Source organism: Cupressus sempervirens, chromosome 2, assembly GCF_028749045.1.
Source record: "Cupressus sempervirens isolate cs-2001-9-10 chromosome 2, ASM2874904v1, whole genome shotgun sequence".
NCBI lineage: Eukaryota > Viridiplantae > Streptophyta > Pinopsida > Cupressales > Cupressaceae > Cupressus > Cupressus sempervirens.
The window spans coordinates 632,583,560-632,655,648 of NC_143119.1; the positions used below are offsets into that span (position 1 = coordinate 632,583,560).

At 35.5% G+C, this 72,089-nt stretch overlaps 1 protein-coding gene, 1 long non-coding RNA gene and 1 pseudogene across 7 annotated transcripts; 2 read left to right on the forward strand and 1 right to left on the reverse strand.

Moving 5' to 3' along the window:
- Positions 1–12,840: 12,840 nt before the first annotated feature.
- On the forward strand, positions 12,841–42,404 carry LOC149574955 (uncharacterized). 6 transcript variants are annotated; one of them, XM_089814804.1, is made up of 4 exons: positions 12,841–13,091; positions 13,182–13,301; positions 41,581–41,676; positions 41,759–42,404. In XM_089814804.1, exons 2-4 carry the CDS (start codon positions 13,210–13,212, stop codon positions 42,273–42,275), a joined length of 705 nt encoding a protein of 234 aa, XP_089670930.1. In that variant the 5' UTR covers positions 12,841–13,091; positions 13,182–13,209; the 3' UTR covers positions 42,276–42,404. The 6 variants fall into 6 exon arrangements, with proteins under 6 accessions (XP_089670930.1, XP_089670929.1, XP_089670925.1 ...); XM_089814803.1 differs by having other exon boundaries at positions 12,842–13,020; XM_089814799.1 differs by lacking the exons at positions 12,841–13,091; positions 13,182–13,301 and adding exons at positions 16,349–16,784; positions 16,875–16,994.
- LOC149574956 (uncharacterized) lies at positions 13,334–14,032 on the reverse strand (annotated as a pseudogene).
- On the forward strand, positions 35,019–37,399 carry LOC149574957 (uncharacterized). The gene is made up of 2 exons (XR_016360112.1): positions 35,019–36,120; positions 36,357–37,399. It is a non-coding gene; the product is annotated as an uncharacterized LOC149574957 (long non-coding RNA).
- Positions 42,405–72,089: the final 29,685 nt, after the last annotated feature.

Sequence of the window (72,089 nt, forward strand, 5' to 3'; positions counted from 1 at the left end):
TTTCTACTAGAGTTTGGGGATGATGTTCCAAACTCCCTTATATGAACTTTGGCTCTAACAAAGAAGTGGCGGTGCTTCCCAAATAGCTTGGTGGTGCTACTAGTGAGAAATAATTCCTCTCTCATTCTACCAATTTCACAATTTTCTCCACTTCCGGTGAAACATCTCACGACCTCACTTTAAATATGGTGCTCATTTAAATTTAAATGATTGTCACAACAGTCCTTTCGAGAAGTAGGCATATATCATGCTCATTCTTACGTATCACACATGCACACATTGAATGCTTATCTTTTTGTGTTGATCATGCAAACTAGCATGGTGATCTAGATTGTTGGGTTTCTTGTACTGACAATGTGTGATTAGAATTTTAGTGATAGAAATTGGTTTCATAAGGTAGGCATTCACCCTCTAATGATTGGTTATCATGTTACAAGTCTGCGGATTTGTGCTTGCTACTTTATTTTCCCATTCATTAGAGGTAACCCTCCTACAAGGTATGATCTTTTCAAATCCCATGTTTGATGAAGTGATTGTAAGTTTTTAGTTTTAAGGTTTTCATCACTATCATCAGCAAAGACACAAAAAAGGCGGAAGATGATCTTGAAACCCAAAAAGGATAATCTGTTCTTAATTTAGTTTAAGTGTATGAGTTACTGACATTGTTCAATGTTTACAAGAAAACAATAGATCCATCTATCAATGAGTTCGTAGGTATTTGGGATGAAAGATCTTCCTTATCCAGAAAGACCAAGGCAGATAAATAATTTGAGAAATAGTTGTTGGTTCTTAAATATCAAGATGATGTGGAGTTATACCCCTCCAAGGTGGACACCTCTTTGAAGTATATAACTAACATAGATGTCAGGGAATGGAGCCATTTCCACACACTCTATGATGACCTACTAGTCAAGGAGGGGAGTGGGGAGACAATAGCCAAAATGATCATTGCTAATGGAATTATGTAGGCTAGATTCTTTCCCTACGTGATCCAACACCCTGAAATAACAATGATATATGCCCAACAATTTAATAAAGAGAAGCATATGATTACTAGAGTCTCTGGTGATCCATTCATGGCCATAGATAGGGTGACAATAACTCAATGCTTTCAATGTGTGGGATTTTCCAATGCCTAGGTCTTAACTCTTGATGAACCAGTGAAGCAATTCAATGCCATCAAGAGTAAGGTTAGGGCTCTCATCAATGCAAATTGGATGAAGAAGAAGAGGAAGGAGAGTAAGAAGATGACCCTCTTTATTCTCCAAGTAGATTCTTTTGAACCAATATTGTTTTGCATCTTCTATTTATGTAGGATTCTTGAGAAGCCCCATGCTCAAGAGTTCACCCCCTAGATGTACTATTTCATAGTCGGCATTACTACACATACCATCTAGTTTGATTGGGCCACCATTATGTCACAATCAATCAGAGTTTAGCTCAGGGTATTTTAGGCTTATTTTACTTAGCTGGAACACTAAAGGAAGTGGGATAAAGTTTTCATGATGACTTCCTACCTAGTGTAGCTAACTGCTCAATGAATACCAAAGCTTTCTTTCTTCATTAAGAGTACAGTGATGACAATGAGACCAAGTGTCGATAGTCAATCCCCATGGGGGTATTATTCAAAGAATGCTTTAAGCATTATGTAAGGGTAACAACTACTTCATCATCAACATATCCCTTCTATTGTCGAAGGACATCAAGTGTCACATCTTGAATGTTGCCAAAGTATTAGTGGAGGAGTGGTGCACTTATTTTACTTAGTATCATAAGTTCACATATATCTAGGTGGCTCTTGTTAGTGAACAACCCTTCATTCTTCCTCTGTTCTATACAAATTGAGTGATTTTTTTAGAATTTTGTAGACAAGCACTGGAGTTTCATAGTCTTTGTGCATTAAAGAAGGCAACAGGTATCTCTTTTCCCATTTGGTGTGACAAATATTCATGCACCTTGGTCCAAGATAGGGAGACCAAGAGGGACTTCGTGGCCTATGGGTTTAGGATTTTTTACCTGTGAAGAAAGGATTTTGATTATTCAGGTCGAGTAGGTCACTCAAAATTTGGAATTAAGTTTCACATAAAACATCTCAAGGACTACTAGGCCAACTTTCCAATAGATTTTGATGTGCAAGAATGGAAATATAGTTAGATGACTACCAAGCAGATGGATGATTTCAAGCTCTATACATTTCCAAGAAGTTCAAAGACCACGATGATCTGTTAGAGGCATACAAAGAGTTAAGGGAAGGCCCGAGTTCTCTCCCTCCCATAGACTAGGATACAGAGGAGCTTATGTCATTAGAGGAGATAACAATAGAACTAATCGACCAGCACCACAAACATTTTAAAGTGGCATGTTCTAAAATTGCACCTCTTGTTGAGGAGTGTGAAGAATTTATGATTTCAAGATCTTGCTTGTCGTAGGGTCGGGGTAGGGGAAAGAAAAAGGTCAATGAATTGTGGGTTCAACCAAAGGAATATAATGTACTAGTCACCTAACACACCACTCAGTTGAAGCATAGACTCAAGGAATCTCAAATATTGGGAGAAGTTGTGCAGGCCGAGGTAGTAAAGATTCATGTCCCTCTCAATAGCGCACTTGCACCCACCCATGAAACCTCAAGAATCAAGCCCATTCATGTGAACAAGGAGGAGGTGGAAGATGAGGGACCTCAATTGGTTAAAAGGGGAATGAAACATAAAAGTAGGGCTCTAAGTGGTAACCCTATTATTAATTCGATGGAGGATAATTCTAAGTAACCAATGGAATTTGAGAAGGTCTCTCATGTGATAGAACCCCATGATGTTATAGACCTTGAAGATCCATCAGAAATAGACATCTAAGAAGTACTAGTGGAGTAGGTGTCTAGTCCATCGAGGGAGCCCAATCCTACTTAGAGGATTGAGGAAATAGATGAAGAGGAGGTAGTATTGGAGGCCATCTAAGAAGATAAAAGACAAGGGTAGGTTGAATTATGCCTCTAGGAAGAAGAAAGAAGTTGAGCTACACTTCCAAAAGAAAAAGCAAAAAGAAAAGGAAGACCTCCAACAACACGTGGAAAAGGAACACAACTACATAGAAGAACAAGTGAGACAAACAAAGGAAGAGGTTCATAAGGCTCGGTTAGAAGTTGTTATGGAGGGGACTAGCATGCCCATGGTAGATGAAAATGAAGCACAAGATGAAAGGGTGCCTAAAGTCTTGGGGCACCCAAAAAATAAAAATGATACTTCCTAGGAAGTGGTCACAGTGGGAAGTGACCAACTTAAGGAGATGAGGGAAACTATTGTAAAAACTACCCCAAAAGTGGTAGTAAGTGCAAGGGAAACTTTGCAAGGGGCACCCTTGGCCTCGAGAACATCAAGTGATGAGAAACTAGTGGTCGTTGATCTAAGGATTACTAGACTAGAGCCCCTAGAATGGCTGGTAAATGAACAAAGCAAGAAGCAGGCACACCCATCATCCACTATTTCATTAAAAGGAATGGTGGATGTAATGACTGATGCCCAAACTAGTGGTCATCACTCTAAGGATTACTAGATTAGAGCCCCCAGAATGGCTGGTAAATGAACAAAGTAAGAAGTAGGCATGCCCATCATCCACTATTTCATTAAAAGGAATGGTGGATGTAATGACCAATGCCCAAACTAACAAGCCAAAGAAGAAGCTCAAACTATGTTTAGAGTAAAGGGTGAGCCTAAGGAGGAAGTGGTCACTATGTTGGTTGTCTTACCAGTGAGACACAATGAAGGAGAGGTCTGACCCAAAGAATATGTAATTATGGAAGTACCACTGGGACACCAGACCCCAGCCACCGAACTAGCAAATATTGGCCATATCAAGGAGAATGTACATGATAGATATAATAAGCTTGTTTGGAGGATAGTCCAGTTATAAATGTATATCGAAGGTTATAAAGCCTTGCTGGGTGAATTGGCCTTGCCAATTGTGGTCATGCCTCTGATGTTACAAACTAGAGTTGTCGTTGTACTAAAAAAATGACTTGTTAATGCTTGATACAACCACTAGACTTATAGAACATAGGAGGTGGTTAAGCCATGTCACAAATCCTCAAGGGGAAGACTAGTGATTAGTCCAACAATTCCCCCCTCAATGTCACTCGAGGAAAATTGAACTCGTGACCAAGCTTTGATACCAATTGTTCCTATCACATTCTTGTCTACTAGTCTAGGAACCAATTCCCATGTCTCATTCTTCACTATCTGGTCCAATTCTTCTTTCATAGCTTACTTCTACTAGTCATCTTTACATGCTTCATCTACATTCTTTGGTTCAACTTGAGATATCTGACATAATTCTTCATTTAATTTACTTCTTTTCATCACACCTTTATCTCTACTTCTGATGATCTACTCTAGTGGATGATTCTTTGTCATATTCTTACCAAAAGTAGGAGTTATTATCTCAACTCTTAGCTCTCTTGAAGGTTTTGAGCTTTGTTCATGTCTTTTCTCTCCTTCATTCTACAAATCATTGCTAGTCTCAAAGAATACTTCAACATTATTTGATTTAGTAACAACATTCTCATCATTAGAATTGTAATCAACTACTCTTTCTTGTATCCTGAATTTCTCATTAACTCTTACATTTGTACTTTCCACAATAGTCTTAGTTCTCAGATTATAACATCTATAGGCTCTGTTTTTCAATGGATCGCCAAGAAACATACCTTCATCACTTCTAGCATCAAACTTACCAATATCATCATCTCTTTTGATGTAACGTTTACTACCAAAAATTATGAAATACTTAATTTTAGGTGAGTGACCAAACCATAGTTCATAAGGGGTCTTGTTTGTGCCTTTCTTGACTTGTAATCTGTTCATAGCGTAGATTGTTGTATTCATAGCTTCTCTCCAAAACATCTTGGATACATCATTCTCAGTTAACATAACTCTTGCTACTTTTGTTACTGACATATTTCTTCTTTCTATAATGCCATTTTGTTCAGGGGTTCTCAGAGTTGATAACTATCTTTTGATTGCATTAGCTTCACAAAATATGTTAAAATCATTTAAAGTAAACTCCCCTCTATCTAATCTTCATACCTAATTCATTCTCAACTCTATTCTTGAATATCTTGAACTTATCAAATGCCTCATATTTTTCTTTAAGAAATGCAACCCACATCATTCTAGAAAAGTCATCAACTAAAATCATGAAATACTTTTCACCATAGAATCCTTTAGTCTTCATAGGACCACTAAGATCTGTATGTAAAATGCCCAACTTTGCTATAGTAGTAAATTTCTTGCTAGGAAAAGAAGTTCTAGTATGCTTTGCCAATACACACTCCTTGCAAATTATGTTAGTAGGCTTAACAATCTTAGGCAAATCTCTAACTACAACCATACTACTAGTTTTCATAATGTTGTCAAAGTTTATATGACAAAATCTCTTATGCCATAACCAACTATCATCTACCTTAGCAACCAAACATGTCATTTCAGTTGGATTTAGCTAAAATACATTACCTCTAGATCTAGTTCCTATTCCAATTACCTTTCCATCTTTGTCTCTAATCATGCATGTCTTCTCTATGAATTGTAACTAATAACCTTTATCCACTAGTTGTCCAATACTCAGAAGATTGTATTTCAAACCATCAACAAAATATACATACTCAGTATTAGTCATACTGGATCAAGAGTTATAGATCCAATACCTTTAATATGGCACGTTGCATTGTTTCCAACTCTAATAATGCCTCAATAATGACTTTTGAAGTCAACAAACTTGTTCATATCACTAATAATATGATGTGAACAAACACTATCAGTTATCCAAATAGATTTCTTTTCAACCTATGATACCAAAGCCATTTTCTCTGGACTTTCTTCTTTAATAGCTACAAATCCTATTTCATCATCACTATAACTTATTGCTTATTTATCAAAATCATCTTCTTTATTTGCATACAAACACTCTCTATCTATTTTAGGTTTGAACTTTTCTTTATACTTTTTCTCTCTTTTAGGACACTTAGATGCATAATGACCAAAATCATTACAAGTCCAACATTTAAAATAATTTTGACCATCCTTTTATCTTCTTACTAGAAGGGCTACTCCTCGATAAACTAGGTTGAATATTTAGGGCATTGAAAGTTGTTTCTATTCTGGTTAGTTCTTTGGACTATCTAAGCTCATTCTCAACTCCTTCAAGTATCCCTAGTAATGTTTCCTTTGTGAAATCTTTGGTACAAGAGATCAACAACTGTATCATTTGAACTGCGTGCTTAAATGATGGTGTTAAGCTCTTCAATATCTTCCAAATCACCTCATCGTCTTGCTTGGTTCCTCCTTGAGATTTGATACCTACAATGATTTTTGATAACCTGCCTACATATGTTCTTATAGATTCATCTTCCATCATTTTAGCATCTTGAAATGCGCAAATCCAGCTTTGTAGCCTTAATTTCTTAGAATGCTCATCACCTTCAAAACTATTTTCCAAAGCTTTCCAAATCTCATGAGAAGTATTAAGTGATTTTACCTGGTTGTACTCAATTTTAGGAAGTGCAGACAATCTTCTCTAGCTCTCATGTCGCACATGGAAAGTTCTCTCTCTTCCTTGATACAAGTTTCCAAAGCACTTTCAACAATAATTTTCTTTTCTAATTTTGTCAAGATTCAATATCCTAGACCTATGCATAGTAGATGTGTCTTCATGTTTTCCTTCCAACTATCATAATCTGTTTCATCAAACTTTGAACTATCCTTTCTGAATATGTTTTCCATGGATCTCCCAAAGTTGTTAAACTTTATCTTCAAGAACTTGATGCTCTAATACTACTTGTTACAAACTAGAGTTGTTGTTGCACTAAAAGATCGACTTGTTAATGCTCAATATAACCACTAGACTTATAGAACATAGGATGCAGTTAAGCCATGTCACAAATCCTGAAGGGGAAGGATGGTGGTTAGTCCATCATATGACCCCTCCTTCTTCACATTCAGATGCTCCTATACCACCAAAGGAGCTTGCAAAACTAAGAGCAATGAAGGAGAAGGCTATGTTGGTAGATGATTAGATCTTTGGGCATGCAAAGGAAATAAGGGAGGCTTTGGTTTCTTCCTTGGCCACGTTTTTCAAAGAGGCTAGTCTAGGTTCAAAAGTGGGTGATGTCCTAGTTGAGTGGGGCAAAGAAAAGAAGGAATTGGTTTGGCTTAATAATGTATTGAAGGAATCATATGAAGTCATATAGGACTTGGAATTATTGTGTAGGAAAGATCCTTCCTTTTTCCCATTTCAGTTATCAGTTCATTATGTACCATATTAAAACAATAAAGCCTTTACTAGCTATGATGAGACCCAAGAATGTAGAGCTTCAAAACTGACTTAAGAATTTTTCAAAATTATTAAAGGCAATAAATGGATTTGATCCATGGGAAGAAAGAGGGTGTTCCCCTATAGACTCCATTGTCACCATATTTGATGAGCATGTAGAAGAGATAGTATCAGGGTCTAAGAGTTTCAGTACCAAGTCCATGAAATTCTTAACTAGGATGGTGCTAAACTCTCATGAATCTTGAGAAGAATTTAAACATTTGGAGACAACCACCAAGGATGCAAGGTTCCATCTAGAGTAGTTCAAAATCTGGCTCCATTGTGTTAAAAACCTCGATCGAGCTTTGGTCTTCAAGTTCATTGAGGAATTCTATAGGGATTAAGAAAGGGTTGAATGGTGGGAACCTTTATTTCATCATCCCCAAAGATGGAAAAAGAGGGAGCCTTGGGTAATCGATATATCAATAACTTCAAGCCCAAGGGTGAAAATATATTTTCTTTGTTGTTTTTGGAAGGATATTTGGGGGATTTATCTTGCCACCTATAGAAGAGTAATTACTAAGTGGGATAAAAGTGGTTTAGAAGAATTTAATAGGTATGTGTGAAGCTGCTACCAACCAAGAGAATGAGAAGAATATATAATTCTGTTACGTCTTGTTTCCCTCATGCAAATCTTTCTTAGCTTTCTTTATTTTTGGTAATGATGTAAATATACCAAGTAGTACGATCATCATGTTAAGAGCCTTAAATAAGGTAGATAGATAAGGATGTTTTTTTTTAAGTAGATGCTAATATTTTTGGTGTATCAGATGTGTATAAATATTTTTGTAAAGATGTAAATATTTGGTGTATAAATATGTTGATAGAAGAATCTAAAGGGGTCAGTTGAATTATTGATTTTCTTGTCCAATGTCCATTGTTGCATTTCTTTGACAACCATACACATTTGTAGTATCATTTTGAGAGAATCAATACAAATTAGCTTCCTAGAAGCATTTTAGTTTGTTCTACCTAGTGCATGTTGGTATTCATAAGTTGGTATTAGAGTAGAGGAATCCTAGAGTGCTTGTTATGGGATTCATTTATCTTCAAAAGAATTACAATCTTTCTATTTTCATTTGCAACACTTATTAATGTTAGTTTAATTGATCAAGCATGTATTTAAGTTATCATACCATCTAAGCATGTATGGTTGATAATAATAGTGCAAAAGTAGACAATAAGTAGACTAAATCCCTAACCCTATAGACTCTTTTATTTTCTATCATTTTCTTTTTGTAACTCATCGGTTCCATCATATGACATTCACCCAACCCTATTCAAGTGATCCATTGCAAGAACCAATATGAGTAAAGAATTGTTGAAGTCTCCACTCACTTTAATATAAATTCAATCACCTCCTTATCCAACTTTTCATATTCCTTGCACAATCAAGAACTAATCTACAAGATCTTTAGATTTGAGAGTTCCTCTCTTCACTCTTTAAGGAGATATTGATCGAGCACTCTAGTCTGGTGATAATTGTTACTCTTTTGGCAGTGTGCAAAACACAATTCTATTAATAGGTACTTTTGGAGGACACTATGAAAAAATCTAAAGATAATTTTGAAGTTTTGCTTAGCAACTCACCCACAAACTTATTGGTAGACATAAGTGGTGAATAGGATTTTGGGGAACCTATTGTGATTCTTAATCAAAGATAAATCAAAGGGATTGGATTTGATTTTACCATAGGCATTATTTGCATATAATAATTTTTTCAATAGGAGCATTGATTAATCACCATTTTAAATTGTATATCAAAGTAGTCCTAAAAAAAACTTTAGAATTAAGGACGTTGGACAATGAATAAAAGAGTAGTGTTGAAGCTACTCTTTTGGAGATGAATTCATGCTTCATTTAAGAAATCATACATTTCTATATGAGTATATAATACATTGAAGAGAAGAAGCATGCTTCTAGAAATGCTTATGATGTTAAGCTGCTAAGTGAGCTTAACATTTCATGTGTTTAATATTTTAGACTTAAGAGAGTTTCATGAAGGTGACATTTCAAATGAAATACATGAGCATAGTGGAACACTCCAACACGTACTTTAAATAGGGAAGAGATAACATACATCTTGGAAACTCGTAATGGTGGAAGCACAAGAAATAGGAAATTTTAAGAGTACTTGGTCAAATGAAAAGAAGCGCATGTTGAAGATTCATCATGGCTATTAAGGGAAATGGTTGAAGACTTTTCTTTTCCTTTGAACATCTAAGATGTCACAAGGCCACTTCTCAAATTACCCTAGGTGTTTGATGCACAACTAGCATCCAATGTGTAAGAGGAATCTTGTATCACCCAATCTAAATTTTTAATACGGGTTATTTTGGGCAAGGTTTTTTTAGATTAAGTTATTTATATTGTTCCATTTTTTTCCCAGAATTTTATTTTGGATATATAAGCATGTAAGAAAAGGTTCATCGAAAGATCAAGTCTCTTTTGAAGGTATCAACTTTTTTTATTTTGACAAGTTGGTACCAAAAAAGTAAATTTAATTTAAAGGTCTTAGAGGCTTTAGAGGGGTCAAAACTTATTTGATAATATGATTCTACACAATCCTAAATTTAGAATGTTTTGAGAGATTTCTAAGAGGTGGTTATAATAGATTGTGACTAAAAAATATCATATGGTTTTATTTTGTATCCCAAGTTTATACTTATAAAATTTTATGGGTATATGATTACTGTCCCAATTGTTTGATCAGTTCCAATATTACATATCATGTATGCTCTCTAAGTTTCAAGAAAAAATGATCTATAATTTATCCTTATATTTTTTTAAGATAATGATTTTAGTTAATATGTTTTCCTCCACTTGTCAATTTCATATCACTATTGTTTCATTATACCATGAAATAATTTGAACAATTATTAAATATTTGTAATTTTTGGGTATAAGGTTATTGTCCAAATGTTTTGAGTAGTTTCGTGATTACACATCATGCATGCTCTTTAGGTTTCAAGAAAAATTGAGCTATCATTTCTTCTTACATTTTGTAGACAATAATATTTGTTAATTTATTTTCCTAGATACTTATATTCTCAATTTGATGTCATTATATTGACGTCATGCAAGTTTTCATTATACTCTAATATAATCAATGATTAGAAAATATCTATAATAAATTATTTTTCATTTTCATGTAACCTTATCAAAATTCCAAATATTCTATATAGAGTTTAATTGCCATGTACTGTATGGCTCTATAGAGTGAAATAACTACAAACATTGTTAAATAAGTAGACAATTTTGTTAAATTAATAGTTTTTTTTTTCTTTTTTTATTTGACAATGCAAATAGACACGTGAGAATATTAGATTGTGAAAAAATATATTTTTGGATGTCATATGAGAAACCAACAACTTTGTTACTTTAGGGTATTGCCATGACACAAATTTATTTGTGGATTGTAGCATGCAAAAAAAAATAAAGCGCTCCCCTCTAAATTTGAGATTCACTTTTTAATTTTTTTTCTTTCTCATCCACACAATTTTATCATTAGCTATACACATGTTCCCTTTGTGATGGCTTTAATTATGTTATCTTCTTGAATGAAGATGGCCATTTGAGAACTATCTACTTATGTTCATTACTTGAGATGAACTGTGTGTGGGAGTGCACACATAATACATACATGCATACATGTGCATGTAAGCATATATACATATGTATGCATGCATGTATGTTTTTTGTAGCTTCATAGTTTCTAATTGCCATTTTAAAAGATTTGGATTTATTGATAAATAAAAAAGTATACAATATATAGGTGAAATTGGAAAAAAAAATAGTATTGTTGAAAAGAAGGTTGTGTCAAATCAAAGAAGAACCAATTATATGAAAATATAGAAAAGAAATGATAGAAAATATTTTATATTTGTATAGGCATCTTAACCATTACTTAATCTTTTCGTGACCTGTATGGATGCATTTGACTGGATAGTTTTGAATGCTCATACGAGGAAGTTACAACCAATGCATTTAAGATTGTAAAAGTAGTGGATATATTTGAATTCATGAAGTATTTGAATTTACTTTACATTAAGAATGTAGAATTAGTGGATGAATTTCAATGGATGGATTTGAATTATTTGATTAGATTTGAAATTACTTATATAGTGACACGATGGAATTGAAATTTGCTAGTAATAATTGCTTTTGTTATTATTGTGAAGAGAGACAAAATTTTGGATCTTTTTTAATCATACAAGGAATTTCTTGGATTAAATTGACTAATAGATCGGCATGATAGTACTTCAAACTATTGCACTAGGATTGATACTAATTACAATGTCTATTTTTTGATAGGATGGTTGGCATAAAATCTTGCTACATAAAAATATGTACAAATAGTAATATGACATATGTTAGTTATACTATTAAGACTCTTTTTTCAAATCTTTTCAATATCTATATTAAAAGTGGAGAAATGTCTTTTCAAACATTTACACAATTACACATGAAAAGAGTACACTTTATGTCATATCATCAATTTGAAAAAAAAAGTGATGTGTATTTTGATCTATTCTTATCTAATTCCATAGTGTACTTACTATTTTTAACTATGCAATTTAAAGTCAAACATTCATGAGGTCCTTTCTCCTAATTAGTACTTCACATTACAAATAATTAAAAATATATTATATTATAATTTTTTAAAAATAGAATTCTTATAACAAATAGGGCTCGTACTATCCATATGCTCTAGGTCTTATTATATTTTTCTCTTGTCAAATAAGAGAATAGTATAGAAGATTTTGATGTGGTAGTGGACTCTTAAATACTCACCTTTTGTCAAATTCAATTTGAGAGTAAACTCTTTTACACAGAGTTCTATGGAGTAGTGGACTCTTAAATGCTAATTGCTTTAGTTGAATTAGTTGTTTGAGGAAAACCAAGTCTTCAACTTCAACTTTCTTAGTCAGGGGATTCATAATAAAAGAGCTCACAAAAGATCCAAAGTGTCGCTTGGTATCTACTTAACAATACCCAATAATTGTGCCGTCAAAATTTCTTGTACTTATGAACAAAGGCACTTATGCGCAAATGTTAGATAGTGGTCGTGCATAAATTTTGAATACCAGTAATCATGCACAAATATCTTAGGTACTAGAGCACAAATAGACGAATCAACTATTGATAGACAAAAAACTTACTAATAAACTTTTAATGATCATGGCTAATGTCACAGTTGGGGCGCTCAAACTACAACTTATGCTCTTCCCCTACCCTAGAATAATAGACTTCCATAGAGCAAAACTTATAATTATTAAATTACTTTAAGCTTAGGACCTAAATATCATGGTAACCTTTTCCACATAGGCAACCAATTTGTAAACCACTAAATATTGTTGTACACACATAAAGATTCAGCAGCAAACCCCGATACACCACCATGCACTTTTTAAGATACGGCGCACCGAGTGTCACCATACAAATAGCAAATAAAAATAAAAAGCACCAAAAGCACAACGCACTTTTACTGCACGGCCTACCAAATGTCACCATACAAAAGGCAGAACAATCCAACCACACACAAGCGAACTAATGGACAAAGATAATTTGTGCAGAAAGCCTGTAATATTATTCAGAAGAACCCAAGATCGAGGGCGACTGGCCAAGGAATCTTAAAGCGAAGTAATGGCAAACGAAACGCAGGTTGATCTTTGCTGCTGTGCTTTTTTACTTGTATCTCTGAAACTTTTGTTAAACGCTACGAAGAATAGCAGGTAAAATAATGGATACGATAGGGTTGTAGAAAGTAGGGTTTTGTTGGAAAGAGCGAGATGAAAACTGAGTTGCTTTTCTGTTTTTGCTAGGGAAATCCGTTTGCAGTTGTAGAACGGAATGAGTAGCTCAACTCCACGCACGATCCGCAGCCCTCAACGGCCCCGTGATCGCAGTGCGCCCTACACCAGAAATTCCCGCCGTTCTGCCAGGTTTTGTTTTTCCTTCAACCTTTTCTCTCATTTCAGTGAGGCAAATCATGTATCTCCATCACATTCTCTCCCGATTAGCAACGATCAGAAATCTTCGATGTAAAATATCAGATGCCGCTCGTAAAAAGTTCCATGTATTCCCCTCATTTGTATATTACCGTCTCTGAATCCTCGGCTCTGCACGCGCTTCATGCTCCGATTCCGAAATCACTCGAGAAATATCGTTTCTTTCATCCTTTAAATTAAATTCTGCACCATAACTCAAAAAAACCGGGGTTTATCAGTTAACAAAGCTATGGACAGATCTGATCCTGATGATAGGCCTTAAAATCGAAACTTTCAGAAATTATTATACGGATATTTCAACAAAAGATAAATTGCCCTAAATGTTGGATTTGGGTAGCCCCAAATCACAATATTTACAGTAATTCTATAAATTTAACAGAGATTAGGGCAAATCTACATACATAAAATGTCGTCAAAGAGTAAATTATATGCATGATCTGAAACCCTATACAAGCTCTGGTTACCTCAAAATTTCCAGCTCGCAGTATGGTGAGAGCCATATACTTCCCCAATGTTGTAAACATAATCTGTGCAAAAAACCCTACAAATATAGATGTGTTGATAATAGATATCCATTGGAGAGGCTGTTGCAGCTGACGATAGCTCATTAACTCCTGAAAATGTAACCTTTCAGAAGTGAAGCAGATTGGATTTGTTTTGTCCATCGTGACAAGCAATGAAAAAGCGGAGAGCGTCTAGGGAAACATGGAGGCCGCTTATGTCTGACTCTGTTTGGTGTCTCATACAGAATCGAGGTGTCAAGTATAATTTCTTAGTGTTACACAGTACAGTGACGCAGTCAACAAAATAATTGTATTGGTAGGGTCCAGAGCATTTGATGCGCTGGAACATTTAATTTTTTCTACTTTGCCGCGTCGAAGTAAAGTATATTTTCTTAAGTAAATAATTGTGTGGGATTGCCTTTTTTGCACTCTATGCACAATTATTGACTCATATTCCTCAAGTATTTTATACGTAATTTAGCTATTTCGCTGCCCACCGGCTTTGAGAATTGCATATTGGTTGCCATTCTGCTGTTCGCTGACAGGTGCAACTTGGTCTGTAATTCTGGATAAAGCAAGGTTTCTAAAGAGCTGTCCTTCGAGTAAACCTCGGAGTCCTTATTTGGCCTGAAGTTTTTGGGAGGCCAGTGGCTGCTTTGTTTGTCTTGATCTAGTCTGGGCTTGATATTGTGTCTGCTTTATGCTCTGCTCAGTAATGTATTTTTTCCCCCATTGTTTTTGTTGTCTCATCTGTGTGAGAGTCAGTACGTGACTGTGATTACTATAGTTGTAATGGATTTGAAAAAAAATAAATTCAATTTTTACTCTTATAAAATCTTATTTTTAAAATGCTTGTACATTTCTTTTTTCATCAATATAAATCGTACGATGTGATTCAAAAATGCGGAAGAGAGAGCAATATAAATCGTACGATGTGATTAAAAAATGAGGAAGAGAGAGCTAATCAGAATTTTTCTTTCTGTTTTCAAGTTAGTATGTTACAGTCATAAGACTCCGTAATATTCTAAAGAATTATATTTAGAAGAAATATCCATTTTAAACATTTCAAGCTTTTAGTACAAAGAAATTGAAGGAGTTCAAAATATAAAAGAGAATATTCATATAAAACTGAAGATCTGTAATGTTCCAAAGAATTATATTTAGAAGAAACATTCACTTTAAACATTTCCAACTTTTAGTACCACGAAATTGAAGGAGTTCAAAATATAAAAGAGAATAATTAGTTTATAGATGATCATTTAAAAGGCTTTTCAAAATCTAAGATGATCATTGATGATAAATGAGAATTTATACAAATTGTTTCACAACTGAATTACATAACTATTATCTAATTTCATATTGTTTTTCTCTTTCTTTTGCATCTTTTGTTCTAATAACAAATTAGGAAGCACGATAGGAAATTATGTTGATGCTGATTAGATCATTTCTCCTATTTAATATTTTGTCTTACAAGTAAACAAATTTAAATTTAAATTCTTATAAGAAATCGGGCTAGCATTATCCATATGCACTTGTTCATGCATAAGGCCTTCTTGTTAAATTCATTCACATTGAACTCGAAAATGCTAATTATTTTTGTTGGATTAGTTGTTTGAGGAGGCAAAGTCTTCTATTTCTACTTAATCAAGATTCATAGTAAAATAGTTGACAAAATATTCAAATTGTTATCTATTTAAAGATATCTTAATTATTGTAGACTCAAAATTGTAAGTATTGTCAGTGGGCCCTAAGTCTATTGGTGAAGTTGAATGGCTTACAAAGAGCCCACAAGAGATAGGCTCCAACATCATAATTAATAATTTTAAAGTTGAATACAAAGTATATAACTTTTGAAACAAACTTGACTGCTAGAGTTACAAGTATAGTTACAGTCTCTATTCTAAACAACTCAACATTATCAAGGTGATTCCCTAGGTACAATAAGCTCGTTTGTTGGAATTAGCAAAATTGGGTTTTGATTCAAATCTTGAATTTGTAAAAGTTAGGTTTTGTTTTTCGAAATTAGTTGGTCTTGCTGGTTTCACCTTGAAGATGAGTGAGAAGATTTGTCTTCTACATTTGGTTCATGAAATTGGAATTGGAATTAGACATTTTTTCTAGACAAAATCTTCATGTCTAAATCAAAGCCATAATAAAAGAGCTCACAAAAGATCCAAAGTGTCCCTTGGTATACCCAAATAATTGTACCCTCAAAATTTCTTGAACTTATGAGCAAAGGCACTTGTGCGCAAATGTTAGATTAATCAACAATTGATAGACGAAAAACTTACTAATAAACTTGTACAAATAGATTAATCAACTATTGATAAACAACAAACAAACTAATAGACTTTTAATTATCATGGCTAATTTCAGAGTTGGGTTGCTCAAACTACTACTTATGCTCTTCCCCTACTTTAGAATAATAAACTTCCACAAGGGCAAACCTTATAATTAAATTACTTTAAGCTAAGGACCTAAATATCATTGTAACCTTTTCCACATAGGTAAGCAGTTATAAACCACTAAATATTGTTGCGCACACATAAAGGTTCAGCGGCAAAGCACGATATACAACCATGCACTTTTTAAGAGACGGCGCACCGAGTGTCACCATACAGATAACAAATAATAAATAAAAAGCACCAAAAGCACAATGCACTTTTACTGCACGTCCTACCAAATGTCGCCATACAAAAGGCAGAACAATCCAACCACACACAAGCGAACTAATGGACAAAGATAATTTGTGCAGAAAGCCTGTAATATTATTCAGAAGAACCCAAGATCGAGGGCGACTGGCCAAGGAATCTTAAAGCGAAGTAATGGCAAACGAAACGCAGGTTGATCTTTGCTGCTGTGCTTTTTTACTTGTATCTCTGAAACTTTTGTTAAACGCTACGAAGAATAGCAGGTAAAATAATGGATACGATAGGGTTGTAGAAAGTAGGGTTTGGTTGGAAAGAGCGAGATGAAAATTGAGTTGCTTTTCCGTTTTTGCTAGAGAAATCCGTTTGCAGTTGAAGAACGGAATGAGTAGCTCAACTCCACGCACGATTCGCAGCCCTCAGCGGCCCCGTGATCGCAGTGCGCCCTACACCAGAAATTCCCGCCGTTCTGCCAGGTTTTGTTTTTCCTTCAACCTTTTCTCTCATTTCAGTGAGGCAAATCATGTATCTCCATCACATTCTCTCGCGATTAACAACGATCAGAAATCTTCGATGTAACATATCAGATGCCGCTCGTAAAAAGTTCCATGTATTCCCCTCATTTGTATATTACCGTCTCTGAACCCTCCGCTCTGCACGCGCTTCATGCTCCGATTCCGAAATCACTCGAGAAATATCGTTTCTTTCATCCTTCAAATTAAATTCTGCACCATAACTCTAAAGAACCGGGGTTTATCAGTTAACAAAGCTATGGACAGATCTGATCCTGATGATAGGCCTTATAATCGAAACTTTCAGAAATTATTATACAGATACTTCAACAAAAGCTAAATTGCCCTAAATGTTGGATTGGGGTAGCCCCAAATCACAATACTTACAGTAATTCTATAAAATTAACAGAGATTAGGGCAAGTCCACATACATAAACTGTCGTCAACGAGAAAATTATATGCATGATCTGAAAACCTATACAAGCTCTGGTTACCTCAAAATTTCCAGCTCGCAGTGTGATGAGTGCCATATACTTCCCCAATGTTGTAAACAGAATCTTTGCAAAAAAACCCTACAGATATAGATGTGTTGATAATAGATATCCATCGGAGAGGCTGTTGCAGCTTAAAATGTAACCTTTCAGAAGTGAAGTAAATTGGATTTGTTTTGTCCATCGTGACAAGCAATGAAAAAGCGGAGAGCTTCTAGGGAAACATGGAGGCTGCTTATGTCTGACTCTGTTTGGTGTCTTATACAGAATCGAGGTGTCCAGTATAATTTCTTAGTGTTACACAGTACAATAACGCAGTCAACAAAATAATTGTATTGGTAGGGTTCAGAGCATTTGATGCTCTGGAACATTTATTTTTTTCTACTTTGCCATATCGAAGTAAAGTATATTTTCTTAAGTAAATAATTGTGTGGGATTGCCTTTACTGCACTCTATGCACAATTATGATTCATATGCCTCAAGTATTTTATACGTAATTTAGCTATTTCGCTGTCCACCGGCTTTGAGAATTGCATATTGGTTGCCATTCTGCTGTCCGCTGACAGGTGCAACTTGGTCTGTAATTCTGAAGAAAGCAAGGTTTCTAAAGAGCTGTCCTTCGAGTAAACCTCGGACTCCTTAATTGGCCTGAAATTTTTGGCAGACCAGTGGTTGCTTTGTTGGTCTTGATCTAGTCTGGGCTTGTATTGTGTCTGCTTTATGCTCTGCTCAGTAATGTTGTTTTTCCCGTTGTTTTTGCTGTCTCATCTCTGTGAGAGTCAGTACGTGACTATGATTACTATAGTTGTAATGGATTTTTTTTCATTAAAAAAACAGAACAAAAAAAGTTCTATTTTTACTCTTATATATCTTATTTTTAAAGTGCTTGTACGTTTCTTTTTTCATCGATATTTGAAATCGTATTATGTAATTCATAATGAGGAAGAGAGAGCTAATCATAACTTTTTCTTTCTGTTTTCAAATTAGTATGTTACAGTCATAAAACTAAAGAGCTGTAATATTCCAAAGAATTATATTTACTTTAAACATTTCAAGTTTTTAGTACGAAGAAATTGAAGGAATTCAAAATATAAAAGAAAATATTCATAACACTGAAAATCTGTAGTGTTCCAAATAATTATATTTACAAGAAATATTCACTTTAAACATTTTGAACTTTTAGTACCAAGAAATTGAAGGAGTTCAATATAAAAGATAATAATTAGTTTATAGATGATCATTTAAAAAGCTTTTCAAAATCTAAGATGATCATTGATGATAAATGAGAATTTATACAAATTGTTTCACAACTGAATTACATAACTATTATCTAATTTCATATTGTTTTTCTCTTTCTTTTGCATCATTTTGTTTTAATGATAAATTAGGAAGTACGATAGGAAATGTTGATGCTGATTAGATCATTTCTCCTATTTAATATTTTGCCTTACAAGTAAACAAATTTTAAAAAAAAATTCTTATAAGAAATCGGGCTTGCATTATCCATATGCACAAGGCCTTCTTTTTAAATTCATTCACATTGGACTCTAAAATGCTAATTTTTTTTGTTGGATTAGTTGTTTGAGGAGGCAAAGTCTTCCACTTTTTACTTAATCAAGATTCATAGTAAAATAGTTGGACAAAAGATTCAATTTTTTATCTTAATAAAGATATCTTAATTATTGTAGACTCAAAATTGAAAATATTGTCAATGGGCCCTTAGTCTATTGGTGAAGTTGAATGGCTTACAAAGAGCCCACAAGAGATAGGCTCCAACATCATAATTAATAATTTTAAAGTTGAATACAAAGTATATAAATTTTGAAACAAACTTGACTGCTATAGTTACCAGTTACAGTTACTATACCCTGATCGTAAACAACTCAACATTATCAAGATGATTCCCTAGGTATAATAAGCTCGTCTGTTTTGTGGAATTAGCAAAACTGGGTTTTGATTCAAATCTTGAATTTGTAAAAATTAGGTTTTTTTTTCGAAATCAAGTTTTTCAAAATTAGTTGGTCTTGCTTGTTTCACCTGGAAGACGAGTGAGAAGATTCGTCTTCTACATTTGGTTCATGAAAATGGAATTGGAATTAGACATTTTTTCTGGACAAAATCTTTGTGTCTGGGTCAAAGCCATAACTGCAGTACACTGTGTGAGTTCTACTGAGACATAACCCCCCAACTACGTTGATAGCCTCGTGTCGCACCACCCTTTAGCTTAGTGTCTTCGTCGTCTTTGTAGCCTCTACTAACCCTCGCCAATCTCTGCCTTTCCCCTCTACTATGTGCCCAACGTCCTGCGACTCAACACTTCTTGCAACTCAACATCAATCCATCTACGTCCTCTGTGGTGTATGTCACAGATGGATTGCAATGAGTGGGGGCTGCTATCTTCTTTGTCCGCGTGACGTGAATGTGCCACGATCACCCCCTACGAATTCAAACAAACCTTGACCCCCTTCACATTGTGAGGAGATCGAACTCCACTACTCGGTCTCGAACATGGGTTGCCTATAGATAAAACACAGTGCACCCCTCTATGAGCTTAAAACCCTACAGTTGTCCAACAATAAAATCACTTGACTTCAAAAATTAAAACATTTTAATTTCTTCCCAATCTTCAAAAAGTAAAATCTAGAATTCAATTCTCATTTCCACCTATCTAGATTTATTTTGGGGCAAAATTAGAATTTTGAAATTCTACTTCTACTTTATCATTTTGGACACAAACACCTGAATTTGACAAAATCAGATTACCACTATCCCAATTCCAGTCCAATTCCAGTAAAGAAACGGATTATAGAAATAAAACTCGGGTTATAGAAACAAAACTTACAGCAAAATTACTTTTTGACTTTAGGGCCCATTTGGATCGTGGATTTGAGTGGGAATTAGGATTTGGAATTCTAAAAAAATTCCAATCCACTGTTTGGGTGTGCAAAATGTGAATTAGAATTTGGTAAAAATGGGATTCAGTATCCTCATTTATGCTCCATTTCAAGGATTTCATCTTCCATCCAAATACTTGGAATTGGTGATATACCCATTTTAACTCCAATTTGGAAGAAAATGAGCATTCGAAATTTATTGAAACCAATAATTTTTGGTATCTGCCACAATCCTATTTGGTTTCACGCTCGAAAATATATCGCCATTGCTGCCATTACCGTTCATCTCTTTTGCATTCTCGGTCTCTTTCTCTTTGTTGTCGTTGTCGTTGCAAATCAGAGATTATGCATGCCATAGAGGAAGACGACTTACCGTTGGTATTATTGGTGGAGGAGGGTAGAGAAAAAGTAGACCACCTGTTACTGATCTTACCGTTGGTAATATTGGTTGCCTAGGCTCCTTTGATTTGCCTGAATTTCGTACCCTTGACCTAATTGTGTGCTTCGAAGGCATTGCAAAGGTGCTGTGTTTATAAGCAGAGGGATTATTATTCCTCACATCTAGTCCCCTGTCACTGCGACCCTGGATTACAACATTCCTTGCCGTGTGAAGGGGAGGAGGATTCTCTTTCTCTTTCCGTCTGTCTTTGCATCTACCTTGCTTGGCCTTCTCTTCTCCTTCTTCCCAATGATAGTAGACATTTTTAACAAGAAGCTGCAGATGGAGATGGAGATCGTGATAGGGGAAGGTTTTTAGTAGTACATTATTGTAGGCCAATACCCCCAAAATTCAAATTTTAAATTGATTTACACTTGCGCTATATCAAGTTTTGATCACCCTAAAATGATGCATTCCATTCATCTTTAAATTTAAAAAAAAAACCTTACTCATGTCAGTATTCCAATTTTAGAAATTTGCAACCAAACGGAGGAAATGAGTATTGTCATAATGAATTCTTGGTGAACCAAACGGTCCCTACTAAAATTCTCAAAATAGCAATCTGGATTTCAAGTTCCAGAATCCCAAATCAAGGCTTTCGAATGCCAATTCTGAAATCATATTCCAGCAACCAAACGGACCCAAAGATAAACATCATGGAAACGCTTTACTAAGAAAACTTCAGTCCTAACTCGCAGCGTCGGATGGAATTTGAGGTGTTGATTTAAGTGTGCTAGCCTCAGGCCGCCTTATCTATCCAAGATAAGGACTTTTGGGAGGTGGAGTGGACCCCAGATATAGGCCAGATATACCCGAGAAGAAACCAAAACTAACTTAGCTATCCAAGATAAAGACTTTTAGGAGGTGGAATGGACCCCAGATATAGGCCAGATATACCCCGGAAGAAACCAAAACTAAATCTTTTTACGGATAAAGAAGGATTATTAAACAATAAATATGATTGTACGCATATAAAGATTCAGCAGCAAATTACTGTAAAGCACCATGCACTTTTACTGCACGGCCTGCCAAGTGTCACCGTACTAACGGAAGAACTACCTCTCACAAAGAAAACCACACACAAACCAACAAATGGACAAAGATGATTGGTACAGAAATCCTGCAATATTATTCTGAACCCCTTCGTCAGAAATAAACAAACAGTCATACCCTTCTGAACCAGAGATCGAGGGCGACTGGCCAGAAATCTTGAAAGTGTTAAAGCTAATTAATGGCAGATGAAACACGGGTTGATCTTTGTTGCGGTCCTTTTTTATTTGTATCTCTGAAAGTTTTGTTAAATGGTGCGAAGAATACCAGGTAAAATAACGAATACGATAGGGATTGTAGAAAGTAGGGTTTTGTTGGAAAAAGCGAGATGATTATGTAGTTGGTTTTTCTGTTTTGTTAGGGAAATCCGTTTTGCAGTTGAAGAAACGGAATGAGTAGCTCAACTTCACGCAGGATCCGCAGCCCTCAGCGGTCCCGTGACCGCAGTGCGCCCTACACCAGAGATGCCCGCCCTTCTTCAAGGTTTTGTTTTTACTTTTCCCTTTTCTCCCTTCTCAGAGAGGGAATTCATATTTCTCTCCATCATATTCTCTCCCGATTTGCAAAGATCAGAAATCGTCGATATTAAAGTATCAGATACCGCTTGTATTCAGTTTAATGTTCCCCTCATCACCTTTGTATATTATCGTCTCAAGAAATCACTCAAGAAATATCATTCCTTTCATCCTTCCTCTTTCAATCGGGGTTTATAAGCTAACAAAACTAGACACAGATCGGATAGATAAATTGCCCTAAATTTGGAAGCAGGTAGCCCTAAATCACAATATTTACAGTCATTCTATACATTTAACAGAGATTAGGGTAAATCCACATGCCCAAAGTGTCGCCAATAAGAAAGTTTGATCCATGATCTGAAACTCTGTACAAGCTCTGTTACCACTAATTTTCCATTTCAGAATGTGATGAGTGCCATATAATTCTGTGCAAAAAATCCCTACAAATGTATATCCATTAGAGAGGCTGTAGCGGCTGATGATAGCTCCTTAACTCCTCAAAGTATAACGCTTCAGAAGTGAAGTACATTGGATTTGTTTTGTCCATCGTGACAAGCAATGAAAAAGCTAAGTAGAGCTTCCAGACAAACATGGACGCCGCTTATGTCTGACTCTGTTTCTTATACAGAATCGAGGTGTCCACTATAATTTCTTAGTTGCACATATTACCATAGTCAACAAAACAAAATAAGTATATTCGTAGGGTCCAGAGCGCTTGATGCACTGGAACATTGTATTTTCTGCCTTTGCGGTGTCGAAGTAATGTTTATTTTCTTAAATAAATAATTTTTGGGATTGCCTTCTTTGCTTTCCACACAATTATGATTCATATGCCTCAACTATTTAAGCATAATATAGCTATTTCGCTGCCCACCAACGTTGAGAGTTGCATGCGGTTGAAATTCCACTGTCTGCTTACAATTATGTCTGTAATTCTGGAGAATGCAAGGTTTCCAAAGTAGGTAAGAGCTGTCCTTCAAATAGGCGCCAGAGTCCTTAATAGGCACCTTTTTGGGAGACCAGTGGCCTGCTTGATTGGTTTGCTCTGGTCCGGGCTTGTATTGTGTTTGTTTTATGCTCTTCTTAGTAGTTGTTGGTTTTCCTTTTTTATTCTTTTTAGGTTTATGCTGTTATTTCCCTGAAATTCATTTCGTAACTCTGATTACTATTTGATAGACTTTTTAATGTTTTTATATCAATTTGTAGCAGTTTTGTATGTATTTTTTAAATGATAATATTCTTTTTCTTTGTATTAATATTTTGGATCATATTTTGTGACTTATTATTAGGATAGGAGATCTAATCAGAACTTTTCTTTTCTATTTTCTAATCAAAACTTTACAGCCATAAAATTGAAGATTTTTAATGTTCCAAACAATTATATTTAGAAGAATATACACTTTAAACATTTAAAACTTTCAATATAAGAAAATGGAAGGAATTTTAAATATAAAAGAGAATAATTAGTTAATTATACATCATCTATAACATAACATGTTTGACATATTATGCTTAGACTTCAGATGATAGCTTTTTTTTTTCTATAGAGGCTAGATGTCGGTGTGTTGTGAATTTTTATTATATTAGAAACAAAGTTAAAATAAAATTCTTATAAGAAATAGGGCTTGTGTTATCTATATGAACTTGTTCATACACTAGGTCTTATTGTAATTTTCTCATGTCTAAGATGGATGTAATAGTGATGTCTTAAACATTGATCTTTTTAAATTCAACTTAATGATAAACTCTCACTTTGAAATACTAATTATTTTTTATTAAGTTGGTTATTTGAGGGAACAAGTCTTCAACTTCTACTTGGTCAAGATTTATATAATATAGTTGACAAAAGATTCAAGTGGTTGTTGGGTACCTACTTAATACCTCAATAATGGTACACTCAAAATTCATAAATAGATTTTTAATCATCATATTTTTGACTCTTTAAAAATTAGAAATTTTAGAAATTGAACACAAGAAATACAAGACTTTAAAAAATACTTAGTTACTATGACTACTAATATTCTTCTTCTATCTTTTATAGGTCAACATTATCAATATGACCCCCTCATCTCCATGATAAACTCTCATAAAATAAATGTTATAGCAAAATTACCTTTAACTTAGAGCTAAATATCATTAAAACCTTTACAAATAGGGGACTTTGGTCCTTGCCTGCAATGTCAGCAGAGGAGGCATAAAGCAATATCTTTGGTTTGAATTCGAGGTGCAGATTAAAGCAATGAACTTGTAATGCAAACGTGTTAGCCTCAGCGATCCAAGATAGGGACTGTTGGGAGCAATAATGAACTACATAAATACCCTTGAAGAAACCAAAATTAAATCTTATTGTATTTTCTCATGTCTAATATGGATGTAATAGTGATGTCTTAAACATTGATCTTTTGTGATTCAATTTAATGATAAACTCTTTCACACTAGACTCTAAAATGCTAATTAATTTTTATTGAGTTGATTATTTGAGAGAACAAGTCTTCAACTTCTACTTGGTCAAGATTTATATAATATAGCTGACAAAAGATTCAAATGGTTGTTGGGTACCTACTTAAAGATACCTTAATAATGGTACACTTAAAATTCATAAATAGATTTTTAATCATCATGTTTTTGACTCTTTTAAAATTAGAAATTTTAGAAATTAAACACAAGAAATACAAGAGATTTAAAACATACTTAGCTACTATGACTACTAATATTCTTCTTCTTCAAAAAAAAGACTCTTTCATCTAACTCACATAAAAAAATTCTTATAGCAAAGTTACCTTCAACTTTTACAAATAGGAAATTTTAGTCCTTGCCTCAGCAGAGGAGGCATAAAGCAATATCTATGGTTTGAACCCAAAGTGCAGATCAAACCAATGAACTTGTAATGCAAACGTGTTAGCTTTAGCTATCCAAGATAGGGATTGTTGGGATCTAGAAGGAACCGCATAAATACTCGTAAAGAAACCAAAAATAAACTTCTACAGATAAAAAAGCAATATTAAACACCAAATAAAGTTGTACACATAAAGATTCAGTAACAAATCACTATAAACCACCATGCACTTTTAAGGCACATCCTACCAAATGTCACTATACTAGCGGAAGAACTACCTCACACAAAATTTAAAGTAAGCTCCACACAAGTCCACTAATGGACAAAGATGATTGGTACAAAAAAAACTTGCTCTTATTGGACTGAATCATTTTGTTAGAAACAAACAGAGGAGGCATAAAGCAATATCTTTGGTTTGAACCCAAAGTGCATATCAAACCAATGAACTTGTAATGCAAACGTGTTAGCTTCAGCTATCCAAGATAGGGATTGTTGGGATCTAGAAGGAACCGCATAAATACTCGTAAAGAAACCAAAAATAAACTTCTACAAATAAAAAAGCAATATTAAACACCAAATAAAGTTGTACACATAAAGATTCAGTAGCAAATCACTATAAACCACCATGCACTTTTAAGGCACATCCTATCAAATGTCACTATACTAGCGGAAGAACTACCTCACACAAAATTTAAAGTAAGCTCCACACAAGCACATCCTACCCCTATGAGGACCTTCTTGAACACACTACTAGATTCTCGGCCATGGGGGACATCATTATTTTGGGAGACTTTTAACTCGCCGACTAGAGACCTACAACCTCCTCTCCATGATCGCAGGTCTGATCCCATGTGTACGACTGGTTATGATCCTGGTTCTGTGGGTCTGCTTCGCCTCTCCGAGGATTATCAGGAGCCCTTCACCAGGTATGGTCGTAATCTATTACAACGTTGTGAGTCTTCTAATTTAGTTATCTTGAATGGACTCTCTTGCTTTCATGGATCCAAACTCTTCACTTATTGGCCACATGATGGTGGTGCTAGTGTTGTTGTCTATGTTCTCTCTACTGCCTCCTTAATACCTCTCATTTGCCGCTTTACCATCTCTCGCCTTCCTCTGGCTGATCATGCCCTCCTTAGCATCACCCTTCGGGGATCCCTCAAACCTTCTCCTCCTTGCTTATCCGCTTCTCCTTGCCCCCCTCTTCCCTCCCCCCATGCTTGTACTTCTTTTTGCTTCTTTGATGGTGACATGGAGCTCTTTATCTATCACCTTAGACGACTTCTCCCCCAAGACCCCTTCCCCGACTTTGGGGATGTCATCTCCATGTTCCACTCACTTGCGTCCACCTTGTGAGAGTTCGCTTTTCTCTCCATTCCCCACTGCACCTCCTCGCTCACCCTTCGCCCTAGTCACAAGTCTTGCCCCATGTGCTAGTGGTTCGATTAGGACTACAAATCCTTTCGTCGCATGCTTCGCTCTGCTCCACCCACTACTTCTTCCTCCTCTTCCTCTTAGTTGAGGCTCGACTACCGCCACTTTCTTTGCCATAAGAAATGAAAGTTCACTTTTCTGAAGTGTAAGTCTCTTTGTGCCATGTTCTTCCAGCCCCCTAAGCTCTTTTGGCGCACCATGTTTCCTCGCCAACCCCCCACCCCTACTCTGGACCTTCACTCCCTTACCTCCCACACCTCCACACTCTATGATATTCCTAGCCATCCCCTTCTCCATCTCATCCTCCACCCGACTCGTTCACCTTTTCTCCTTCTCCCACATTAGTGAGGCAGTTAGATTTATGAACAATAAAAGAACTCCAGATGAGGAAGGATTTCAAGTTGAATTCTTCAAGTTGGGTATCTTTGTTCTAGGTCCCTCCCTTTCTTATAATGCTCTTTAATTGAGTGGTTTGTGTCGGCTCCCCCAACTCTTGGTCATGAAATACTATCTATTCGATCCATAAATCTGGGCCAGCCTCTGACCCCGAAAACTACAGGACCATCATAATTGGGCATACCTTTGCCAAACTCTATATGAATGTACTAAACCATATCCTATCTAGTGAGCTCGATCAGCGACATTGTCGAGCTAGAGGTCAGGCTGGGTTTTGTTCAGATTTTCAGACCACTGATCACATTTTGACTTTACAGGCCATTATTGAGGAAGCTCGCCACTGCTCAACGAAAGTTTATTGTTGTTTTGTTGACTTCTGCAAAGCTTTCGACTCTGTTCCTCAGGCGGCTCTCTTTCAGCGTCTTAGGGACATCGAGATCTTAGAGATTCTTATTACAACTATTATGAGGTTATATGAGTGCGTTGAGGGCAGATTTAGGACTCAACAAGGCTTCTCTGATACTATCCAGAACATTATCAGGGTAAAACTGGGTTGTCCTCTGTCCCCCACTCTCTTCGGCATCTACATCAATGAGCTTGAGGCTTTTCTCTGTGATTGTTGACTCCTTGGCGATGGTTGTTATTTACATCAGGTATTGATCTCTGTTCTCCTTTTTGCTTATGATGTGATTCTCCTAGCATCTTCTCCCGATGGTCTTCAACGACTCCTTGATGGCTTGGCCTCTTTCTAGGACTCACGTGAGCTAGTTGTAAATCTGGACAAGACTTGGGTTATGGTCTTCAATTATTTGAGGACATCCCATCTCCATTTTTACTTTCAGGGTACCGAGATCGAGATTTTATCTTCATATACTTACTTAGGGGTTAAGTTTTCTAGACCTCGATTTAGCCCAAGACTAGCCATGTAGCCTAGAGTCAACAAGGGGTTCAGATCCCTTGCTATTCTTGAGCGACAGATCTTTCAACACCACTTCCAGAATACCATGGCTAAGATGTCTCTTCCTGACTCCCTGGTCAAGTAGACTGTCCTCTATGGCTCTACTATTTGGGGCCCCTCCCTGTTGGAGTCTGATTGGGGCTTTGTTGAGAGAGTCCAAACTCTTTTCCTTCAACACATTATTATGTGTCATCGGTTTACACCACACAACATCATTCTGGTTGAGTTTGGTGCTCACCCTTTCAGATTGGGGACCATCTTTGGTTTAGTTTGGCTCTTTCATCGACTCTTGAGCTTTGCTGATTCCTTCGATGATTGTTACAGATATTCCTACTTTGCTTATTGTTCCTCTATGGAGGTTGCGGGTTTAGACTCTAGTCATAGGTTTCGTTGTTGGTACACTCAGGTCTTTGCTCTCTTGGGCTTGATTGGTATTAGTTTGGATCGTCTTCCCCCCTTCCATTTTTTTTTGGACACTCTAACCCATCTTTTTCCACCTTAGTGAGAGTTGAATGAGCAAGTTAGACTTGACATCTACAGATAGTATGTTATCACGACTTGGAGGAATCCCCCATGTGGGCTCCGTTCGTGCATGTCTTGTTATGCTTAGTACTTTCTTGATATCTAGGACGGGATCATCTTACATCCTTGGTACCTCGCTCGTCGTTGGACTCACACTCTTCACATCTCCTTGGGATCTTTTAGAGTAGGTTCTCATCGACTACATATTCAGATTGATCACCATATTGGTAGGGAGGATAGGAACTGTTGGCTTTGTCACCTTGGGGAGGTCGAGCCCAAGTCTCACTTTATTTTTCGTTGTCCCATTTACTATGAGATCCGAGGGAGATTCTTCTATTTATTTAGAGAGTGTCAGTCTCTTACCTCATTCTTCAGATATATTGACCAACACTGTCTTGCACTTTATCTTTAGGAGACCATGTAGCTTCGTGAGCACACTATACAACTCCAACATTGCTCGACATCGACCCCTACGCAGCTCATCACCTCTTTCTTCAGTCCTACAATTCCTCCCCAAGGATTGAAGCGGCCTCTCTATATTATCTCAGTTCATACCAGATCTGTGAGACCCCATAGAGATCACACTCGACAACGTGCCTCTAGTAGACCTTAGAGGCGACCTTCTAGAGTACCTGATTACCCTAATGTCCATCTTTCCATTTTGGATTACTTCTTGCCTGTGAGGAGTTCTTAGCTGTTGTTATTCCTTTTCTTGGTTCTTTTGTTTGTTTTGCTTTCACGTTCTTTTTGTGGACACCGTTTGGTTCTTCCTTTGCTGGCATTTGCCCTTTGTACTGTTTCCAGTTCCTTAGACCCTTGTTGGTCTCTTGTTGGATATTAATAAATTTATCTTATCTTATCTTAATCAATTTGATAACATTCAATGAGTTAAACATATAATAAAATTATAGTCGTATATATTAATAGTATATTTAACGTAATTATAAATTTGTAATATTGTATTTATCAAAAATAATAATAATTTATTGGCATCTTATTTCATATTTTTTTTCATTAATAAAATAAAATGTGATTTTTTTTAATGTAATTTTGATCAACATAGTTGCCAAAGTCAATCATGTTATTTTCTTGTATTTATGAACTTAGTTACAACTAATAATCATCACGATGAAGCAATAGTTAGAGATAAAGAAAAGATCAACATTATGATGGATCATATAGTATGATCCAAAATATTGATACAATTGGTTGAATGCTAAAAAATTATTAGCTTTTGATTCTTATTATAGATTTATTTTTAGCATCAATATTTTTTTAGCACATTAGAATGAGATGATGTTGGATATGAAAATGATCAACTTGATTGATTGAAACAATATTGGTTGAATGATACAAAAAGATCTTAGCTTTTGATTTTTATTGTAGATTTTATTTTTAGCACATTAGAATGAAATAATGTTGGATATGAAAATAATAAAGTTGATTGATTAAAATTATTATAAAGAGAAGAATTATTTTTATTCTTAAAAGTTTAATATTATGAATGCTTTTACTAATTAAATAAAATATAAAGGTATTTAAATTATTGCCAATCATTTTTCCTATATGTTGTTTAGACATCAATATTGTTATATCATATTTTTTAAATTCATGTTCTTATTTTTACTTTTTCACATATCTTATGTATTTGACACTTTTAGAACATTATATTTTATTTAATAAAATATAAAATTGGCAGTTATTTATCACCTAAAATTGTAACAAAAAATAATAAGAATTTCTAATGTTGTTTTCTATTTTTTTTTTATTAGAAATAAGGAGATCAAAAAAAAAAAAATACAGGGGATCGTAGAGTATCAGAGTTCAGAGGCAAAGCCTCACACCTTCAAAAATGAAGTATATACAACGAAACAACTGAACAAAATCATAGACCATGACACCAAGTAAAGCACATCAACCTAGGTGTCCACCCAAGCCACCCAACCCAAGGGGCCATCCATCCACACCACGCTTTTCGGATCTTGAATTTGATTCCGTATGTAAACCATCTCACTAGAAGCATTGTGAGGTCTTCTTTTAATCTCTTTGGTAAGCCTATTGAAGATTTGAATGAAAGCATGTATATTATCCAGGTGCAGCCTCCAGAAATATCCATTATTAACCTCATTCGCAAAAAAGGTAGCATGACCGTCCTTGAGCAACCTTTTGAGTTTAGCCTTGTTGATTTTCATGGTCATCTGAATCTGCGAAATTTTTTTAAAGTATGTGAGACTTCGGAAAACCTCAGTAAGCATTCTGGGGATATTTTGAAACCTTTCTTCATTTCTGCACTTCCAAATTTGCCATAAAATGTTAGATGAGGTAATATCCCAAAACATATTAACATCTTTTCTAGCATTAGAGATAAAGCTAATAATAACTTCAAAAATACTGAAATTAGAAGGGATAGAAATACCAAACATTAATCAAACCTCTTTGGCAAAAGTGCACTCAAAGAAAATATGCTTTCCCGTTTTTTGGGGTTCTGCAAATGCTGCAATAGTTAATATCAGAGAAAAAGTTCCTAATAGGTAGCTTATTGAGAATAAGTAACCATTTAAAACATTTAATTTTAGGATCAATAGGACTTTTCCAAAGATAATCAAAAAACTTCATCCAAGAAGAAATATCCAAATCGGTATTCCAAATATTGTTAATATGATTGATGATGTCAACATTATAATTTAAAACAGAATAAATATTCTTCGCTTTAAGTTTGGAGATGATGATACCATCAGGCCATTTTATCTTCAAATAACTATTAGAGTCCACATGACAAAGGGTAGGGATATCTTTACTAGCTTTAACAATCATACTATAAGTCTTCTTATGAGAGTCAGGAAGTTTAAATTTATTCTTTAAAACATCCCAAGGGATAAGTCTGTCCATTTCAAAAATATCAATGAATTGCTTGATTCCAAGGTTAGTCCAATACTTAGCCGAGCACCCTTGGGTAAGAGCAAGGGGTTTATTACCAAGCTTAAGGTTCCACCAAATGGATCTTTCACCATGGAGGGTTTTATTATCATAGAAGTCTTTGTTAGTGATGAATTGCCTAACATGGTTCCAAGCTTTCCAGATGGATTTAAAAACCACTGAGCCTTGAACTATAATGGGAAATTCACCACAAATGAGATCAGTGAAAGGAAAATTTTTCCAGAATTTAGCATTTTTAGGATATCCCCTCTCAATATTATTATGAATCAAAACTTTCCAAGGATCATCTCCCTCTAAAGCATGAAAGATCCATTTGGAGGCATGTTGTTTTCTATTTCACAAATAATTTGTAAAAATATTAAAAATTATTAAAAAAATTATTAAATACAAAATTAAAAATCAATTTAGTATAATTATATTAATATTAGCATTTATCATGCATTTATAATTAAGAATTATAAATAGTTCTAAATAATTAATAACTACGCTCTTACCAATAAAAATTATATATAATATAAATAATACTTAAATTATAATTAATTTAAGTTAAAAATATAATACCTCTACACAATATAAATTAAATTATTTTGATATAGTATATAATTATAAATAAACTTCCAATTTCATATTTTATTTTATTATTGAAAAAATAATATGTAATAAGATGCTAATAAATTATTATTATTATTACAAAATATAATTTTTTATTTTAATTTTAATTGGTAAACGGTCGAAGCTTTTGATTATATTAATTTAATAAAAATAAAAATACAATAGAGTATCTCCATTCAAACGGGCACTGGTATGAAAGAATGGAGAAGAAAACCTTCAGTCTTGCCCGTGATCGTAGTCCTTTATTAGTACATTATTAAAAGGGGCATACCCCAGTTACTAATTCCCAATATTTGTTGTTGAGTACAATATAAATCACTGATTCCTTCTATGAATTATACAAGCTCCAATGAACTTTATAACGATCATTTGAACTTTTCAGTGTTTGAGATAAGAGTGACCACTTCGAGCAGATTTATATATACTTTATAGTTGACTCTTCTTTTGCAATCCTAGATGGAGTGATGACACCTAGCTAACCTGCTAATCAGTAATGCAACTCAAAATGAATGTTGGTACTATTAATTAAAAACATCAATTTCGATATCCTTGAATTCCTGGTTGGAGGTACCTATGTTTCTTTCCTTTAACATTATGCCAAAGATTACTGATCAGTAGTACATTTTAAGAATGCTCTTACTTAAATCCTAACATAATATCCACCTAAATTACAAACTTGATCCTAATAGTGTTGATCGGTTTAAGATTTTGTCAGTGAATTTGAATCCCTATTAAAATCATTTTTTATTTAAAAGCCTTATACTTAGATCTAAGGCTGTGGCTTCAATCTGATGATCAATGGTTTCCTAATGGTGAATAGAATCCTGCCCTTACATGTCAATTTAATGCCAGATCAATTAGCATATTACGAATTTGTATACTTTAGAATTGAGTTTGTGGTATCCTATACTAATAGAAACAAACTCAGCATGGACAGGACAATATATGCTGTAAATACCTTATCGATATAAGTAGAAAGCTAAAACTCATATGAAGGATCCATAAGCAACTATATTGTTTGCCATCATTGACTGATGTCAGTTAGATGACACCGAATAAATCTATAATAAGATTTAGCCTGGTGTCACATAATGACGATAAGAGCATGGGAGACATAAAGCCCTGAACGTATTAATAACCCTGTGCCTCTGAGCAATAAATTAGGAATACATATTAATAGATATTATTTACTAATTCTTAATTCATACATAGACTTCTTTTTCTAGATGTTCGAGTTATTATCTAACTGTTTTAATTTTATAAAAACCTTTCTTTTTTAATTAATTATTTTCAGATTGCCTTTGATTCTTTCAAATTCTTGATTAGCAGTCAAATGCGAGTCAAATGTTCCAACGACTATAAGTCGCATTCAACTAAATATATAGATTTTATGTACGTATATTCTTGGGCCAACCTTTGTACCCTTGTAGAAATAGATATCAAAATACAATATTACAAATTTATAATAATGTTAAATATACTCTTAATCTATATGACTATAATTTTATTATATGTTTAACTTATTGTATTCTATCAAATTGACTATATATATATATAATATTTTAAAATATTAATATTAAATATATTATAATGATATAAATTTAATTGCATTAAATATAATATAATATATTAAAATAGAATTATGATTTAATTGTATATCTATTTTATAATATAAAAATATATTCTAATTAAATCTATTAAATAAAAACAAATTTTAACAAAGGGATGTTAAGATAGAGTTAATTATTTACTATAAACAAATTTCAGTCAAACTTCAAATTATAAAATTCGTACTGATGGCCTCAGCATAGAACACGACATACAGTTTTCTTGAGAGTGTACTCTACCACGGGGTCAGTGCATGGGACATAAATATTGGAGGCATGACATTGCATAGACATGGGCATTGGGGCATGACTTTCTACGGTCGTAGCCAGTGCTTGAGGTTGACTAGTTAGGATTAAATTTTTTAAGCGAATTAATGGTAGACGAAACTGAGGTTGAGCATTTTTGCAACTTGTGTACCTCTTAAAGTTTTGTTAAACATTGCAAAAAAAGAAAAGTGAAATAATGGGTACAATAGGTATTGTAGAATGTAGGGTTTTGTTGAAAGGAAGCGATGTTGAATATGGAGTTGCTTAATTCTTTTTGTTCCGAAAATCCGTTTGTAGTTGAAGAAACAGAATGAGTGGCTCAACTCAACACATGTTCCGTAGCTCTCAGTAGTCCCATGATTGTAGTGCGTCCTACACTAGAAATTCTCGCCATTTTTTCTAGGTTTTGGTTTTCCTTTTCCCTTTTCTTCTTAGTGAGGCACTTATATGTCTCTCTGTCACACTTCTAACCACTTTCTCTCCCGATTTCCAAAGATTTGAAATCTTGTGTATAGAATACCAGATAGCACTTGTATTCAGTTAAATGTACTCCCCACCTTTGTATATTATTGTTTCTAAACCCTCTATTCTGGGCACTTATTACTTTGATTCCGAAATCAGTCAAGAAATATCATTCCTTTTATCCTTCAATTTAAATTCTGCATTATAATGGAAAAAATAGGGTTTAGAAGTTAACAAAGTTAAGCACAGAGCAGATCCTGAGATAGGTCTTATGATCGAAACTTTGAGCAACAATGATGGGGCTAATTAAGAAAAGAGATATTTGTTGGATTGTGATAGATGGGTTCATGTGAATTACTATTTATAAAACATGAGTCTACATGTTTGACTCAAAAACTACACATTAAATCTTGATAGCAGTATCACTATTTTTCTTGGTGTAGAAAACGAGAACGTTTTTTTCCTTGAAGGATTTGTGTGCATATATATATATATATATATATATATATATATATATATATATATATATATATATATATATATATATATATATATGCACTAAAAAATAGGAGAATATATACACTAAAAAATAAGAGAAATATACATAATTCCAAAAACTAAATCATATCATAGCATGAATCTATGAATTTAGTATATTTAATAATTGATCTTTGCTCATAAAAGAGTCAAGAGTCAAGACTAAAGTTTTTGATTTCAATCATGAAATAGGTTTTCAAGAAAATCCGTATCAGAGGGGTACAAATGAGTTGCAAGTGCCATATCTACATCACCAGAGGAACTCAAACCAGCTCCACTAGTACTAGAGGGGATTATGAACTCATAATCCTCCTCATCATCCACATTAGCCAAAGTGGATCTAGCAAGATCCCGGATGGTCATATTTAAATTAGGAGTTTCACATCCCAAAGTTTTTTGGGCTCCTCCTTGTATCCACCATTTTATGTTATTGTGTCTTGTGTTTCTGCAAATCTATGCTCAACCAGCGGCTTCGGATCCTAATGGATCCATAGGTAGAATCAAGGATCCTGCAAACTGTATATGGATCGGATCCGAATCTAGATTCATCCTAGATTCGGATCTGGCCTGTCTAGGACGAATTTGACAACTAAGGCTTAAAAGGCTTTTTAATGAATGATTCAGAAGGCACAACACTTGGTCTTTAGGTTTTGCAAATGAGATTACAAGCAGAGTAACTATTGGGATGGGTGACCTCCCAGTGCTTCACCTCAATAAACATCACCTAGATCTGATGAGTGCCAAGTTTTTGAACCAGTTTGACTCAAAAACTACACAACTAAATCCCTAATAACAATATCACTCAGGCTTTTGTGTCTACTGCTCTGGCTTCTGCGACGGCTCAGGCTTCCGCTTAGACTATTGCTCATGCCCTAGCTGCTCTCGCCATCGCTACTCATGCTTCCACCCTCAGTACCGCTGATTCCCTTCGCCCTCCGGTTGTAGTTGCTTCGGCTTGGGTTGTTGGTCTTGCACCCGTTGCTCCAGCTATTCATGCTATGAATGCTTCTCTTGTTCGATCTGCTCTCTCATATGCGGATGTGGTTGCTTATGAGGCAGATATTATTACTCCTGTGACGAAGGGGCTTCGCTTGGCTGTGCCTTCTATTAGTCGATTGGATAAGCCTGCTCCTGTAAGTAATCCGCTTGTGCTTCATCTTGAACAAGATATTGTTGATGAGATCAATACATATGTGGAGGATTACTGTTCTACGACTGCTATTTTTCATTTTATGGGTTTTCGACCCTCCCTTTCGGATTTGCATGCTTGGATTTCCAAATATTAGGAACTACTCATTTCAGATGTACTGAAGATTTACCTTGTGGCAAGGGGTTTTTTATTGTGAAATTTACTTAATGTTGATGACAGAAATGCCATCCTGTGTCGTGGTTTCACTTGGGAGAGGTTGTCCCTCATGGCCAAACCTTGGTACTCAACATTTAATCCGACTACTGAAACCTTTAATAAGATGCCTCTTTGGATGCGGTTGCTGGATCTTCTCCTTCGCTTTTGGCAGGGTTCAGTCTTGGATGCTATGGGGATGCCATTGAGGATTTCATTTTGGTTGATTCAGTTTCTTCCAATGTTGATAGAACAACATATGCTCGCATCCTTGTGGAGATGGATGTTTCCAAGGGGCTCCCAGCATTGTTGAAGTTGGCTTCTCCAAATGGTTCTCGATTCAGCTTCTTGATTATGAAGGTATTTCTTTCAGATGTAGGAAATGTCATAAGACCGGCTATCTCGCTGGGCGATGCTCCTCTGACAAGTTAGATCGAAGAAATCACCTTCTTGGTGGTTGGGGGTTTCACATGATCCCTATACGGTTCAGAAAGTATGCACGGATGTGGATGGTTCAGATTCTCATACTGATCTTACTTTGGCTGAGGATTTTGTTGTTGTATCCGATGATTCAAATGCTGTCCCTACAATGGATTTAAATCAGAATGTTGTTTCTGACCCATCACCTACTGCTGTTTCTGTTGATTCGATTGTTGTCCCTTTGGCGGCTTTGAGTCAGAATGTTGATGCTATCCCTTTTTCTGCTACTGACTCTGTCCAGAACACTATTGCTGCTACTTCTCCTACTGTGGGGGTTGGCGGAAGGTTGCTGGGAAGGTGGAGGATGGTTGGACATCAGTTAAAGGAAAAAAAGACAAATCCTCCAAACCTTCATTTGATGTCTTTATGTTCACAAAAAGATTGGACGAAAATGTAAATTTTGATGGTCTGTGGCTTCTTGGGCTGTTTGCCCTCTTGTTGGAAACTCTGGTGTGTCCCTGTAGTTTGTCGGATGATTTATAAGATCCTTATTATTATATCTTTCTTGTCCTTTGTAAAAGGTTTTGGGTCCTTTCAAAACCTGATTTTACTTGATCAAAACAATATCACGAAATGAATTATTACTTTAACTGTTGGACTAGGGTTAAATGTTGGACTGGGGTGGCTCTAAATCACAAAATTTGCAGCAATTCTATGATATAACAGAGATTAGGGTAAAATCCAAATCCACATACCTAAAGTGTCGCCAACAAGAAAGTTAGATGTATGATTTGAAACCCTGTACAAGTTCTGGTTACGACAAATTTCCCACTGACCGTGTGATGAGTACCATAAACAGAATCCGTGCAAAAAAACCCTACAAATATAGATGTGTTGATGATAGATATCCATTGGAGAGGCTGTTACAGCTGATGCTCTCGCCTGAACTCCTGAAACGGTAACGTTTCAGCTGAAACGGTAACGTTTCAGAAGTAAAGTAGATTGGATTTGTTTTTATGCCCATCATGACGAGCAATAAAAAAGCGAACTAGAGCTTCCAGGGCCACATGGATGCGGCTTATATCTGATTCTGCTCAGTTTCATATACAGAATCAAGATGTCTGGTATAATTTCTTAGAGTTGCACATATTACAGAAAAACGTAGTCAACGAAATAATCATATTGGTACTGTCCCATGGGTTTGATGCGCTGGAACTTTTTTTTTTCCTACTTGCGTCTAAGTAAAGTATATTTTCATAAATATTTTTTGTGGAATCCCCTTCCTTGCATTCCACTCAATTATGACTCATTTGCATTTTGTGCATAATTTAGCTATTCTGTTGCCCACCAGCTTTGAGAATCGCATGTTTGATGTGTTTACTATTCTGTTGTCCGCTAACAGTTGCAACTCGGTCTGCAATTCTAGAGAAAACAAGGTTTGTAAAGAGATGTCCTTCGAATAAACGCTGGAGTCCTTAATAGGCCTGGGCTTGTATTGTGTCTGTTTTATGCTCCGCTTAGTATTTTTTCTTGGTTTAGGTTCTCTCCTCTGTGAGATTCAATTCGTGATTATGATGATTTCTCTTTTTGAAAGATAATAATATTTTTTAATTGACAATGTGAGGTTTGAACTAATAATCTTTTCAAAGAAAGTCATGCCAACTCACCGCTGTACTACGGGTGGCTCTGAAGATAACAGTTTTTGATTTTATGATTTTGTATACTTGTATTCTTTTTTCTATTAATATTTTGAATCACATCCTATGATTCTATTATGGGGATGGAAGAACTAATGAGAACTCCTTCCTTTTTTAAATCAAAATTTTTCGATCTTAAGATCTGTGATATTCCAAACCATTTTATTGAGGATATATATTCATTTCAAATGTTTGGCTGAAATTGAATGAATTTAAATTATAGAAGAGAATAATGGTTTATACATCATTTATAAGCCAAATTTAAAATGCTCTCATCATTCATGGCAAATGGAGATGTATACAAATTGGTTCAAAATTGGATTATGCAACAATTATCTAATCAAACTTTTGTGATATTGTTATAAGGATTTAACTATGTGATTTTTGAGTCAAACTCATTGACCCATGTTTCATGAGTAGTGATTCAACATGAATCTATCTCTAATGAGAATAAATGAAACACTTAGGATTCATTGGATCTAGGTGATGCTCACAGGGGTGAAGCACCAAGACTTCTTGGGAGGTCACCCATCCTAGTACTACTCCAACCTGAGCGCACTTAACTACAGAGTTTCCTCCCCAGTTAAACCCAAAGCTTGCAACCCCATTTGTAAAACCTTGACTAAGTGTTGTGCCTTACGAAATATTCATTAGAAAGCCCTTTAAGCTCATCAATTGATAAGTAGGAGATCATTTCCACAACAAGTCAAATTGTGATATTGCTATCAGGATTTAACTATGTGATTTTTTAGTCAAACTCATTGAGCTATGTGTCATGAGTAGTGATTCAACATGCCCCTTAACCTCATCAATTGATAACTAGGAGATAATTTTCACAACAAGTCAAATTGTGATATTGCTATCAGGATTTAATTGTGATTTTTTAGTCAAACTCATTGACCCATGTTTCATGAGTAGGGATTCAACATGAATCCATCTCTCATGAGAATAAATGGAACACTTGGCATTCATTGGATCTAGGTGATGTTCACAGGGGTGAAGCACCGAGACTTCCTGGGAGGTCATCCATTCTAGTACTAATCCAGCCTAAGTGCGTTTAACTATGGAGTTTTCTCCATGGTTAAACCCAAAGCTTGCAACACCATTTGCAAAACCTCCAACAAGTGTTGTGCCTTATGAACCATTCATTAGAAAGCCCCTTAAGCTCATCAATTGATAAGTAGGAGATAATTTCCACAACAAGTCAAATTGTGATATTGCTATCAGGATTTAACTGCGTGATTTTTTAGTCAAACTCATTGACTCATGTTTCGTGAGTAGTGATTCAACATGAATCCATCTCTCATGAGAATAAATGGAACACTTAACATTCATTGGATTTAGGTGAAGCTCATAGGGGTGAAGCACCGAGACTTCCCAGCAGGTCACCCATCCCAATACTAGTCCAGCCTGAGTGGGCTTAACTACGAAGTTTCCTCCATGGTTAAACCCAAAGCTTACAACCTCATTTGCAAAACCTTCACCAAATGTTGTGCCTTATGAATCATTCATTAGAAAGCCCCTTAAGCTCATCAATTGACAAGTAGGAGATAATTTCCATAGCAAGTCAAATTGTGGTATTGCTATCAAGATTTAACTATTTGATTTTTTAGTCAAACTCATTGACTCATGTTTCATGAGTAGTGATTCAACATGAATCCATCTCTCATGAGAATAAATGGAACACTTAGCATTCATTGGATCTAGGTAATGCTCACAAGGGTGAAGCACCGGGACTTTAGGTCACCCATCCTACTACTACTCCAGCCTGAGTGCACGCAACTATGAAGTTTCCTCCATGGTTAAACACAAATCTTGCAACCCCATTTGCAAAACCTTTACCAAGTGTTGTGTCTTATGAACTATTCATTAGAAAGCCCCTTAAGCTCATCAATTGACAAGTACGAGATAGTTTCCATAGCAAGTCAAATTGTGATATTGCTATCAGGATTTAACTGTGTGATTTTTGAGTCAAACTCATTGACCCATGTTTCATGAGTAGTGATTCAACATGAATCCATCTCTCATCACAATAAATGAAACACTCAACATTCATTGGATCTAGGTGATGCTCATAGGGGTGAAGCACCGGGACTTCATGGGAGGTCACCCATCCTAGTACTACTCTAGCCTAAGCGCGTTCAACTACGGAGTTTCCTCCATGGTTAAACTCAAAGCTTGCCAGCCCATTTGCAAAACCTTCACTAAGTGTTGTGCCTTATGAACCATTCATTAAAAAGCCCCTTAAGCTCATTGATTGATAAGTAGGAGATAATTTCCATAGCAAGTCAAATTGTGATATTTCTATTAGGATTTAACTCTGTGATTTTTGAGTCAAACTCATTGACTCATGTTTCATGAGTAGTGATTCAACATGAATCCATTTCTTATAAGAATAAATAATAAAAACATAATATTATTTAACTTAATGTAAAAATATTTATAATGTTTATTACTCAACATATACTTTTGAGGGTTAATTTTAGAATTATTACTTATCATTTGTCTAATATTATCCTTTGTCTCATTATAAAGATTTATTTGGCTTTCATAGCTGACATTCAAAATCTTTCAAATATTTTTCATATAATGTTTTGCTGCTCTTTCTACAATGATGTCAAATATCTAATAATTCTAGCATACCATTATCAGCTTTAATTCTTGATGATGTCTTAAATAATTACATTTAGGAGAGATGCTCATTGCAAATCCTTTGATATGACAAAATTTCAAAATTCAAAAGTTTCACACTTTAAGAATTTGAGGGTTCTTATTATCAAGATAGTGTTGAAATAGGTACTCATCATAAGGTTTATTGGTGGTTTTCTTTTTCTAATTTCTATTTCATCTAATAGAATGTATGCTATAATTATAGTTAATTGTAGACATCATTTTGTCAATTTTTATTTTCAATCTTAAGTAATAGATACAATTCTACCTATAGTTCTGAGTTACTTTGTTAGATTTGATTTTCGAATTCATTTTCCTTGACTTCATCAATACAATTTCAATTGATTCATTTGGAGACCACATTATTTTAAATTTGTGCCGACATGAGCTTGTAACGAGTTTTCAAATATTGTTTGCATGCAAAGTTTTTTTTTCAATGTTGAATACATATACTCTTCAATCAGGATCATGGATAACTTATGCAAGAATTGCAAGCGGCCAGGACATTTTGCTCGAGAGTGCCCAAATGCCTCTGTGTGCCATAATTGTGGCCTTCCTGGGTAGGCAATTATTTTTTCGTTGTGGATTATTTGTCTTGTTGAAACTAATTTGAATGTGGTCTTATCTATTGTTTTTCTCCAGGCACATTGCACATGAGTGTAGTATAAAGTCCCTTTGTTGGAATTGTGGAGAGCCTGGGCATAACGCAGGTCATTGCACTAATGATCCAATATGCCACACTTGTGGCATGGTGGGTCACTTTGCCAGAGATTGCATATCTCCAGTCCTCCCACCTGGAGAAATGAAGCTTTGCAACAATTGTTACAAGAAGGGGCATATTGCAACAAATTGTACAAATGAGAAGGCATGCAAAAGATGTCGTCAAACTGGACATTTGGCACGTACTTGTACCAATGATCCCATTTGTAACCTTTGTAATGTTCTTGGTCATGTGGCTAGAGAGTGCCCAAAGGCTAACATGTTAGAAAAGAGATCCTTGGGATTCACTGATATTACTTGCACGTCATGCAACCAACTAGGCCATTTGAGTACAAATTGCACAAACATTAGCACTTGTCACAATTGTGGCAGGTGTGGACATTTGGCATACGAGTGCCCATCTGATAGTGTGAGGTCACATTACACACACAGGCATTGACGTTGTACTTTCTCTACCAACTAATGTGTTTCTATGGCCAACTACATCTTTTTTCCATCACATCTTGTGTATAATATTTTAATAGAATGTGAATATCAACTTTCTATTGAGATTATGATTTATTCCAAATGTTTTTATTCTATGTATAATTTTCATTGATATTTTTTTGCTTCAATGCAAATGTTTTAAAAATATTTTTTTTTTCAAGATTAGAATTTTGTTTGGCATTTGCTTTTGAGGTACATGACAATATTTTTTCTACATAATCTATTTGGGTTTTTTATTTTAAAGATGAAATATATTTTATAAATTTTATTGGCCTTTAAAAGATTTATGGCATATCAATTATAGAAACCTTCAAATCTATTTTTTTATCATAAAAAATGTGTTTCAAGATTAAAATTCTGTTTTCCTTTTGATGTTGAGATATTACAATATATTTTTACATTATCTTATTGGGTTCACTTTTTTGTCCTAAAGGAAAGATCCATTTTGTAAACTTTATGGGTCTTCATCACTTTCATAACCTTTTAAATTAATTTCTTTATCATTAAAACTCTTTTGAAGACTAGAATTTTGATTGCTTTTATAATGAGATATGGCATCATTTTTTGAAATTATTTTGTAGGGTCGTAATTTTTTTTAGACATCAATTTTGTAAGTTTTGTTTCAATCACATCTAATTGAATATTGTATATTGCACATTGTGTTACATCATGCAATGTTAATTGAATTTTTATTTGCATAAATTGATTTGATGCTATTAAAATTAGTTCAATTTCATTGGCTATTAAGAGGAAGGTGAGAGGAATTTATCATCAATGAATTTAACATTGTAAAATAAGTAGTGGATGGATTTCAAATTTGCTATCGATAATTGATTTATTACTTTTATTGATGGGTATCTTTTTTTTCTAGTTGTTGTAGCAATTAAAGTGGACTTATGTTTGTATATGATGATAATACAAGTGGACTCATTTAATACAAATCCTTTTCATACCTACACTTCAACTCAAACATCATTTCAACCATTTACACAATATTTATATCTTATGTCATAACATTAATTTGAAATAAATCACTTATATTTACCTTCTCTTATTTAGTTTAAGTCAAATCCAATGTATTTTATGGACAATTTAAAATGGATCATCCAATTGGCCTTTCCACTAATTAACACAATTTATTATAAATTAATTAAAAAATAAACTTATTTTCACAAAAATATGTTATGAACAAATTTTAAATAGAATTCTTATAAGAATAAGGCCCACATTATCTATAGGAACTTGAATCACTAAACTCAACCTTCTTATATTTTTTCTCTCAAAGGATAAAATAAAAGGTTTTAAACAATTACGAAAACAAGAAAAATATGTACAATATTACTATATTCTCACTACAAACTATGTATCAAACAAATATTTTAATTCAATTATATATTGCAAAATTGAGCCAATAAATTAGTATGAAAAATCATCTAAATATTGCTAGCACTAAATTTATCCATATAAATATTGCTATGCACTAAATATATCCATATGTCATAGTAAACCATTGTGCTCTACCCACTATAAGTAACCATAGACATAGAAGAGCTACCTCCACAAACACACTAGAGACAAAAGCAAATCCCTTCTTAGAAATATATAACCAGAGAAACCATAAGGATGGAGATAACTTGTTGAGATAAGTTGTAAAGTGAAGTAATCTAAATGCATGCACAATCATTTTTGGAAGTTAAAAGAAAGAAAAATGAAAGTGAACATTGAGGAAAAGAGTTTGTTAATAACAACAGATAGAAACTTTTTGTTGGATTATCTTTCTTATCAATAAAATTATATATCTTTAATTCTCATGATGAATAAGATCTTGTAAGATCTGTTTAACTTTATTTTGAAAACCTATAGGGAAAACTTACATAGATCTTATAATGCTCAAGACACCTAAATGTAAACTATTTATATGATTTTAATTTATTTGATCTAACTATCAAATGCATTTACCTCTTAGAATAGTGTTTGTTAGTTCAGTCAACCTACAGGAATTATTAAACTAAAATCAAGTCACTGAGGAATAACATGACCATCTATTACACAATGTAGTGTTATAACTATTGATGCAATTTGGTGAACAATGATCTTGTTAGTTTTGTCCAAACTAATGTTATGCAGGTTTTGTAGATCATACTCCTAATTCATCAGAAAATATTTATTTTCATCATGTGGGGAACAATGATAGAAATGATAGTAAGAGGAAGGTGAATTATATCGATTTCATGTGCAAACCCATAGACAGTGTATACCAAGTAATCTTGATCTTTGACATAATTTCATTGATCATTGATTTTTTTTAATGAATATCTATTATTTATAATAGTTATATCTAACATATATCTTAATAAATAACACAACAATACTACATGTAGAAAACTATTATGCAAAGGATGTATTCAACAATATTAGATGAAGAAAACTGCTATGATGAGTGAAGTGTTGGAGCATTAAGGATTGCTAGAGAAGTTGAAGTGAAACTTATATCTCAAGAATCAATCTCCAATTGCTTGAGCGTGTAACTATTGGATGACATATATTTAGATAGGAAATCTAGCTTAGTGTTTGATTACTTCTAGCCTTCTAAGCAATTCACAACAAAATTTAGTTGTTAAAAATGTTTTAAAGAAAGTCAACTATCATTATGAAGAAGGATGCATCTTGCGTTGAAGGAGAAGCTTGTAGTATAAATTTTTGAAGCTATTTTTGTAATTTCCAAGAAGATTTAGCTGCCCAAACTGAGATCATAAACTTTTGCAAGGTGCATATTATTGCAAACAATTGAAGGAAAAGTCTCTGTTAATTGAAGGAAGAAAGGAACCCCCTGACTAAATTGGCTAAAGGCTTGGATTTCCACAAAATTGATTTGTTGTTTGATCCTTTTGGTCATAGGGTGTTCAAATATATTAAAAGCCATACTTGTTCAAAGTGTTGGCAAAGGTAAACGAGTAATTTACAAATTTTCTAGAAGTTATTGTTTGTTTGGTTTATAAGAAGGTCTATATCAAGGCATCATAATATAAAGTTTTCCAATGTGTATGGGATTGTGTTTGTGTTTCTTTTTGCCATGGATGCTTATGCGAGTATTCATATTATGGTGAGTGAAAAATTAGATGATTCTAATTATGCTAGTTTGAAATGTGATATGGAATTGATTCTACAAATAAAAGTCTTGTGAATAGTAGCAACTAAAGAAAAACTAGTAGATCAAAACAAACATAAAAAATAGAATAAAACGAATCTTAATGTATGAAGTAACTATTTTGTGAAAAAATAGTCTAGGAATAAGGCCTCATGTTCAAAGTTTGAAGTCAACAAAGACTATATGAGAAACATTGAAGACTGTGTATGAAAGAAATAGCAAGTTAAAAGTGATGGATATGAAAAGACAATTAACTCACTTGAAAATGAAGGCAAGAGATAGCATGAATCATTATATTGCAAATTTGAAAAATTCAAGAAATCAACTTGCAACAATGAAAGTTGAGTATCCAAAGTATAAAATTATAGATTTCTTGGTTGAAAGTCTTTTAGATGAGTATAATATTTTATCTGTATATTGGAACTAACTGAAAAATTTGAGAATATAAAATTAGAAGAGTGTATGGTGATTTGCTAAATGAAGAGGACAACTTATGAAGTACACTGGTGAGTGAAGCAAGAGTTCTCAAGTAAATATGGAAATAGACAAATTGAAGAATCACATCCAAGTTAAATCATATAGACAAAAAGAAAATCAAGGGAATAAGAAAAAAAGTGACCAAAGGCAAATGAATTGACCAAGGGAAAATTAACATATGCATTGTTTTTATAAACAAAAAAATTGAATGGAGAAGTTACTAAAACAATATCAGATGTTATATTTCGGGAGGTCATAAAATTGATACATGTCTAAAGAAATCACAAAGAAAATTTAATCAAAGAAGACGATCAATTTTTTCTCAATAGAGGTTGATCATAATATTATGATAGCTGCTTTATTTACTCAAGGAAACTCAAGTATCACATAGTATATTGATCCAAGAGCTAGCCAATATATGATGGTGACTACACAAAGTTGGGTTTCAATTTTGCAAAAGTTTTTGGTATGGAAATGTTGGTCACTAGTAATGTACACACATTTCACTTGAATAGCCTGACCTGAAAATATGAATTGGATGCCCATTTTTTAAATGAACATTTTTTTATAACAATTTTCATTCATATTTACTATGAGAAAAATGTGATTACGGTCTGGCAGTGACAAGTGCTCGATTCCTTCAAACTTGTTGACCTCTCCACCCTCTTATTTTGGTCGTCTAGATTTAATTATTTATTATTATCTTATGTTAGTTCTTTGGTTTTTTTAAAATACATAGTTTATTATTATATTTTATCTATAAATAATAATTGTTCTATTATAAATATATTTTCTTTTTATTTAGTTAAAAAAATGTTTTTCTATTAGAGAGAATTATTTAATAGTATAGAACACATAAAACTTGAAAAATAGTTAAAATTATAAACCCTATGTGGAAAAGAAAAATGTGAACCATAGGAAGGAAAAAAAAAAAAACCTTAGGTAAAAAACAAAAAAAAATGTCAACCCTAGATAGAAAACCAAAAAAATGTAAAACCTAAGTAAAAAAACATAAATTGTCCAATACCTGCAGAAAACAAAAGTTAGAAATGTAAACCATAGACCTAGAAAATTAAAAACCTTAAATCCTCTCTCCTCATTCTCTCTCTTGGGCTTTCGAACCTTTTCTGTTCTCACTAGTCATTGCCATCACTCCCTCTCTCCCTCTCTATATCTTTCTCTCTCCTCTCCACTTTCTCTCCATTTCTCTTTTTCTCTCCTCACCCCTCACTCTCCTTATCTCTCTCTTCTCCTCTTCACCTCTCTCTCTCTCTCTCTCTCTCTCTCTCTCTCTCTCTCTCTCTCTCTCTCTCTCTCTCTCTCTCTCTCTCTCTCTCTCTCTCTCTCTCCCTCCTTACTCTCTCCCTCCCATTCACTTTATCTCTCCACTCTCTATCTCAATCCTCAATCTTTCGTCTTCACTTCCCCTTCATCTTTCTCTTTCCTCACTCACTCTCTATTTCTCTATCCTCTCTTTATCTATTTCCCTCTCTTTCTTGTTCTCTTTCTCTCTCCTCTCTCTTTCTATTTATATTGTTTTTGACATTTAGATGTATATTTAGTTTATGTTTTATCTATGTTTAGAGACATTCAATTAATGTTTTAGATGTTTAGACATATTTTTAATTTATGTACTTTAAAACATTTTGATGTCTCCTCTCTCATTCCTTCTCTCTCTCTCTCTCTCTCTCTCTCTCTCTCTCTCTCGTCAATCTCACTCTATTTCTTTCATCCCCTTTCTCTCTATCTCTCTCCCCTCTTCTTCCCCTTCATCTCTCTTTATCTCTCCTTACTTTCTCACTCCTCTCTTTCTCTCTCTTCCCTCTTTCTCTTGCCTCCCTTTATCCCCTGTCTTTATCTCTTATCTTTCTCTCTCTCCATCTCTTTGTCTCTCATCACTCTCTCCCTCCCTTTCTCTCTCTCTCCTCCCTTTCTCTCTTCTCTCTTTTTTATCACCGCTTACTCACTTTCTCCCTCCCTTTCTCTTTCTCTCTCTTCCCTTTCTCTCTTCTCTCTTTCTCTCTTGTCACTCGCCCTCTCTTTCTCTCTCCTTACTCTCTCCCTCCCTTCCTATTTCTCTCTCCTCTCCTTCTCTCCTCTTTCTCTCTCATCATTCTCCCTCTCTCTTTCTCTCTCCTTCCCTTTCTAGTTCTCTTCTCACTCTCTTTCTCTTTCTCTTTCCTCACTTTCTCTCCTCACCCTCTCCCTCCCTTTCTCCTCCTCACTTTCTCTCTCCTTGCTCCCTTACTCCCTTCCTCCCTTATTTCTTTCTCATTCACTCACTCTCTCTCCTTCCCTTTCTCTTTTTCTCCCCCCTTTCTCTTTCTCCTCTCTCATTTACTCTCTCCCTCCATTTCTATTTCTTTCTCCTCACTCACTCCCTCCCTTTCTCTTTCTATCTCCCCACCCTCTCCCTTTCTTTATTTTTCTCTTTTCTCAATCAATCACTCTTTCCCTCTCTTTCTCTCTCCCCACTCTCTCCCACACTTTCTCTCCTCACCCTCCCTTTCCCTTTCTCTCTCCCCACTGTCTCCTTCACTTTCACTTTCTCTCTTCTCTCCCCTTCCCCTCTATGTTTAGATATATTTAGTTTATATATGTTTTTGATATTTAGATTACATTTTATTTATATTTCACTTGTTTAGAGAAATTAAATTAACATTTTAGACATTTAAACTTATTTAATTCATGTTTTAGATGAATTTAGTTTATATATTTTGTATCTAGATGTATATATTTAAATGGGTATGTGCAGGATCATGGTGTGCCAAAAAGTGGTGATCTAAAAAAGGTGGATTTTTAAAATGTCTAAAAGCATTTAAAAATCAACTTTGAATATTTCCACCCATCCTGATACCAAAGCAAAAAGATACGACCGACCCTTTTTGGGTATTCAATTCACTATCAGGTACTCGATATGATATCTTGCACTTGATATTGGATCAGATACTCGAAACTTGTGACTACAAATTCAAACCAAAAAACCCAAGAGCAATCATTTTCAATTTTTGTCTTATTGTTTAGCCCCCATTTCAGGTATTTGACAGAAAAATGGGTATACGACATTGGCAATTTCAAGTAAGTAATTTTTTTTGGTTATTTGATTGTTTGCAATGAATTATATTTAAAATTAGATTTTTGAAATAGAATCACTAATTTATTTTATTTTAATTAAAAAGTATTAATACAAATAGTAAAATTGGATTCTTTACAATTTAATAGACATGGCTGACCTGGATGATATTGATAACACCGAGCCACAAAATAATGTTCCTCAAAACCCTCCACCAAAAGATCTAGTAACCCCTCAAAATTATCCACCAAATGATCCATTACCCCCTCAAAACCCTCCTCGAATTGAATATTTGATACAAGAAAATCTTACCAAATTGAGGGGTTTGCAAACAACATATAACACTATACCTGTATTGGCTCCTATGTTATCCACATTAACAACCATAGTGGATAATATTTAGACACTTATCAGTAAATAAAATGCTAGTTTGCACTAGCGTGAGCAAATGCATGTCATTTTTGATGAGGGTGTGGCCCTAAAAATAACAAAAGATGATATAGTTAACCTTTTTGTAAACCCAAAAATCGGTAAAAAAGTAGGATGCAAAAATCCTAACTTGTCAATTAAATGGTGCACAAATGAGGCTATGTGTGCAAAATTTTGGGATTGTTGGTGGATATTTTTTTGACAAACCTCCACACAGTAATTTAAAGGTCCCATTCTATTTAATTAGAAAACTATTTCTGAATTTGTGTTGGGCCTCAAGGTGAACTATTGGAGCATGAGGCCCAACATGGGTGTATGAGGAGGAGCTACTCATGATAGATCCTTTTCCCAACAAAAGGAAGCTGGTGTTTTTGTCCACCCTATTGATGTCGCCCCCCCCCTCTAGTGCAACATTCTGATATCATTGTATAGGCCAACTCTCAGACTATTAAAGCCATCCATAGATTGAGTAGCCTATTGATATCCCAGACTAGGTCACTATTGCCTCCTGATTTTGATGATGTTGGCACGGGTTCATTATTGACGATATCATCACATGTTTCTATGCCCCATACTTGCATTATGTACAAGAATACTCATCTGGGTCTCATTGGTGATCATTCTAAGTATCAATTTATATTTGAGGAGGATACAATACACAAGCCTACAAAGACTACATACTCTGACATGAGAGAGGAGGGGCATGCAGATCCATGGGATCCTTCCATGTCGGTGCCTATATACATTTTTTTGTTACAACATAGTTGATTTAAAGTTAAAATTTATAATAGAATAATTTTAACCCATACTGACATATACATGTATGTAATCTTCATTCATGTTTAGTTGACGACTGAGGAGGAGCTCAGACAAGTTGATGATGTCATGCTCTTGGCTATTTTATTTGGCTTGAGACATCTATGGTACATTATTTTGTGTTCTCATTGCTTTTCTATTTGATATTGGAACATATATGGTTTCTAATTTTTCTTTTCTCTTGCAGGCATCACCTGTCAGTGTGAAGCAAAGTGCAGGGGGTGAGGCACAACCCCTTGACAAGGGAAAGGTAAATATGTGTTTTTAAAGTGATTAAATATTGATGCATTCTTGTAGGTTATTTTTTCTAATGAAATTTAATTACATTCTTTATTGTACAGGGCTTGGCCATTGGTGGCGAGTCAAGGGAGATTTGGCATCGCAGATCCTTTGGCATTGCCATTTGTAGCAAGAGCCCCATTGCATGTATAACTATCATTTATCTGTGATTTTCCTTATTTTCATAAAAAAATCAATACTAATGTCCATGATATTAACAACTAGGCTTTTGTATCTCATAGGAAACACCTAGTGTGCAGGAGTTTGGATGTCAGAGTTTTGTATCTTTTCTCACCAAGCCGTTATTTTTAGAGGAGGGGTTGACAAAGGCAAGTTTTAGTTTGCATTTTTGATCATATGTTATAAATATAGTATGCTATCAATTATAATTTTATAGTTTAAGTTGTAGATCCACCTAACAAATATACTTGAATATATACATGCCACAACCAACTAGGTTCCAGAAATCTTGATATATGAGAGAACTCCTAACTATCGTAGGAGGTTGACAAGAGTGGTATTTATAATGAAAGTTAAAAAATATAAATCTTTATTAAAAAAAGGATCATTATGCATTTGAGTAATTCAATGTTAAGATACATAGGTTCATATAAAATTTAGTAGTCTAACTTCGGGCTTTTCTTTTTTTGTTTAAGTAGAAGGCATCCGATCTATCTACTTTAGCAAAGAGGTTGCTTTTTGATGAGCCACCAACAACATAGGATAGATTGGTTGTCTTAGGATGTGTCATGAGACATTTTGAGATGGCATATGCCACATTGGATTTATAAACTTTTATATTATACACATTTCAATGGCATGATCAACCATATTTTGTATATGGATTTATGTATTTTGATATATATATATATATATATATATATATATATATATATGCATAATTTATCTATGGAAACATGTATTTTGATATATATTTGTATAAGTCATCTATGGACACACGTATTTTGATATATATTTTTGTCATTTATGTGCACAAGGATATACAATTTAATTTATTATAATTTTGTTCAATTTGTTGTGCATCATGTGTATTGTTCATGTTTATGGAATATCATTCATTTTGATCATGTTTGTTATATTTAATTTAAATGTACTAACTTGTGAAGAACATTTATGAACCTTTATTATCAAATTTTAATGAAAATTTTACTTTGAAATTATAGGTCTTAGAGGATGCTTCAGTATGTAGTGCCATAAATATTATAGGGGCTTTAAGGTTAAAATATGGGTGTCTATAGGGTTCATCCATCCATATTGAGCTAACAACACTCACGATTCGATGCCATGATTCAAAGTTACGCAATGATGCACCAATGAAGTGACGTAGAATGCAAATTTTGGCATCGGGTGAGATAATTGTGTCTAATCCAAATTGAATGTGACCTCTCCAAACTAAGATAGGTTATTGTAGACCTCAACATCATCATCCTATAGAATTTGACATTTCACTAATAGCCCTTACAAGCTCCAAATTATGACCCTCGGAAGATTAATCTCCAAACACACTTAGTACATCTTAGAGACACTTTAGTATGGGGTATCCACAAACATTGTAGGATCTCTATAGTCAGAATATGGGTATCACTAGGGTCTACTCATCCATCTGGAGATGACAATTTGATGCCATTATTAGTGGTTTTAGAGTTATGTACTGATGTACCAATGAACTGAGCCACACTACAAGTTTTTGCATCAAATGAGATTGTTGTTCCAAATCCAAAAAATGTGATATCTCCAAACTAAGAGAGGTTATTGTAGACCTTGACATCACCATCTTGTAGCATTTAAAATTTCATTGATATCCTTCATGAGCTCCAAGTTACAACCCTCAGAAGATTGATCTCCAAACACACTTAGAGCATCTTAGAGACACTTCGATACGGGATGGCCACAAACATCGTATGCTCTCCATGGTCAGAAAAGGGGTGTCACTAGGGTTCCCATCCATCTAGAGTTGATGATTTGGTACCATGATTAGTAGTTTCAAAGTTACATAGTGATGCACCAATAAAATGAGGCACACTGCAAGTTTTGGCATTGGGCGAGATCGTTGTGCCAAATCCAAACCAAATGTGATCTCTCCAAACTGAGAGAGTTTATTTTAGACCTTGACATCATCTCCTTGTAGCATTTAACATTTCATTGATAGCCCTCACAAGCTCTGAGTTACAACCCTTGGAAGATTGGTCTCCAAATGCACTTAGAGCATCTTAGGCTCTTCGTGGTCGAAACAATTACAACTAGATTTACCATTAATATATTTAATATGAAAAACTAGTGAATCTTAATTAAAATATATAATAACTCAAAAAGTTCATATTTCCAATATTTCATGTGTTTCATCATAATTACAACTGAATCATATAAATATGAATATATCTTTTCCATACAAAGTTATGTATATGGAACAAAAGATATGCATTGTAGATCATTTTGCATACTAAAGTCCTTGTGTGTATCATTGATAGAACCATATTATATGTACACAACAATCAAAAGGCATAGAGACTACACTATCATAGAATTGACTTCATTCCACTCCTTAAAATTGTTTATATCTTTATGCACTGCTATTGAAGATACCTACAATTCAATATCATATAAAATGTTATTATTGTGTGCATTTAATATTAAGTACAAGTATAGGTGTAATGCCCCGCCCAAAGATCCTTGGAAACAAGGATGAAAACAAGCCAGAACAATTCTTTTTTTTTTAAAACAAGTGTAAGTGCACAAGATACAACCTACACAAACCAAAAGATTGCAACGGAAGACAGAAAGACAACCAAGCACCAACGGATCTCCAAACGCCACTACCAACCAGAATACAACCACGAAAACCACAAAGACCTACCAAGCCGGAAGACATAAGATGAATCTTGGAAACTGGCTAAGTCTGAAATCCTGAAGCCTTGAAATTTGGCTAAGTCTGAATTTCTGAAGCCCTGATTTTTCCTAGAATCCACACCTTAGCTCACAGAGGTCTGAAACCCATCTCAAATGAATTGTCACATATATTAAAATATATCTTAAGTATAAGAAATTAAATATACGTCAACTTATACTTAACCGATATATTTTAAGCCCCTAACAACCTCTGAGAAGCACTAGGAAGGTAAGAAAACCAAAAGGGTATCTAAAACCAACTTTCAAACTTAATTCCGACAAGCCTAACTAGCCCTTGTTTTTCGCGCGAAGACAGAGCACCGGTATTTATTCTCGCGCGAAGACTTTCACCAGCTCGCGCGAGAACTTTTCATCCTTGCGCGAAGACTTGAATTCTCGCGTGAAGAAATCCACGGCTCATGCAAAGATTCTCATCCTCGCATGAAGATTTGAATCCGCACGCACTCAAAAAATAGAAAAACAAGGCTAGAAAATAACGAAACAAAGTTCCTCCACACCGGGAGTACCGGATCCACTTTTCGAGGTAAGGACACTCGAATCCAAGCTAAGAGATGGACAACTGGAAGCAAAGTCTAACCATCTAAAATAATAGCAAGGGAAGAACAGAAGGAAACATTGCAATAAACATGAAAATAACCTCTTACATAAGCATAAATATCAAAGCAATAAACCAAATAACCAAACTAGGTACGCGGTTCCTCCCAACCGTCAATGGCGTCATAGGACCATCGTGGGCCCTAGCCATCCCCTGCGCATAACATCCCAAGCCACCGAACAAATCATTGGTGCTATCGTAATAGGGACGTCACTACTAAACATGCTACAATGTAAGTAAATAAAATCTAACATGCTAGTAGTATGCATAAGATAAAACTGTAATCAGATAACATCATCTATTACATGCTAATCATCATAATGAGGAATGCATTAAAACTAACATCATCTAAACATAATAACATCATAATGAGAGCATAAATCACAAGAAGCATACTCCATATACCGAAGTACCAAGTGACACATCCAGCTACAGTCGTACTAGGACAATAGACCGTCTCTGTACGTCGGTCCCTAGCAGTGGTGAAGGTAGCTACGCCTCCCAACCACGTGGCACCCTTAGGTCCACACCCGCCGTGTTGATGGAGATAATGATCCAACCACAAACACACAAAAACACAACAACCATGGCTAACACTCACGCTAAGCAGTATGATGACTGAAACCAAGACATAGACAATGCATAAACTATAGGTCCTGGTTAGACACCTCAATGGGTTTACTATGTAGGGACTAACATCATGGAGAGTCACTTGGCATCGAAAAGCCCAAGCTAGGACTTGCGCAGATTCAACATCCCTCAACGGAAAGGCTCTTGCACCCCAAATATTTTATTATCTTAAGATTATTACCACCCAATATTTATTTAATTTTCACTTAATTAAAGCTTCCTTCGCCAACCCTCTGGGCACAATGATCACCAGGCTGCGAGGTAGAAGCCCCCTCCATATGCTACCCTACCCTACCCATGCTCATCCAACAATTAGTGCCCGTAGGCATGCAAACTCCCAACCCAACCCCAATGATCACAACTTTCGAAAGTACCATGGAAGATCGAGCTCCGCAGGCTACTCGACAATGTACATGTGTGTGGCGCACCACCATCACAGAGATCATACACAAGGACAGGATGAGAATGCAAACATAAGTCAATCGACTGAAAAACATAATCGGGATGACGGATGCTACACGCATCCCAAAGCAACGAAAGATGCAAAAGTGTTCCAACTTGTATCCAAACGGATCATCCAGGTCCACGAATCACAATATGCCAAGAAAACCTGAGAAAACAGGGTGACACGTAAAACGAGGTAAAAACCCCAAATTTTGAAAAAATTCCAAAATTAAAACCCATTTTGCCTTTGGGTCCAAAAACCCCAAAAATCCAAAAATAATTGAAAATGGGCATCGTATGCAAAAATGGCCAGCATAACGGCCCAAAAACCCAAACCCCCATTTCAAAAACAGGTAAAACGTTCATACCCGACCAACCGGGCAGAACCAACAAACAGAAACGGAGGGGAACACTAGTTCTCATCCTCCTAACATACAACTACCAGAAACGGAAGTAAAAACGAAGTAAAACCAATAAAACGGGAAGGCCCTACCTGATGGAAAAAGGGCAGAAATCGAAACCCGCACAATAGAATAATCAATCCGCCAAAACTGCTGAAATTGACAGCAAAGCAAGAACTCCTCGAGCTGAATCCAATGAGATCAACCTCGCAAAAATCCCACGCTCACAACTCCCATAACGAACAAAACAAGAATCCTACAGAAGAGGATTTCCAAATTGCTCTCCAAATTTCAATTTCCAAATTGTGATAAGTGATTTATGAAATCACTTTTCCAATACTTATTCACTTTTTGGGTGAATAGTCAATTCTGGAAAATAGCTAGCTGGAGTAGTTAAACTTCAAATTGACCCAAACGAAAACAGGTTATTATCCGCAACGGGATTTCACCTAAGGCAAAGCTGCCAGAAATTAAATCTGAAAAGATTAAAACCTGAAAACCCCAAAAACATAGAAAAACACTTGACACTTTCGCGACAAATGCGAACTTCTAGATGCACAGACATATTCACTGGTCTAATCACATAATGCAAATGAGTTCGGATTTACTAATCACCCAAAGGTTTTGATCTAAACAATAACAATAAGGGTATGTCGACCATATAGGAACGACATGGGTAAATATGAATAGCTGAATCACTAACTCCATGTGCCACTGCCAAGGATATAATTCCTGCACACTAAAACACACGATCAAGTGCAATGGCAAATAATATCATAGCCGAAGCAACATGTATTAAAATACCTATTTAATCCATTTACATCACTTACATTCGCAGAAAGTGTAAAGATACAAGAATGAAGTAAATAACCATAGCATAGAATCCATCTCATAACATAGTCAACAAATAGGTCCAATACATCATATAACCAGATAATCAGTTATCATAGATCTACTATCATCTCAAAATAGCATCAACATGCAAATATGATAAACTGAACAACATAGCAACAAAGCATCTATGGTACGAAAATCAAAATATAACATTCGACCCTCGGGTCGTCTCAAAGTATAAATATCAAAAGAGTATCAAGTATCTCTCGAATAAAAAATAGACAAGGTACAGACTGCAAACACGAGAGGCACTACATCCTCCCCCACTAGCATAGGCTTACTCTTGGAAGCCAGCAAAAAGGTAGGGGTACAATCCCCTCATTCGTGTAGCATCTTCCCAAGTCGCAGAGGCCTCATCGCTCGGGTCCCATTGGACCCTTTCCTGCTCTATGTCCTGACCTCGCAAGGTCAGCCTCCGGTGCTGTAGGATACGAATGGGCTCCAAAGTAAGCTTCCCGTCTGCTACCTGCAAAGCATCCCAATCAAGAACATGGGTCACATCTGGAATATACCGCCTCAACACAGAAACATGAAAAACATCATGGATGCGCGAAAGGCTAGGTGGCAACGCTAGACGATAAGCAACAGGACCAATCCTCTCGAGGATCTCAAACGGTCCGACAAAACGTGGCACTAACTTAGAGCCTTTCCCATAATGGATGGGGCTCTTCCTCGACCGCACTCTCAAAAACACCCTGTCACCAATAGAAAAGTGACGATCCAACCTATGGGCATCTGCATACTTCTTCTGCCTGTCTTGAGCAGTAACCAAATGCTCCCTAATGCGAACAACCTGCTGCTCCATATCCTGAAGCATCTCTTGACCCAAAAGAACACGGTCCTCCAAACGATCCCAACTCAAAGGGGTACGACAAGGTCTACCATACAAGGCCTGATAAGGTGACATGCCAAGAGAACTATGATAACCGTTGTTGTATGCAAACTCAACAAGGTACAAATAGTCCTCCCACTTCACCTGCCTATCCATAACATACATGCGAAGCATATCCTCCAGAACCTAATTAACTCTCTCAGTCTGACCATCAGTCTCTGGGTGATAGGCTGAACTGAAATTGAGCTGAGTGCCCAACGCATGCTGGAGAGATGTCCACAGTGCAGAAGTAAACACTGGATCTCTATCTGAAATGATACGACGAGGGATCCCATGCAAACGAACAATATCCACCATGAAAACATGTGCTACGAAAGAAGCAGTGTAGGATTCTCTCATGGGTGAAAAATGTGCTACCTTGGACAACTTGTCCACTGTCACCATGATACAATCATGTCTCCGTGATGACATAGGCAAACCTGTGATAAAATCAATAGATATCGTATCCCACTTCCACTTTGGAATGGTATGTGGCTGCAAAAGACCCGCCGGATGCTGATGCTCTGCCTTCACTCTCTGGTACTCGAGACATCTAGCAACAAAGTCAGCAACATCGCGTCTCATCCCTACCCAGAAGTATAGCTGTTTGAGATCAGCATGCATCTTCTTGACTCCAGGATGTGCAGAATATGGTGCATGATGCGCTTCTGACAAAACTAAGGTACGAAGATCACCTGACAAGGGTACATAAATACGTCCTAAGTGTCACAATAGTCCATCGGACTCAAGCATATAACTTGAAAATCTCCACTCAAGGGTATGTCCAGACTTGATCTCTGCCCTCACCTCCTGATACCAAGTGTCACTAGGCAAAGCCTCCAAAATATGACTTCGCAAATCCACTCCCAGTGACATCACTGATACCTCATGTCACCTCCTGCTCAAGGCATCTGCGACAACATTCTCCTTCCCTTTGATATAATGAACATTAAAGTCATACTCGCATAGGAACTCCATCCAACGACGCTGTCGTGCATTCAAGTTTGGTTGAGTAAAGATATATTGCAAGCTCCTATGATCACTATGCAACTCAAACCTGTGTCCCAAAAGAAAATGCCTCCAACGGACAAGGGCATGCACTACGGCCGCAAGTTCCAAATCATGAGTGGGGTAGTTTAGCTCATGGTCCTTGAGTTTTCTAGACTCAAAAGCAATCACTCGACCATCTTGCATTAACACCGCACCCACACCTTCCAACGAAGCATCTGTGCAAACCATGAAATCACCTACAGGATTAGGCACTGCAAGGATTGGTGCACTAGTCAAACACTCCTTAAGAGTAACAAAAGCTACCTCGCACTGGCCTGACCAAACAAACTTCTTCCCTTTCCTCTGAAGAGAAGTGATGGGATGGGCTACTCGTGAAAAATCCTTCACAAAGCGACAGTAGTAACCCGCTAATCCCATGAAACTATGAACCTCAGAGATATTAGTGGGTGCCAGCCAATCCATGATAGCACGAATCTTCTCCAGATCCACTGCAATTCCATCACCAGTGATGATATGCCCCAAATACTTCACTTCTGACTGGAAGAACCCACATTTACTCAAGTTTCCATACAACTGATGGTCTCTCAAGCACTGCAATACCTGACACAAATGGACTTCGTGCTCATGAACATTAAGTACAACTCATGAACATTGATGGCGCATTGGTCAACCCAAAAGGTACAACTATGAACTCATAATGCCCATATCGTGTACAAAATGCTGTTCGATGAATATCAGCCTCTTGGATACGAAGTTGATGGTATCTCGACTTCAGATCAATCTTTGAGAACACTCGTGCCCCCTTCATCTGATCAAACAAGTCATCTATCCTTGGCAAAGGATAACGATTCTTCACTGTCACCTTATTCAACTACCGGTAGTCAATGCACAAACGCAAGGAACCATCCTTCTTCTTCACAAAGATGACTGGTGCACCCCATGGGGATACACTAGGACAAATATGGCCCTTGGCCAATAATTCCTCCAACTGCAATTTGAGCTCACTCAACTCCTGAGTAGTCATGCGATAAGGAGCTCGTGAAATCGGTTCTGCTCCTGGTACAAGGTCGATCCGAAAATCAATGTCACGCTGTGGTGGCATACCTAGAATTTCATCAGGAAACACATCAGCATACTCACGAAGGAGTGGGTGATCATCAAGTGTCACTGTACGACTCTCAGCTTCCTCAAGATCACTAAGAGACACAAAAAACAACTGGCAACCCTTTCGCACACTCCGCTTCAGCTGATTAGCTGAGATCATACGAAGTGAGACTGGTCCCTAGACTCCCAAAAATTCCACCTGGCCACCTGTGTCATCAACACATTGTACCACCTTACGATGGCAATCGATATTTTCCTGATGGGCGGCTAACCAATCCATGCCCAACACAATGTCATACGATCCCAGAGGTAAAATCCGTAAGTCCACTGTGGTGGTGAAGGTTCCCAAACTCAAAACACAACTTCCAACCAACGAGTCAACAGCCACCTTAGAACCTGTGGCTAACTCAACCTGCCACCTATCAACCTGACGCATTGCCACTAACCCACATCGCTGAACAAGAGATGGTGAAATGAAAGAATCGGAAGCACCAGAGTCAAACAAAACTGAAGTTGAAATACCATGCAACGTACCTATAGCCTCGACTACTGTACCTTGATGCTCAGCTTGACGGTTGTCAACCACCGCAAAGACTCTGTGATTTCTACCCGCATCTCCTATAGTAGGCTCAGATCTAGCTGCACCCTTACCAGGTCCTGTAGATGGTTTGATCGAACAATCATATGATTTATGACCAGGTTGGCCAAAAGTGTAACAATTCCCAGAAAAGTTGGGTCCTATCCCACGACCACTCTGAGTAGCACTAGGATATGGTGCACTACCTCTGCTAGAATTTTGCTGACTGAACTAGGGAGGACGATCCTACTGAGATTTTTGTCCTCGTTTCTGAAAGTCTCCTTTCTTTCCTGAGGTACCATAATCTTGTCCACTCTTGCTCCAAAACTTCTTATTCTTATGGGAAGGACCAACCTGAGAGGGTTCTGATTGGGATTGGCCCTTGCCTGAGGACTGAGTGAACTGAGCATCCTGTCCTGAATTCCTTGCACTTTGGTTGTGGGAATTGGATCTACCACTGAAACCTGTAGCCAAATTTTCCTCTACAATCCGTGCCTTCTCTACAGCAAGGGCAAGAGTCCTAGGCTGATGCATGTGGACCTCTCTGATGATGGAATCCTTAAGGCCTCTGATAAAATGATGAGCCAAGAGTAAATCATCATTGTCATAACATGAATACTGCCTAAGTTCAAAGAATCTAATCTCGTATTGATCCATAGTCAAATTTCTTTGCCGGATTGTGTGGAAGTCATCAGCACGGGCCTCTCTGAACTGAGGAGATAAGAATCTCTCTCAAAACCTCTCCTCAAAGATCTCCCATGTGAGATCTGCAACACTAATCTGAAGCTTCTTACTCTCAGTATTCCACCAAATAGATCCATGGTCCCTCAACTGCATAATTGCACAACTAGCCCTCATGTTGGTTGAATATGGATACATGGTGAAGCAGCATTCCATGTCCAACAACCAAGTCTCAGCCTTGAGGCCACTTCCCTTACCATCAAACGGTGGTGGTCTAGAACTCTAAAGGGACTTCATGATATCCAATCTGATGGAATCCTCACTGTCTCGATCCCTACCACCTCGATGATTCTTTCTACCCCCAGGTGGTGTACGAGAATGTTCCCGCTCATGCTCTTCCTCTCTATGCTCCGAACGGTGGGACTCTCCATGATGAGATCCCTCTTCCTAATTCTGATCCTGCTGGTGCTCCTCAACACGAGGGCCCATCCGAGCAAGAATTTCCTGGAGCACTGGCATCATTACCCCCAAGAGAGCCTGATTAGCATTGTTATTACCCTGTTCTCCCCCTCCTTCCTGTCATTCCTCTTCATGGTGTTCATTTCCATGGTTACCACTACGGGTACCACCACAGCCACTAGGTCTACGTGCAGGAGGCATCACTGATAGGAAGCAACAAGATAATGTCAGAACAATCAGATCACAGCATAAGAGTTGGAACAATAAACCAACGAGATAACAGATAATAAAACAAGATAGCAATACAAGACGGAAAGCAAAACCATAGTGGAAGCATAACACAAAGATCCCAATGTTGCAACATGGGCTATGATACCAGATGTAATGCCCTACTCGGAGATCCTTAGAAACAAGGATGAAAACAAGCCAGAACAATTTTTTTTTTTTTAAAACAAGTGTAAGTGTACAAGATACAACCTACACAAACCAAAAGATCGCAATAGAAGATAGAAAGACAACCAAGCACCAAGGATCTCCGGGCGGGGCATTACAATAGGCATATAATTAACACATGAAACTAAATTTAAAGCATATACTAAATATATGAAACCTTTTTGTGAGTTAGTATTACCCAGTGAAGTATTCCCAAAGGGCCATCTCTCTGTTTGATGGTCTCCAATAGGGATATATGATCAACATTAGTAATAGTAAAAAGTTCTTTTACTTTTGGTCTTCCTTGATTCTTTAAAAACTTCACATTCACTACTATAATAAGATGTGAATATATGAGAATTGTTTTTTGCTTTTTTATAGTCTTTGAATATAGGAATCTCATTCTTTCTAAGCATGTACATCTGTAACCATATTCCAACAATAAAATCTAAACTAGTAGGATATTTGAATCCATCATCAATTATAATCGATTGTGCAAGATTTTGTTTACCTCTTATAGAACTTGCTAACCAATAATCACATTTCTCATCAATCCCTTTTGGCGCAACAAATACAAAGAGTTATCCTGGCTGAAGAAGATCTAATAGATGGTTATTGTTAGCATAACTATCCATGTCATCATTTTAGATAAAGGGCACATGAGATAATGGAGTAAGATAATGAGGATTCAATGTATTCACCCACTCACTTGACTCACAATGATCCCACTCACACCCTGAAAATAACTAGGACAAAAGCAAGCTAGTTGACGTATCCAAATAGTTCATGTACTAAAATTAGAGCTGTGGAATGAATGCATCTTTGAAGAATCTCTAATTGTAGTGTAATCCAATCTCTCATTGAAGGATCCCTCAACCAACCAAAAGAATCGACACACTATTGAATCAAGAGTTCCCCCCATGATAATGCAGAAGTACACCAATCAACTATGGTACGAGCATCAAGAAGATTTTTTGTTGAAAAATTCATTTGCTCCTTCACTAGAGCTCTCTTCACACATTCGCTCACTCTATCATGCTCCCCTTTCCCATGTCCAAACTCAAAAAAGCTCCAAATATGAGGTACATTCACATTTACATGAGTTCTACACAACCAAAAAATACATGTGAGCATTCTTGAATTGACCCATGAAATTATCTACCCAAATGAGATGTTTATCGATAGCAAAATCATGTTCTTGTAAGCACTAAAAATAATTCTCGAAAAAATGTTGGAAAAATTGTGAGAGTGAGATCTATCACTGCTCATATAAAAGTGGTACTCTCTGATTATCTTCTAGTTATCTTCCACACTATCAAAGACATGTTTATATGTTATGTGGATAAAATAACAATTTGAATGGAGTTGTAATATTCAGATTGTGTCTCATTTTGGGGTTGTAATGTATAGTTCTCTACAAAGTCAACAACTAATATAATTGTGCCAATGAGGAAGCTATCCTTACACATTCTAAATTATTTATCCAAACATTGAGACCTATGACTATGTGTTGCATACTTGTAAAAAATATTTTCTTGAAATGTAAAATAAAATCAGCCACACTCATTAAATTTTCAACCAACTCACATCTAGAGCCTTCACCTCCATTATTCAATGTGTATTTCATTGTTTCATAAACCTTCTTTGAAACTAATATATTTCCAATATCTTCTCTAAACCTCTCATTGAAACATGTCAAAAAATTTGATAAACTGCCACATTGTAAGCAATTCTCATTTAAGAAATCATTTCTGTAAAAGAAAAGACCATCATCTCTAGGACATAAGAATTGACCTAGTAATGATCTTGGTGATTTTGGAAGGCAAGTAGCACCACAAATTTCCAACATTTCATTAGTATGCAAAGAAAAATAGATACAACGTAATACTTCATGGTGCATAGAAAAATCTACATGATATTTGCAACAACATATATTTCAAATATTAAGAGGCACATAATAAAATGGCTTCATTGATTCAAAAGACCTTTGTGATAGATGCAATGTTGGATTAGTCTCACAAAATTCTTTGAACAACATTGTTCGACTTACTTCCAAATATTTTTTTGGATGTGGGGTACGATCTTTATTGCCAATTATCAACTTCAAAACACCCTTCGCATTTGGTGACACTCTTGAGATAGAGTGCCAAAATTATGTAATTTGTTCCTTCACACCCTCTGTTAGTTTCTTATTAGAATGTGGAAGTCTCCCGCAATAGGCCCATGTACCAGTTTGAAGAGGGTCATTAAGACTTTCTCTTCTTCTAAGTGCTCTACTAAAAGTTCTATGACTTATGTTTAAGTCAACATAAGTTTGTCTAATAAATCTTTCTTTTCTCAAATGATGAATTACTAAGGAAGTTGTAATAACCCTATGAGTAGTTTTCTTGTCATTTTCCTTGCTTTTTTTTCCTATGCTATTGAGAGAATTGAAAAGATTCTTCACAATAATGACATTTCTCTCAATTTTCTTGTTCACATGAATATTCATTTTTGATAGCATAGGTATTAATTTTTGCATTCTTAACAATTGCATAAAAAGTTGGCATTGCTCCATTAATGTTTAGTTACAAAAAAACTATTCATATAGTCTTGAATCCTACAACCAAATAGTTCTATGTGATCGCTTCCCTTCCAATATGCTCAAAATATCCTCATCAATCTCTAATAACCATTTTGGTGTTCTACCAGGTTTAGGGTTAGATATTTTTCTCTTTTTGTTATAAGGAACCTCATTTTGATTATAGTGAGGAGACCTATAAGTTTCATTTGCAACATTATCACTATCATTCTTAATTGTTATATTTTTCCTCTTGAGTTCTACATTTTATAAGGAAAATTGTAAGAAAGAATATAATTTTTTCTACATAACCCATAATAGATTTGAAATAAATATATAATAAAATCCACATACAAGAGAATAGACAACATACTCACAAAATGTGACACAAGATATACCCTGGGAAACCCTCATTAAGGGAAAAACCTAGCCTCCATCACCATGTATTATTTAGCAAGAAAACCATTGCAATACAACCATGGAAGCCTTCAAAGCCATAGCCATAGCCAAGAAATCCATGTGAACAAGCATGAATCAACACATCTCATGCCATGCTTCCAACCTTCACAAATGTTCCCTTGGCTAACCTGTCAAGCCTTGTCCTGCTCAACTCTTTCCCTTTTTAATTTCTTCTTCTCACACCAACAACTTGTTGATTTCAAATTGGTTTTGACAATTGAGTTTCAACACACTTATGATATTTACTAAGTTCATGCCAAGCTAGTAATACATGTAGAGGATAATATGTATAGATGCTGAGTTGTAATGAGTACTGAGTCACTCATGTGCTGAGTCACTCAAGTGTCAAGCAAGTTGACCATGCTGAGTGATTTAAGTGTCGAGCATATAGTTGATGCCAAGCAAGTTTAAGTGCCGACCTAGACAAAATTACAGTAAGTGCCAAGCATTGGTATTATCAAGTGTCAAGTAACACAGATTGGACCTAGTTGTTTGTAATGGCACAAATAACTACATAAACCATTTTTATGTCGACTTATGGATAGATCTTGAAGCTTTGAAGACAAGTAAAAATCTATTTGAATTACCTATATAATAAACATGCAACCAATCAAAAAATTGGAAAGGTTAAGTGGAAAAATGCATGAATCTCAACCGTAGATTGATACCTAACCCTAGGTCACCAAAGTCTTTATAAGGAAGATGAAGCCCCATAATTCATATAGTGTCTGAGAGAAGAGTAGAAGGAAGAAAAGGGATGAATTGATTAGAAAGCATTCAAGGTGACTTAGCAGAGTGAAAGACTTGCAAAATTAGTTTATAGAATAGAGGATTGAAGATACAACATTTACATATCAGATCAAAGAGGATCAAGAAGGATAGAATTGAGATCTAAAATTAGCAAGACAAAGTTGTAAGTTATAAAATCAAACATTCTACTATTACTTTCTAACAACTGTATCAGCAGGGTGAAATCCTTTGGACTAAGGTTGACTTAACAATCATTGTGAAATTCTTTAACAGGGTGACATTCCAAGTGAATGTTCTAAAATTCCTTTAACCAGACACACTTCTAACGGGATGTTAAAATCCTTTAATAGGGTGGAACTTAATAATCTCTTGTAGCTTTTAACAAGGTAGGCCTTTCATAGGGCAGATCATGTTTCATGGTCAAACTTTTCAACCTTAACCAATTACACTTTATTGCTTCAGTAGTGAAGAATTGTGGGTGTCATCCCCACTCTAGTTTCACCTTCTCATTGGCAGGTTTCTGGGTAAACATATTTGGTGTCAAATGCTTATGTGGATGCATTTACTTTACATGTTATTTCAATATGTTAGTACATGTGATGTTTGAAAGTTAAAATTTTTATTGGTTAAATTTAGGACTTCTAATTAACCTCTCCTCTCAGAAGTATATGTTTCCCATTTGTAATTCCAACACAACTACCCTTGTGGCTACTTATATAGTAACAAGTCCCACAAAACCACTAATTGGTATTACATAAATCATGCATTACCTAACCCCTTGACCCCACATTTATTATTGAAATTTTAATTATTTTCCCCAATATTCAATAATTGCATCAAATATCATCACAATGTTGTACAATACAACTCATTGAGTATATACCATGAGAATATTTACATATTGCATGTCTATCTAGGTGTAACATTATATAATAAAATAAAATAATACAATATAACAATATTATGCAATGTGTGCAACATCCATTATCTCAACAATCTCCCACTTGTATATATTGCATAGGGTCAATTTGTAGCCACATAAATGAACAAGGGAACAATCCCTCCTAGCAAATCCACCATCATGGATCAAAGTACACCATGTGCTCCATCCTGATACCTATAAAAAAATCAAAGTATCTAGCATCTCAAACATGAATGAAGCTACCTTATATTATACCACTACCACCAGACATACATAGAAGCCACCCAAAGAGAAAGCCACCCAATCTATCACATTAGAAGATCATAAAATCTTGTACCAACTAAAATTCTAAGCACAAAAACCTTATCCAAAGCTAATCACATGTATCCGTAGTTGTCAAAATATCCATAGCTAAAATAACACCCACAACAAGTGCCAAACCCATCGAACTATCCATAACTCCAAAGGTATACCAAGTGAATCTCACATCATCAACATATACAATCTGTAACCTACAATCACAAGCCTTAAGAGCAATACCTGCCACATATATACCAAGAAGGTCCCACTAAAAAAGATAATGTCAAATCTATAACCAATCCACTCACAACATCTTAAAGAAGTGAATCCATGTAGTGTCAAGGAAATCTACAATACATAAACCAATAATCTGCAAAAACAAATCTCATAACAAGTCTCCAACACTCTCCCAAGTTCTTCACAACCAACAAAGGAAAGAGATAAAGGAATAACCATGTCATCTCTTACATGACATACATGAGCACAAACCAGTGATCATAATCTCTAACCAATCTCAAATCCAATGTAAGTGGAAACTGAACATCGAGGAAGATAACGAAGACCAAAGAGAAACCATGCAAATCATAACTTGTACCATGTCTTTCTACACACATCTCTAGATGTAAACTTTGAAAGTATGATCTCCTCTATAAAACCCCAACCAAGAAGCTTCAACAACACACAAACCATACCATATAACTAATCATGGACAAAAGCCTCTCACAAGAAGATCAAACTCATAAACCATTCCTAATCCAAGGAATATGCCCAATATAAAACCATCTCCCAAACTCAACTATCATAACAACACATGAAAATGGAAATAACCAATGCTAAACCATCTCTCAAATGAATCCTCCAAAACTAACTCATGTACCATATCTCAAGATTGATATACATGAAAGACAAGCATAAAGAAAATGCACCTGAGAGAAACAATGGGCTATACCTCTCAAGTTAAAAAATATTGAATAGACCAAGAGTGGGGAATGAGAATGCTCATCAAGATATCCAAGTCTCCAACCAAGAATCATCTAAGAACAATCTCCTCTCAAGTCCATATCAGGGGAATGCCCATTAGACTTCCTATTGAAACATAATAATTATCCGAACAAATACATCTCTACACCAAGAGAAATCAAGATCACCACCGTCTCTAAGTATCCATGAGCACCTGTAACAATCAATCCATGCCAAATCCAAATGTAATATAGCAATATCATGAAGTATCCAACTTATGATCAATGCACTCAATACCAAGAAACTAAGCTAAGATCATTGTCAAGGTTGCAACCATGGCCTCAGGAACATAAATATGACAACACGATCTAACCATCTCAACTAAAGAGATAACATGATCCATATGAACATACTATAACATATCAAAACTCTAAATGTGTATCAAGAGTATATCATAACATAATAATGAAACCATCCTCACACCAAGGATAATATGTTAAATGAAAGCATAAACCACACCTTTACCAAGAACCCCATTAGTCCTCAAGATGCAACTATCTCCACATATCACGAAGAAAACCATTTGCACATACCATGAAGAACCATCTCCACACACCATGAAGATAACTAAAAACCCCATGAGTCCTCATGATCTAACCATCTTTACACACCATGAAGATAACAAGTGCACCATGCAAATGTCAAAGATGCTTCTGTAGTAACAAGATCTAAGAAAAATCTCCAACATTTGCAAACACTCAATAAATATATCAATACTAAAAAAAAATCCCACTAACCATGGTAGCAAGTCACCTATGCCATCATTTAATCCATCTCCTAGATGAAGATCTTCTAAGTCTACACTCACACAACCAAAGTAACAGTACCAAGTGAAACCATGATATCCAAACCCAAGAAGATATAAACCAAACCAAGAACTAATCCTGCATTGTCACCTCATCATTGTCACAAGCTCCAACTAAACCATTTATCCAAACTATCCATGAAACATGATGAAAAAACCATCCTATAACCATGAGAATCAACCAAGGAACCAAACCATCAAAGAACTCAAAATGCACACCATGAGCTCCTCAAAAGAAACCAAATAACCATGATCCTCAACCAAGAAAATATATCACCATAACCAAATCATGAATTTAAACTAATAAACATCAAGAATGTACATGTATATCTAATCATGTCATGCTAAAATCTATGGCCCCATGATCACATCGATGAACTAAGCATTTGACTCTCAATATATCCAAACTATCAGCATAAAATAGTCAAGTACAATCCTCCACTATGTCTATATCTAGTAACAACATCTCATCCCTCCTACATGAAGAAAAATCAAAAAATCATGTGACTTAAGGCATAGACAACCTAAATTTATATAACGAAGCTCAATTTGCTTATGTTGGAAAACTCTCAATTTTTATGTTGACGACATTGTCAAGTTGGAAAGAACATTGTATGCTATAAACATGTGTGTCTTCAAAGAAGATTACAAAACCTAAAGCTTCATTGGGAAAGAACAAGTGTCTTTAAAACCCCGAGGCCACTTACATATTCTCTCCCCTCGTGCCTTCGGGTGATCTTGGGTGCACAAGAAATAAGTGGTCTTTTTTTTCTTTTTTTTTAGGAGGCCTGCTTGGGGATTTCATCACCCCTTGGGATGACCTCAACTCCAGTGTTTTGGCAGAGTATAAAAATTGGGAGGTGAATCGAAAGACACCTCTATTGGAAGTAAAATCTTGTCACTCTTTGCTAAGCCTTAAAGAAATTTATACCTTTGGGAAGTGAAGGAGGAGATCTGGGTTACTGTCTCCCCCTGGCTATGTGGCATTATTTTCTTTCATCTACAGATTTGGGCCTCACGTACCTTGTGTATATCAAGGATGCCTTCTCTTTGATCCTTGTACATCCTAGTTGATCCAATTGAAGGGGACACACTGGATACACTTGTCTTGTATATTTTTCATTGTTTGATTTTGCATCTCAAATTTGAAAAAGCCAAAACATCATAAAACATAAAAATCCAAAAATATCATAAAAGTTCAAAACTCTAAAAAAAATAAAAAAATCTAAAAAATAAAAAAAACAAGTCTTAGTTTAAGTCCTCTTAGTCAACTGGTCCACATCAATTCCACATCACTTCTTCTTTCCATCAAAGTAATCACCCTCACACATCTCTTGTCTTCATCATTCAAACCATTCCTTGAAGTCTTAATCATCTCTACTCGTCCAAATCATTTCCTCGTCATTCAATCTAATCCATAATCTTCATCTTAGCCATGATTCATAATCCAAATCAAGATCCAATTGCCTCAACCAATCTGATAAGTAATCCTTAATTCAATTCTTCATCTCATCATCCTTCTAATCCAATTCCTTGTCAAATTCAGTCATTTCTAATCAATTCTTAATTCGATCCATTTACATTTCATCTATAATCAATCTTTCTAGTTTCATTCATGTATTCTTCTAATTCAACTTTTCATCAAATCTTCTACTTTGGACTTAGAAGCACTGTCATGAAGATTGGACTTTAATTCCAAACCCACATTCACTTGTTTGCAATATAATAAGACTTTTATCAAAGCTGCACCAAACCTTCATCCAATATCAAATCAAATCCAATCAATATCAAATCACATCAAATCAAATCCAATCCAATCAATATCAAGTCAAATTCAATTCAAATCAAATCAACACAAAGTCCAAAATTGCTCCTAGTTTGAAGTTCATATTCCATCCATCATCAAATCTTTCATCACTTTTCATCTAATATCAATGGATCTAAATTTTCTTAATCAAATGGTTGATGATCTTCAATGACAATATGGAATTATACCTCCCTTTCAACCTACATATCAAATCCATCCTCAACACTTCATATCCAATTCTCATCCATCTCATGTTCATTATTCTTCTACCTTCGACAAGGGAAATCCACCTCATTATCCTTCAACTACATATGATTTCATTCATAGCCCACACAATTCCTTAGACATAAATGCCATTGTAATAGAAATTGAGGAACTAAAGAATACAATCTTGAGCCTAGCAAATCAATAGCAAAAGGCTACCTTCCTTGCCATGTGTCCTTCATTGTCTAGTCCTCATGTACCACCCAACCCCCACCCTCCATGCACTTCCCCATACTTTGAGCCTATTGTCAAAAACCATCATCCCAATCTACCCATAGTTCCACCTTCACACAATCCTAATCCTCCAAAAACATCATCTAAACCTCGTAAGGGGTTTTTCCAATTATTCTTGGCTAAGTGTAAAGAACAAAATAAAGTAAGCCAATCACCCAAAGTCATACCCCCAATTCCATCTCAAGATATTCCTCTAAAGCATGACATTATAGATTCCTTGTCTCCTCTAGATCCAAGCATTTCTCCATCCCATCATTCCCTTATCCCTCAAGATTCATTTATCCCTCCTAGTCCAGCTCATGATTCCCTTCCTAATCAAGATCAAGGCATTCCATGTACTGCACATCTTATCAATTCCACTCCATCTCAAGAGTTAGCATCCATAGATTCTCCACTTCATGCATAAGTTCTTTCCACTCCATCCACTAATACTTCTCCATGTCAAGATCAAATCACTCCATCTCATGGTTCCATTCCCTCCTCTCCATTATATGATCCTATTCCATCTCATGATCCACTTGTTTTGCTACATGATCCTCTTTTAAGTCAATATCAAAGCACCCCTTCAATTACCTCTCATGATCCCACTCCATCTCAAGATACTATTATCCCTCATAATCCCCCTCACAATCCTAACCCTCCACATGATCCTATCACACCTATCCAATCCACTCACGAACCCCATCTACATGGACTTGCATCTTGTGTTGAAAATAATAAGTATCCCATTGAAGAAATAATGTCTCAAGATGTTGGTCTGCCTTCCACTCCTTCAAAATCCATAGTTACTCCTTCTAGACCTTCCAAGTCCATTTTGGGACCTTATATCCATATTCCCATTCTTTCCTCACTTCCATCCATTTTAGGTCCTTATATTCCACATCTAAACCCTTCATCCCTTCCATCCATTTTGGGTCCTTACATAGATCCATCCACCATATCCATGTTTCCCACTTCATCTCCTCATAGTCCTAGTAAAGATTCATAAAGGCACACATCCTTGAATTCCTTACAATGTTCACCATCAATATGCTCTCCACCCCATTTACCCTCATGCACCCATACCATGGCCAAAGGAAGCAAATTGGATGCCAAAGAAAAAGAGAATAAAGTCAAAAATCCAAAAAAGCCCAAGGATCAACATATGCCCTCTAAAAGACATGGCTAAGAAAAGAAAAATACGATCCAAAATAGAACTCAAAGGCCACAAACGCTAAAAATGAAAAATAATTTTTATTGTGGATTCCAAAGCTAGTTAATGTAGCAATGAATCTCAAAGAAATATTCCAAATGACATCCAATTTTGATAATTCAAAGGCTTCCCTCATTCATAACTCATCCAAGCTTCCATTTTCCAAATCCATTTTTGGTCCTTATATACCAAAATCCACCATCCT

Excerpts from the sequence above, each read along its gene's own strand:
- LOC149574955 (XM_089814799.1), top strand. The coding sequence starts at position 16,696 with ATGGCAAACGAAACGCAGGTTGATCTTTGCTGCTGTGCTTTTTTACTT. Across the intron at positions 16,785-16,874 it reads AACGCTACGAAGAATAGCAG|AGAAATCCGTTTGCAGTTGA; the intron begins GTAAAATAATGG and ends CGTTTTTGCTAG. Across the intron at positions 41,677-41,758 it reads CATAATTGTGGCCTTCCTGG|GCACATTGCACATGAGTGTA; the intron begins GTAGGCAATTAT and ends GTTTTTCTCCAG.